This window comes from Rattus norvegicus, chromosome 6 (genome assembly GCF_021556685.1).
Source record: "Rattus norvegicus strain SHRSP/BbbUtx chromosome 6, alternate assembly SHRSP_T2T, whole genome shotgun sequence".
Classification (NCBI taxonomy): domain Eukaryota; kingdom Metazoa; phylum Chordata; class Mammalia; order Rodentia; family Muridae; genus Rattus; species Rattus norvegicus.
Window position 1 is genome coordinate 104118849 of NC_141539.1, and position 60391 is coordinate 104179239.

Here is a 60391-nt window from a genome sequence, read left to right on the forward strand (position 1 = left end):
TGCCTGTGTTTTGGAGAAATTCGATTATCTCATTAGCCATGCATGCGTGCGTGCGTGCGTGCGTGTGTGCGTGCGTGTGTGTATGTCCCTCTCTCTAAGGAAAGCCTTTAAACAGGTGTCCAAACTGGGAGTGGAGAGGAGGCACAGGACTGTCATCCCAGGTACTTGGGAGGCTGAAGAAGGAAGATTAAAAGCTCAGTGTCTGCCTACACTTCAGAGACCAGGTCAAGGCTGGGCAAGCAACCTAATGAGAACTCTTGCTTAGCATCTTCCCCTCCCTCTCCCCCTCCCTTTACATTCATATATGCATGCACACACACTCACACACACACACACACACACTCATACTGCACACACACACATGCACACACATGCACACATACATCATACTCACACACACTCACACATGCACACACACACAGGCACACACACACAGGCACACACACATACAGGCACACCCACATAAAGGCACACACACACCATACACACTCACACTCACACACACACACACGGCACACACACAGGCACACACACATACAGGCACATACACACCATACACACACACACACACTGTACATACACACAGTATACACACACACACACTGTACACACACACAGTATACACACACACACACTGTACACACACACAGTATACACACACACACTGTACACACACACAGTATACACACACACACTGTACACACACACAGTATACACACACACTGTACACACACACACTGTACACACACACAGTATACACACACACACTGTACACACACACAGTATACACACACACACTGTACACACACACAGTATACACACACACTGTACACACACACAGTATACACACACACACTGTACACACACACAGTATACACACACACTGTACACACACACAGTATACACACACACACTGTACACACACACAGTATACACACACACACTGTACACACACACAGTATACACACACACACTGTACACACACACAGTATACACACACACACACTGTACACACACACAGTATACACACACACACACTGTACACACACACAGTATACACACACACACACTGTACACACACACAGTATACACACACACACTGTACACACACACAGTATACACACACACTGTACACACACACAGTATACACACACACACTGTACACACACACAGTATACACACACACACTGTACACACACACACAGTATACACACACACACTGTACACACACACAGTATACACACACACACTGTACACACACACAGTATACACACACACACTGTACACACACACAGTATACACACACACACTGTACACACACACAGTATACACACACACACTGTACACACCATCAGGCAAAGTCTGGCTGGAGAACAGCACCAGGTGAAATAAGACCTTAGACTCTAGAATGATGTTGCTAGGGTCTAAAGCCTAGCTCTGTCGCTCACAGCTGCATTTCCCAGGCACAGGGCAAAGGGGTGTGTGCATGTAGCCTCTGAACTCCTCATCTTCAACATACACAGGGTACTACTCAAATGCTCTGCAGGTTACTGGGGGAAATTGGATGGCTTCGAACTTGGCAAAGCACTTAGAACAATGTTTGGCATACAGTGTGTGGGCAGCGGATGGGGACCCACCTGAGGCTCTGCGCACTCTGTGGTCCTTCCCCAGCATTTGGTAAACATGGCCCCCTTGAAAACATCATCCTTTCCTTCCTTCTAAGAATGGCACCTGCAGGTGTTGGGGATTTGGCTCAGTGGTAGAGTGCTTGCCTAGCAAGCGCAAGGCCCTGGGTTCAGTCCCCAGCTCTGAAAAAAAGAAAAAAAAAAAAGAATGGCACCTGTAATCCTTCCTTCCTTCGTGCAGCACTAAATTCACAGCATCCTTTATCTTTCTGTTTCCACCTTCTGACCCCTCCTCCTCTCACCAAGGCCTCCAGAGCCTTTGTTCTCACGCCTCTTGGCAGCCCAGACTTCCCCAGGGTACAGAGCTCCAAATGCCTGCCAGTTCACTCTAACATGGCACTTGTCTTGACCCAGGCACTGCATCAGGCAGCAGGGAATAGGTTGCACAGCCACAGTCCACCTTACCAGAGAGACCCTCAAACTGAGAGAAGGAGAAATAGAGAAAGCAAATCATTAAACAGGCCTGATAAGAAAGGGATGCGGGTCCTAGCTCATCAGTACAGGGCTCTCTTGGTGTGTGAAAAGGCATAGTTTTGTGTGACTAAGGGAAGCCTCCTGGGAGGACAAAGAAGGGGCTGGGTACAGTATCTCAGAGATGAAGCCTCCAAGGCCAGGTCAGTGGTACCAAGCACAGTGGACACTGCTGGCCTTTCTGTTGCTTCTCTGGCCACACCAGGGTCTGCTACAGAGCCTGTTGTGTTGCATCCTGTCCACCCTGTCCTCACCCTTCCTACACACCATTGCCCCTCAGCTTCTGCCCTTTCCTGTGCCTCAGTGTGCTTTCCCAGACTCTGGCTCACGGTTAGCATCCCACTTCCTCCTACTGGCCTTGGTCACAGACCACCATGGCTGATACTCCCACAATCAGGTAGTAGTTTTGAGGTGTGTGTTCTGAGGTTATCTTTTGGGGGAGCGCAAGTTTCTCTGTGCAGTCCTGGCTGTCCTGGAATTCCTCTGTAGTTTAGGCTGGCTTCAAACTCAGCGATCCACCTGCCTCTGCCTCCCATGCCTGGCAAAGTTATCTAATTCTGGTTTCTCCCAAAAGCAGGGTGGAAGGAATAACCTAATGAGTGACTAAGAAATGGATATGAGGGGTTGGGGATTTAGCTCAGTGGTAGGGCGCTTGCCTAGCAAGCACAAGGCCCTGGGTTGGGTCCCCAGCTCCGAAAAAAAGAAAAAAAAAAAGAAATGGATATGATAGGACAATGTGTTTATTAATCTTGAAAAGCTATAGAAATTACTGTTTCCTTTAAAAATCACAAATAACCACTTATTTATGATAATTACTTGTAATAACTATCATTCATCAGCTATCATAATACTGCCGAGGGGTTCTTTTTTTTTTCATCCAGCAAATGTTAATTCAGCACTGGCTTTGGTGAGGCACAGTTCCCAGCAATGGGATGGGAACGTAATGTAGATACAATTGATTATTGCCTTCTTATATTTGGCTGGGCTCCCTAGGGACCGAGGAGATGGCTCAGTGTACATGGTGTTTGTTGCTCAAGCCTGAGGACCAGAACTTGGAGCCCAGCACCCATGTAAAAGCTAGGTGTGACAGCACGTGTCTGTAACCCCAGTACTGAGAAACGGAGGCAAAGAATCCTCTGGGCTTTTTGATCCACCACCCTAACCAATCAGTGAGCTCCAGGTCCAGTTAGAGGCCTTGCCTCAAACACTGAGGCAGAAGAGCTAGAGAGGTCTCAGGGGTTACCATCATGAGCTGCTTTTGCAGGGGTCCCAGGTTCAGTTCCCAAAATTCACGTGGTGACTTACAACCTTCTGTAACTCCAGTTCCGACCTCCGAGGGCTCTGTGTGCACACATACATACAGGCAAATGCTTATACACATAAAATAAAACAGGAAATGGGTGGGAAGTAACAGTGGAAGGCACTGCCACTGATCTCTAGCCTTTACACGAGTATGCACAGGCACAAACACCTGAACACTTGTACATGTACACACACATACATACTATGCACGCAACTTAAAAAAAAACAAACCAACAACTCTCTGGCCAGAGTGGGGAGCCCACTGCAGTTACTAAAAGCCCAGGAGGACCAGAGTGGCTAAAAGACAACAGGATGCTGAAGACCCTGGTGGCACAAGGTACGAGCCTGGCCACATTCGTATTAGCATCCTTCTCGACTGACCAAAGTGTACTCAGTCGGTGACCTCTGGGGCCTGCTGTCCCTTGCCTCATCAACCAGGATCGGGAAATGAAGGGTGAGCCAGCCGATGAGTTGTGGTAGTGATTCCTGCACTCCGTGAAACACGAGAGTCTGGCTGAGGACAGCTCTTGCCTCTCCTTCCCTGTCCTGGGGTGAACTTTTAGCTTCAGGTTTTCACTCCCCTGAAAGAGACACTTGTTATGACAGATGCAGGATGTCAGGACCACGGTGCAGAGTCTCTGGAGAGGAGGAACTGGGTGACCCCAGGTCCAAGCAAGTGCTGTGGGGAACACTGTCCCTTGTGGACCCATCAGGACACCTGCTGGTTCTCTGGTTCAGCCAACAAATGTTTTTTGAGCTCCTACTATGTGCTAGACCTGTGCTGTGCTGGGTGCTCAGTATGTAGTAACTGATGAGCTGTAGTCTCCAGCCTTCTTTTGTGCATCATTTGAGAAATGTTTTGCTATATCTTTTCTTTCTTTTTTTTTAGATTTGTTTATTTATTATGTATACAGTATGCTGCCTGCATGTTTGCCTGCAGGCCAGAAGAGGACACTAAGTCTTATTACAGATGGTTGTGAGCCACCGTGTGGTTGCTGGAAATTGAACTCAGGACCTCTGGAAGAGCAGTCAGTGCTCTTAACCACTAAGCCATCTCTCCAGCCCGATCTTAGATCTTAATCTGAGTGTGTGTGTGTGTGTGTGTGTGTGTGTGTGTGTGTATGTGTGTGTGTGTATGTGTGTGTGTTCAAATGTGTAAAGGCATAAACTGTGCCATAGAGCATGTGTGGAGGTCATAGGACAGCCTCAGGGGTCGGTTCTCTTCTTCCACCTTGCTTGAGAAGGCGTTTCTTATTGTTTGCCACTATGTACACCACACTAGCTAACCTGGTATCTTCTAGAGATTCTCCTGTCTCCCCAAAACCCATCTCACTGTAGGAATGCTGAAGTTCCTGACTCCTGCTACTATGTCCAGTTTTACATGGGCTAAATCTAACTCAGGGCCTCATGCTGTCAGTACAGGAGCTTTACCTTCTGAGCCATCTCCCTAATCTTCTCTTTCCTTTCTAAGATTAGGGTTTTTATTTATTTTTGTTTGTTTGCTTGAAATATGGTCTTGCTGTTATCCAGGTCATCCTTAAACCCTCGAGCTCCCTCTTGTTAAACTCCGGGATTCCACGAGTGCACCATCTCAGCTGGTTTAAGGTTTTGATCTTTTGACTCAATCTTGGTCAGTGTTGAGAAGACTCCTCTGGAATGGGGGACCTGGTGCACTGTAATGTGGGACACAGGAAATGGCACGATGTTGATCTTGAAGGAAGTTCATTCTCAGGAGAGTGAGGTACTCCAAGTCTACAAGGAGATGCACACCGCTGGCCTCATCCCTACTTCTCGGTCATTCTGTAGAGCACCAGCGTCGTGCTGTGTGGACTCATGAGCCAGCAGAGCTTGGAGCCAAAGAATCTTCTTTACTTATGTGTTTCCCAACCTCGGGCGTTTTGCTCTATCAGCTAGATGGACCAATAGATTGTTCTTTCCGTTTCATGAACAGGCAAGAGAGACAGGGAAGTTCCTGGCATTTTATATTTCTAAAAGGTTTTTGTTTGTTTGTTTGTTTGTTTGTTTGTTTGTTTGTTGCTGTTGCTGTTTTTTTGTTTTGTTTTGTTTGCTTGGGACAGGGTTTTTCTGTGTGTCCGTGATTGTTCTGGTGCTTACTCTGTAGAGGAGGCTGGCCTCAAACTCGGAGATCCACTTATCTCTCTCTCCTGAGTGCTGGGATTAAAAGTGCCTGGTTGCTGCTTCCTCCTCCTCCTCCTCCTCCTCCTCCTCCTCCTCCTCCTCCTCCTCCTCCTCCTCCTCCTCCTCCTCCTCCTCCTCCTCCTCCTCCTTTCAAAGCTGATTTCCTTACTTGTGAAAAGAGTTTGGTGTGTGAGCAGCTGCCTAGCTTGATGTATCTGTGGGGGGAGCTCTCCAAAAGATCTGAATTCCCCTTGTTAATTTTGTTCGGCTGGTTTTTGGTTTTGAAACAGGAGTCACCATGTAGCAGGCTGGCCTTAAACTTGGGATGCTTCTCCTGAGTTGCCTGGATGCTGGTTTACAGGTGCGTGCCTATACTATTTTTAGTTCACATAACCTCAAGGGTCTAATGTTAAGGTGAAGGAGAGGAGGCTCCATACCACTCGAGAGTTTCTCCTCTCCACTCCATTTTTAGCAGCTTTTTGACAAGTGAAAGCCAAGCCCAGGACAGGCAGGAGGACAGATGACAAACCTATGTAGAGTTCTTGCTTTTATCACAGTCCTCATGACCAGACCCATCTGGATGACCTCATTTGCTGGATGCAAACACAGAGGAAAGGTCTCCTTGGTTACACACAAGCTCCTTGGGGGTCAGGGACACAGTTTATGCTTCTGGACCTCGAAGCAGCAGCACACACAGTTCTGCACTCGGGCACTCGATGAGGCCTAATTGACCTGATCAGCTGATTGGAAACAACACTGACAGAGTCGAAGTGCCTAGAAAGACAATCTCCCAAAGGCTGCCGGCCAGTGGGGTCAGAGAAGGCTCAGGAAACAAGTTACTGCAAATCAGTGTGTTTGCTCAGTCCCAAGACAAAAGTGAATGACCGAAGTATTGTTTTAGAACAGGACAAAACTGTAAACCTAATATTGGGGGACTAGCTAAGCTGACTAGGTTATATATTAAGATTTTGAAGGGTCTGTAGTTATTTAAAGGCATGGGTGTTGTCTATTTCAATACAGAGAAATGCACACCAGATACTAAAGTGGGAAAACCATAATCTGTAGAGAATGCAGAAATACATATGTGTGCGTGCGTGCACGTGCACACACACACACTCACACACTCACACACTCGAAAAGACAAGAAGAGGGCTTGGCTACGCAGTAGCTCATTTTCAGATTTTAGACGGGTATTGTTTTATTATTTTATATGTATGGGTATTTTGCCTGCGTGTATGTCTGGAGACCACATGCATGCCTGGTGCTCATGGGGGCCAGAAGAGGGTGTCAAATCTCCTGGAACTAAGGTTACCAACAGTCGTGAGCCACCATATGGGTGCTGTGAATAGAACCTGGATTCTCCAGAATAGATCTAAGAGCAGCTGGTACTCTTCACTGCTGAGCCATCCACCCTGGCTTCACATCTTCAAAATTGCATTTTTAACTATTTATGGTGGGGCAGTAGCAGGGGCAATTCCATAATATGCATGATGTGGAGGTCAAAGGATGGGTCAAAGGTTGTCATGCCCAGTGGTTAGTGCTTTTACCTGCTGAGACATCTTGCTGGCCCAGTAGCTCATGTTTTAAAATGTACAGAACAAAGGGACTGGGTATAATAGAGTCAGGTGTCATAGGAGAGATGACCCAAGGATTATAGTCTAGACTATATGGACTTGAGCCTTCCTCTGTCCTCCTTAGCTTGTCATCAATGTGGTAAGAACTATATATAATATTTGCCCTGCCTGTCTCACTAGGGAAGGATGGATTTAAGGCAATCTGGAATCTTTCTATACCCCCATGAATATATTCATAAATTCATGTATAAAAGTAATAGTAGCTCCGCTAATAGGGTCTAATTCACATATGACTCAGAAAATACAAAATATACAAGATAAAAGAGAATGTTTTGGACTGGGCATGATGGTGCTTCCCTTTAATTCTAGCACTCAGGAGGCAGAGGCAAGAGGAACTGTGGGAGTTTGAAGCCAGCCTGATCTATATAGTGGAGTTCTAGGTCAACATGGCTACCAAGTGAGCCCCTGTCTCAGAGATAGATAGGTAGGTAGATAGATAGATAGATAGATAGATAGATAGATAGATAGATAGGCAGATACTGAGAGATAATCAGACAGAGAAACAGAGGCAGATAGACTGATACATACAGAAAGGGGGGAAGAAAGGAGGGAGAGAGGGAGAGAGACAGAGACAGACAGACACACACAGAGACAATATTTCTCCTGATTTCAGACATTGCACACCACACACTGGACAATCACTGTCTCAGCTAATCTCTTCACGTCTCTGAGATGCTAGACTATTATTAGCTCCATTTTCAGATGGTGCCTAGACAGGTTATATAATATGCTCCAATGAATGAGTCAGGGACCTGGAATTCAAAGTCAAGTCCAAAGTCTGGGACACCGAGTCTTTTGCGGGCAGTCGAGAAGTTCTCAGGGCACATGGGTTGCAGATGGCAATGTCTGAGAAAGGGGATGAAGGTAGACATCTGTGAATACGAAGCAAGCTGACTCCTTCCCGGTCCTTCACTGTCTCTCGGTTGCCCTTCCCCTCATCCTAGCACCTTCTGGACAACAAAATGAGCTCTCATCTCTGGGGATGCAACATAAGCCAGGCTGGGTCAAGTGCCTTCAGCAGAGTTAGAGGGAGAAAAAAGATTACACAAACAACTGGAAGGGATCTACAGACATGCCACTCCGAAGATGAGGAGGTATCTCTTAGGAAGCGAAGGCAGGCACCATGAGATGTTCTAGTACACGGTGCCATCTGGTCCTGCTGGTCAGCAGGCATGAGATCCTGGGGGAACAGATTGAGAGAAAGTCAGCAGAATAACTTCTACTGTCATTGTGTCTTCACACCTAAAGGGATCCAAAGAAAAGGCTGCCACTTCAATGTCTAATGGGTCCAGACAGGCTCCTACCTCCCGCCTTGATGCTTGGCCGCTCACACCATTACGGAAGCTGCCAACGAGAAAGGCACGAGATGCCGGGGACCAGCTGACCTTGACTGCCTGCATCTGAAATACTCCTGTCTATCCCACCACGGAGAGAGACAGCAACTAAATTGGATTAATCCCAAAGGGATCAGTCTGTATCTCAGAGTATTTATAAAATTTGAAAGATCTAGGCGCTTCACGGGCAGCACTTGCTCTAGCTTTAAGCGGTTAGCACAAAGCTCTGGAGCGGGTAAAGCTATGCTGAGCAACTGAATGGACTGTGTCAGGTCTGTGGAGGAGTTGTGAGACTTGAGGCTTCGCATGAATAGTGAAAAATCATATGCATATACATATACATTTATATACATATATGCTAAAGAATATATATACTAAGTCCTCACCTAACTGCAGGCTGACCAGCAGGTACACATCGTACTTTATAGGAATCATAACTCACCTGCCTTTGTTCTGCTTCTATGATTGCAAGGCTTTCTGCTCCCCTTGAGCAAATAGAAATACCACGGTGACACAACTGTGCCCTGTTCTTATTAAAAATTTCCATATTCTGTCATGGTTGGTAACAGCCTTGTAAGTTACTGTCAATGTGAAGCACCAAATGTGTTGATTTTTACCTTTATAAACCCCCTGCTCACTCAGCTTGGGGCAGCGTCTTTAGACTTCTGGTCATGCCCCTGGCTGGGTCTGTGTGCTTCAATCAAAACTTCAGATTCATAAAGAGTTCTCATACTGGTCTCTTTTTCTTGGGTGAGAACAGCCTGGCTACAATGGCCCATGAGATAGGAAGAGAGTCTGAGGGCTAAACGCAGAAAAAAAGAAGATAAAATGCTTTAAATGGGTTTGCACATGTAATCCAGTTTTAGAGTGCTTGCCTGGCGTGCATGAGGCCCTGGGTTCAATTCCCAGTACCACATAAATGGGTATGGTGGTGTAAACTTCTAATCTCAGCCCAGCATCTGTGTAACCCAAGGTCCTTCTTGGCTACATGGTAACTTTGAGGCCAGCCTGGGTGACATGAAACCCTATCTCAAAAACCAAAAAGATCAACAACAACAACAAAAAAAAAATTTTAGAAGTGAGGTGTGCACTCTTGGGCATATATGTGAAGGATGCTCCGTTATAAAACAAGGATAACAACTATGTTAATTGTGGCTTTATTCATAACAACCAGTAACTGGAAACAACCTAGACGCCCCACAACAGAAGAGTGGATAGACAAGATGTGGTACATTTACACAATGGAGTCTTACTCGGTGGTTTAAAAAAAGAAATCATGGAATTACAGGCAAATAGATACGACTAGAAAAAAAAATCATTCCTGATTAAGGTAACCCACTCAGACCCAGAAAGACAAGTACGTTATGTATTCGCTTATAAGTGGGTATTAGCTGTTAAGTAATGATGATCAAGCTATAACCCACAAACCCAGAAAGGTTAGGTAAAAAGGAGGGCTATAGGGGGATCTTCCTGAGAAGAGGAAATAGAATAGATTCTGGGGGTGGACGCGGTGTTGGTGGAGGTGGGAGTGGAAGGATCAGGTTGAGGAGAAGGGATTAAAGGAGAGAATGCAAAGAGACAGCTGAAGTGTGTGCAGGGGTATTGGGGGAGTGGTGTGGAAACCCAGTATAGTGGAAACTCCCTGAAGTCTATGAGGGTGACCCCAGTGAGGACTCCTAGCAATAGAGGATATGGAGTCTGAACTGGCCAGCGTAAGTAGCCGGGCAAGACCTCCAGTGGTGGGAGGGGTTATGCTGGGTTGAGTTGTTGGCTGAGGAAGTCTCGAGGAGATCCCTAAACATCCCAGGCTGATGCTAGGACAGGAGGTCACCCTCTGAAGACTGCCAGCAGGGCCCCATTGCCTAGGACAACTTCCATTCAGCTCTTGAACATGGAAAGGTCTAGCTGGCGAGGGCTTGGAGCTTTCATCCCTACATTCTAGTCTCTTGGGCACGAGAAGGAACTCTGCAGGCTATAGAAGGATCACCACAGCCACAAAACTCTCCACCTACGATCTGTCCTGCCTGAAAGATGTGCTAGGGCAATGGTGACTCAGAGTATCTGGGAGTGGCCAACCAATGCCTGGTTCAACTTGAGGTCTACCCCACAAGAGGGAGCCCATGCCCTACATTGCCTTGATGACCAGGATCCAGAGACTGAGACTGTATAACCCAATACCAAGGTAGAACAAAACATGACTGGCAAAAAAAAAAAAAAAAAAAAAAAAAAAAAAAAATCAATGCGGTGCAATGATTCTTAATGACATTCTGCTATACTCATAGATCAGTGCTTTGTCTGGTCATCGTAAGAGAGGCCTCCTCTGGCAGCAGATGGGAGCAGAGACCCACAACCAGACATTATGTGGAGAGTCTAAATTGGAGGTCTCCACAGGGTGCCTTCCCTAGATTAGAGAACCCCATGGAGAAGGGGAGGAAAGAGTCAGCGAGGATGGGACACTGGGAGAACGTGGCCTACTGTATCAATTAAGCAGGACTCACACAGGCTCACAGAGACAGAAGCTACAAGCACGAGACCTGCATATATCGACACCAGACATGGGTATCTACATATTTGTATGGCTGTTAGCTGCATAGATCTGCACCAGACATGGGTATCTGAATGTATGTTAGCTTTTTGTTCTTGGGAGATTCAGAACAGTGGGAGTAAGCAAATCTCTCACTCCTTTGCCTGCTCTTGAGACTCTTCCTCCTATTGGGTTGCCTTGTCAGCCTCGATAGGAAGGCTTTGACCTTGTCTTATTGTATCTTGTCCTGTCCTGTCTGGCTGTTGTCTCTTGGAGACCTGCTCTCTTCTGAAGAGGATCTGGGGGAGAGGGGAGGTTTGGGGGGAGCTTGGAGGAGGAGGAGGAGGAGGAGGAGAGAGAGAGAGAGAGAGAGAGAGAGAGAGAGAGAGAGAGAGAGGAAACTTTGGTTGGGATGTATTGTATGAGAGAAGAATCTCTCTCTCTCTCTCTCTCTCTCTCTCTCTCTCTCTCTCTCTCCCTCCCTCTCTCATTCTCTCCCTCTCTCTTTCTTCTGAAAGAGGGCTGTTCTGTGTAACTTCAGTTGTCCTAAAACTAGTTCTGTAGACCAGGCTGGTCTTGGACTCACATAGATCTTATTGCCTCTGCCTACTGAATGCTGGGACTAAAGGTGTGTGCCAACACTGCCTGGCAAAGAATCTATTTTCTATTAGAAGGAGGAGGAGGAGAGGGAGGAGGAAGAGGAGGAGGAGGAAGAGGAGGAGGAGAAAAGGTATGTGGCAGATTCTGGATTGTTCACAGAGAAAGTTTTTGCTGCTATACAGAATGGAGAGACAGACTGTAGCAAGCAAGAGAATCTGTTGATATAAACCAGAAGGGAGTTTATTGGAACCCATGAGAAGAACTCCCCAGTGTTAAAAGAAAAGCTGAAAAAACAACAGAAACCCAAGTATGTCCAAACTTCCAGATAGGAGGAGTTAATGGACCTCCAGCTTAGGGTCTGGGGTGAGGCACCAATGAAGGAAAACAATGCTGGCTGTTCTGTTTCAGACCTGAGAATACTCACCAAGACCACATCCAACAGGAAAGAGGGCTTTCTGCAAAGTGGAGTCTTGTGACTAATAAGGAATATGCTTACACTAATGTGCTTTGTTTTGTCAGTTTGGGTGTTAAAGGTTCCATGTCCTAGCACACCCCTTAGTCTCAGGCACACTAGGATAGCAGGATACTCTGTAAACAAGGCGATGAGCTAAAATGAAAAAAATCTCCCAAAGACCTAACCTGCAAATTGCTTAATAACTCAGATGTGTAACATTGCAGCTTGACACACTTGCTGAGCTGAATGGAACCCAATACCCCTTTTGCTAACTGAACTTCTGCCATGGTTACTTTCACACACAGCCTGGGAGAGGAAATGTCAGTATGTATTCTCAATAAAATGAATCAAATCTGTGTAATGGCACTGTCAAAGGGGCCCAGTGTCTTGTCAAATGCTGTCTTAGTTATTGTTCTATTGATGTGTAGAGATAATTTGTATAAGACCAAGGCAATTGTATAAGAGAAAACATTTAATTTGGGCTTGCTTACAGTTTTAGAAGCTTAGTCCTTTATCATCATGCCAGGCAGCATGGTTGAAGGCATAGTAGGCATGGTTCAGGAGATGTAGCTGAGAGTCACATCCTTGTCTACAGGCAGAGAGAATGAGCCCAGGCCTGGTATGGGCTTTTGAAACTTCCAAGTCCATCCCCACTTCCTCCAACAAGGCCACACCTCATAATCCTTCTAATCCATTCAAATGGTGCCATTCCCTTGTAACTAAGCATTCTAATGTATGAGTCCATGGGATCATTCTTATTTAAACCACCACAAATGCCATACAGATAGATGGTAAGTGGTAGGAACAGCAGTTAGAACTCAAGTCCATCTGGATTAACACATGTGGTGTCCGCCACTCACGTCCTTCTGTGGCATCTTCTAACACTGCCAAGACCCCTGAGACTCCACAGGTTTGTAGGAAGGAAGGGATCTGAACACTCAGTTCACTTCAGGGTGCCCTCAGTAGCCATCTTATAAAGGTTCAGGTGGGGCAGGTATGTTTGCAAGTTTGCAGCTCCTCAGAACCCACAGTGCTATCTATCCTAAAGCAATGATGCTCTCATGACGCTGGGAGAGAAAAGGTTTCAGAGGCCAGGGAAGCCTGCTCTTTAGTCCTGCTGGTCTCAATCCATGACCTGGCCTCTGAGAACCCAAGGCAGGTGCTAACAGTACGAGCGCTTCCAGGATTTGCTGGCAGCCTGCTGGCACTTGGTCCTACTCCTCAGGAAGTAGGACCTGTAAGGACCTGGGTAAGACCCTGCCTCTTTCTTAGAACTTTGCTACATTTAGGTAAATCTCCCTCAAAGGTATGTGTAGTAAAGGTCTTCAGCCAGCAGCAGTATTGGGAAGTGATGGACCTTTAATAGGTGGAGCCTATTTAATCATAGGATATGAGTTTGTTTGTGAAGGGGGTATTGGTAACCTGACCCTGTCTCCTCCTTTATAACTGGCCATAGGGGTGACAGGTCTCATCTGACACGCACTCTTGGATGGTGGTCTGTGCTATAACAGGCCTAATGTTAAGGATTGAAATCTCCAAGACTGTGAGCTAAAATAACTCTTTCTCTTCAGCATATGGTAGATCCTTAACCAGAAGCTCCCTGTTCAATAGGTGTGATTAAAGCGGGAGCAAAGCCTAGGCATTCTCGGTGGATTTTCCTTCTGTACACTATTTGACTCTAAAATGTCATTCTTTCCGAGGTCAAGATAACACACCACCTAAAAGAGCCAATCAATACAGCACGAAAGCTCCAAGAGGACACTAGCAAGGCTCCTTAGTGACTTAGTGAATTCAGAAAAGGGAGCAGGTCTGTCAGTTGCTTTACGATGGCAGCCACAGACAATGATGGGAATAGTCTGAATGAATTCCTAGTCTCAGGTCCCCGAAAGAGCCTAAGATACTCTGGAATGCAAATCTCACTTATCAGTTGGTCATGTTGGTGGCTCATGCCTTTAATCCCAGCACTAGGGATGCCGAGGCAGGAGGATCACTGTAAGTTTTAGGCCACACAGTGAGCTTCAATATAGCCTTCGTTACAGTGTTAGGCTCTATCTTAAGAAAAATAAATCATTGATCATGAGGTCTCTTAAACACTCACTATGTTCTGGCCTTGTTCTGTTCCAAACCCAGCTGAGATTTCTCAAGCATAGAAAACATTTGTGTTTTCAGGACAGTGGGAATCCAGCCCATCTCTGAAAGCATCAAAGAATGGCAAAGTCCTGTGTAGTTCTTGGGTACCCTTACCTGTCCCTGAAGACAAGCAGGGTCTCTTGGAAAGTCCTCCATGGAGAAGCATCCGTACATGGCATAACTGATAGGGTCCCTGTCACCATCTTCCTCCCTGATCATCCATCATTGCTGCTAGCCTGGTCCCTATCCTTGGAGATGATGGATATGGAATTGAGGAGCTAAAGTGGTGACTCCTCTGGCCTGTCTAAGTTTGTGGAAGAGCCTGGCAAAGGGTTCTTGCCTTGCCACAAAGAGGTTTCATCTGGTAGTTTCAAACCCTCGGAGAGTACATACAGCCAGAGGCCCAGACATCTCTTCAAGTTGAAAATAGGATCATTGAGAAAAGCCTGGGACAAAAATAAAACTGTGTAGGAAGGACAGAATGGGTGTCAAGGATAAATTTAGCATCCAGAGGCCAAGATTTCATAGCCTCCTCCACTGGGAGGGGTCTTTGACCAGTTGTCTTGGCTTGGCTGAGATGGCCTACATTATAGCCCCATGACACCCCATCCTGGTACTCACAGACATTTCCATTTAGCTTTGTAAATAGCATTCACATGAGCTGAGCTCAAGTCATCACCTGACTCCTCACAAATCCTCCTTGAAAGATCTGCTTGAGTCAAAACAAGATTTGTAAAGCTGGGAGCCTTGCCATGTGCCAGGTGTCAGCTGAGACCAGAGCATTTTGGCCTAGGAGTTCGGGCCAGCATAGGGCAATATAATGATATGGCATTTCAGAAAAAAGTGGGGGAGGGCATTGGAAAGAAATGTGGTGAGTGAATCCAGGCCGGGCATGGTGGTGCACACTTTAATCCCAGGCCTTGGATTAAACAGCTGGATCTCTTTGAGCTAGAGGTCATCCTCTACATAGACCTCTAGGTCTATGTGGTAAGGTCCCGGAAAGCCAGAGCTAAACAGAGATTCCCGCCCCCACCAAAGAAAAGAGTGATGAATCCAAGGTTGTAGACTGAGTATCAACAGTCCTCCTCTATAAACAGGGACAGGTGGTGCCTGACTGAAGTGGAAGAGAATGTGTGGGCACTGGTGCCTAGCTGCAGTGCCACAGGAACCACAGCTGCAGTTAAGTGAGACCCCGCTCCTCTAGCCTTAGACCAGGGCCTCCATCTTCTTGTATCACCTCCCCCTGGCAGGCAGTCTGCTCGTCTTCTGGTTGCACCAGCACACGGGGCGGAAATGCACACTTTGAGAGACCCGCTCTGGAATGAAAAGTTTAAGTTCTAGTACTTTCTTCGTTGTCGTTAAACATCATTCAGACTTTGGCATGAGCTCTCCTAGGCCATTTGTGTGAGTCCTGCATCTTTAGCCTTTGGGTTGGGTTGGTAGGGGAAGAGGAAAGGTGGGATTAATGTGTCAAGAAAAGATGCAGCCCAGCCAGGGAGCAGGCTATCAGTAAGGAGCTTGCTTTGCAGGTGTAAGGACTTGACTTTGGACTCCAGAACCTGCATAAAAGTTCTCTGGCCTGATGCTGCACTTCTTGTAATCTCAGGGCCAGAAAGACAGAAACAATATTTTGGGGATTAGCTGGCTGGCCAGACTAGCCTAACTAGTGAGTTCTAGGACAATGAAAGACCCTGTCAGAGTGGGTAGATAGCATACCTGAAGTATGACACCTGAGGTTGTCCTCTGGCCTCCATATACTTGTACATACATGTGCACATGTACCTGCACATACACAAATGGGGTGTGTGTGTGTGTGTGTGTGTGTGTGTGTGTGTGTATAACGGGGAAAAGCCACTCACTGAACTGGCTACTTAATAAGTTAAGTCTTGGGTCCTCTCACTGTAGCGCTCTCTCTCTCTCTCTCTCTCTCTCTCTCTCTCTCTCTCTCTCTCTCCCCTTCCCTCCCTCTCTCCCTCTCTTCCCCTCCCTCCTTCTTTTTCTTTCCTTTTGTTGTATTTTGTTTTGTTCTTCCAGGCAGGGTTTCTCTGTGGAGCCCTGGCTGTCCTGGACTGGATTTGAAGACCAGGCTGGCCTTGAACTCACAAAGATCCACTTGCTTCTGCCTCCTGAGTACTGGGATAAAAGGCATGCGCCACTACACCCAGTCTGCCTCTTTCTATGGCTCCATTTAGACTTTCATTGTTTGTCTCTTTCTACAAAATCTTACTCTGAAAGAATTACCTTGCAGGCTTGTTTATACTAACACGCAAATGGTTATTAGGGCGCTCTCGTTTTATAAGGAGACCAGCTATCAAAGAAATAAATACATTTGAGTGAGTATGGGTACAGGAAAAGCAAAGGGCCTTCCCAATGTCTTAAATCACACTGTCATGCTCTGTACCCCGGCTATGGCACAGGGGGATAGCACATTTGGATTTAGCAGATCAGACTGAACAACTTTGTCTCTTTCTGAGGCAGGGTCTCTCCATGTAGCCCTGGCTGTCCTGGAACTCACTCTATAGACCAGGGCCTGAAGGACTTCTCAACTCTCCCTCTTCTTCCGGAAAGCAGGAAAGTAGTCAGGGGTATGGTGTATGGCAGGGGTCAGGCAGAGGACCTGACAGAGCCAAGCTCATGAGGTAGGAAAGGACTGCATTCTCCAAACGCCTTCTTAGTGAATGTAACGTAGGTTTGCTAGGAAGAAGTAGGGAACTGTATCTTCAAGTGTAGTTTTCATGTTATACAAAAGGGGTCTTTTTTTTTCTTCTGAGTACCCATCAAGCCTCCTTCTCTAATCATGGGTCATACCAGGTTTTTGTCAATATGTCTAAAAGCTGCTCATCTCATGAACAAGTGTTCGTAACCCGAATGCTGCTGGGACTCCACGTCTACCTTGGTCTGGGACTGCAGGAGTTAGGGAGCATTGGAGTGGATTCAGGTGATTAGAGAGAGGGAGGGCTGATGGCAGGGCCACACGCCTTCACCACCAGCTATCCTGGTTCAGGAAGGTACGATGTAGAAACTGCCAAGTATGAAGGGCCCAACCTCCAGTAAGCCCTGGGAAAGGGGCCCCACAGTGGAACAGACGGGTCACAGCCAGTCCAGGAACACAAACACCAGTATATTTTATGTGCACAGTTATGAAAAGGGAGAGACAGACTAACGGAGACATAGCAGGCAATGGGCTCACAAATTAGTCACGTGCCTTTCTCAAGAGCTGTCCAGCTGGAAGACAGTCCTAACCAATTCATAGGCCCTGTTACAAAGCCAGGGCCTAAACTCCTCCAGGTAAGGGTGGCTTCAGGGTGGAAGGCACTCCCACTGCCTTACTCACAGTTCAGAGCTGGGCCTCTCACCTGCCTCCTGTGACAACACTTTGCACAGCCCAGAGCTTCATAAATTGATTCTCACATGAACTGACCCACTCAGTAGTCTCCTGGGAGATCCATGAAGAGTGATGGACCAGGACAAAGGGGACTCACAGATGCTCCCTATATATTATTGCTGTGATTAAGCACAGGCCATTGTGACTCTCTGGCATGAGGAGGGGGCAGGGCACTGGAAGCCTAGCAGACATCCAAAGCAACTCAACCATGCAGGGCAGCATACTTACTATCTGAAACTCCTACCTCGGGCTCAGAACATCAGAGGGAGGCTCCATAGACAGCCAGCAGACTCCCCACTGCTCAGAAGGGTTTAATTACCCCCACCTTCAAGCCCCTAAGCACTAAGGGGTTGGATTCCTGAAGAGAGCCAATGAGCAAGAGCTGAAGTCTAGACTACCCTGCAGGTCTGTGGTCAGGCCTTAAGGTAGAGTCTCCTCTGGCTGGGGGTTCTGTGCCTATGAGGGGCCCTAGGAGCAACAGGGACCTAGGGAAGCAGACCACAATGCTGAGTATTTCCAGGCCAGCAGATCTGCTCTGGGAACCTCTCCTGACATGGGATTAATAGCGCTTTGAGAAAAAATGGTACTAGGGGATGCCTGAAGACAACATCTGGAGCGCTGAGACCCAGGGGCCACCCAGTGGCGTTTTCTGGTTGAGAATTGGAGTTTTAATGCTGGGACACCTCAGCCAGCCAATAGATCAGTTGTGATCAGGTGTGAGGTGGCCTGGAGAGGTGTTAGGATTCAGGTAATTAAGATAATATGGAATTGGAGAAAATACGGAACCTTCTCCACTTGTATATGGAAAGCGACCACTCCCATAACCCCCAAGTCTTAGGGCCATAGCAAGTTTCCCTACGACAGAATAGTATCTGGTGATTTGAGAAGCCTACCAAGGGAAACACTTAGCATCTTACCCCAGACAGAGAAAACACAGGGAAAGGATACCACAGAAGGTTATGTCTCCAAGTCTTTCCCCCAGCCTAGGACAGCCCTGCTGCTGGCCCTGGCCTGGTGCTGTCTGCATGGTCCACAGGTGTTACGGTCATTTAAAAATGATCTATAAGAAATAAGGGTTGATTTCAACCTCTGAGAGTCCCAGGGTGGCCTCATGGTATGCTACACTCTCTGATGGTCCCATCTTCTCAAAGAGTTTGGGACAAAAATGAGAAGGGGCCTGGATTTCACCTGTCCACTGCCAGCAATGGACCCATCATGGGGTAAAGTTACAATAACCAAGCTGACAAGGCCCATGAGTGTGACAGAGTTAAGACAACACTGTTTGAGAACAAGCTTATGGGGCCGGCCTGGAGTTGTAGGAAGAGCAGCCCTCAGGGTTGACTGCTGAGCTGAGGCTGTGGTACAACTCATCTCTTTTCCAGGGAAGGGCCTCTAAAGAGCCTCCCGTGGTCTTCTGTATCTGTCTTGTTATCTTTGAATCTCCTCTAGCTCATAGGAAGCCATATTGGCTAGCTGGTGGAAATAATAAACCAGTTTGGGTAAATAGGACCTAGAACTCCACCCTTTATTTCCCACTGTGGATCCACCACACACCTCTGGGCCTCGCTGGACATTGTGGGGGGATATTATGCATTTTCAGTAGGACCTCTGCAGGGAAGGGACACCAGACTATCATCCCTGGGTCAGGAAGACAGGGCGCCCCCAGTCATCAGAGGAAGGTGAAGGGAAGGCTGCAGCAAGGCAGGGGGGGTCCATTTCAGAGCTATGCCTCTGGCCACTGCTGTGTTCTATAGGGAGCTGGGAGAGGGGGAGGCTATGGTGACTGACACAGGAAAGGACTGCCTGCTAGTGGTAAATGTCTTGAACATAAGGGGAAACGCCACCGAACACACGGGGATTGAAACCTCCAAAAGCCCAAGGTTGGTGGGAATCCAGCACCACAGGGGCCCCCAGAAGGCCAAGGGAGCAGCGTGGGGCCCTGGGAGAGGGAGAGGAGCCAAAGGAAGCTTTCCTGGCCTTTGCACAACACCAGTGCCACCATGCAGCCCAATTGGCTACTGGGTCTCTCTCAGGCTGCAGCTCAGAGGCCCCCGGGGAGGTATTGGTTGCAAGCAAGCACCTGAATATTGCCTAATGGAACCAGCCAAAGCCCAGCTGAAGCCAGGGGGCAGGTGAGGTGGTGGCCCCAACAGCAGCCAAGGCCTTCTCAGACCTTGCCTCCCACCTGTAGCCCCGGAGTTCATGTCCCTTAGTTAGGACAGGTCTGCTGCTTCCAAAGTCATCCATCAAAGTCCAATTGTTCGCCACCCAGCCTCCAGCCCCCAGGATGTGTTGAGAGGCATGGATGAGTCTCAAAGTATTTCTGTTGTCTAGACACCCAACTCCCCAACACCCATCCCACTGCCCACCATGTGTGGTTATGTTTGCCCTACTGGGCTAAGACCCAGTTGGGGGCGGGGCTTGTGCTGAACCAAGGGGTAACCCCACCAGCTTGGTCTCTCTCTCTCTCTCTCTGTTCATGGGTTCCTACAAGAGACTTCAGGTCCTCACATTAATCTTCTGACTCAGTCAGTCTTGACGTGGCCATTGGCCAGGGCTGGTGGGCTGGCCGGCTCCCCGGGCTCCGCGTCCTTGTCAAAGCGCAGGCGGAGGGTGTTGCGGATGATAAACTGCTCCATGATGAGGGCCCCGCAGAACCAGGGCACAGCATACTCTAGGGTAATGAGGCCCATGAAATCAAAGTCGAACTGGGAGTAGTCCCAGGGACAGGCGTTGAACTGGCGTAGGATAAAGCCGGTAGTGAACTCCCACAGGTAGGTCCAGAGAGTATAGATGACACAGCGCACCAGAAGAGGGCAGCGGCCTCGCAGGCGCAGGTACATGCGCTCCACGATCAGGATGGAGGTGCCATAGATGAAGAGGGCCCACACGCTGGTGACCCCTGGGAACTTCCAGTTAAAATTCACCACGAACTCCCAGGCCGCTGTGAACATCACCTCGCAGAAGTAGCCATGGATGGCATATAGGTACCAGCGGGACAGCGCTGTCAGGGGCTCCGCAGAAGCCATGGTACCAACTGGGGCCTCCTGCTGGGGATACAGGGAGACAGATGAGGGACCCACCTTGCACCTTTCCCTGCCTCCTGCTTCCTATGGTGAGTGACTGGAGGAAATTTTACGTCGTCCACCTTTCTTCATTCTCATTGGTACCTACCATAGCCCCAATAGACTTTCTTCTGAGAAACTCTATTCAAATACAATGTGGAAATGCCTACTGAATCTCATATTTATGGTTATCTAAAGAGTTAGCTGCCCTGACCCATTGATCTCTTTCTCACCAGACCCACTGAAGACCTTACTTCTTCTTCCCCAACTACTCCAGGTCACTCATATTTCTGAGATCTAATATTCATATTTCTCTCTCTCTCTCTCTCTCTCTCTCTCTCTCTCTCTCTCTCTCTCTCTGTGTGTGTCTGTCTGTCTCCCTCATACACACTATTTTAACAATTTTTAACTGCCACTCTCCCCTCTCCTCCTTCCCCCAGCTCATGGCATTGTTTTAGTCTCTGTAAATTTAACAACATTCATAATTTTTCTCTTAGGCCGACTTAGTGAACTTAGTGTAATATGCTCAAGGTTTATTCCGGTTGCAGCCTGCACCTGAGCAAACCCCTTCTTTTCAAAGATGGAAGGACTTCCAGTGAATGGAACATTGTCTCTCCACTGTTCACAGACACCAGGTGACTTCCACTTTTGAACAGTGCTGTCACACACAGGCGAACAAGCGTCTGTTCAAGGCCCTCCCCCAGCTCCTTTGGGTCTATACCTGGAAGTAGAATTGTTAGGCGACTTTGTTGTCTTTCTGAACAGCCACAGTACTGGGTTGGACAGCACTCACATGATAACTCCGTCCTAGGGGATCTGACATTCTTCTCTGGCCTCCGTGGGCACCACACACATGTGGTGCACATACATATGTGCATGCAAGCAAAACACCAATGTACATAAAAAGTAAATCCTCAAAAGCCGTGGCGATGTTTTATACCCCTCACAGCCTTGGCAGAACATGTACACACTCCAGCTTCTCTGTGTCCCTGTCAGCATTTGGGCTTTGTTTTCCTCAGAACGGCTGTCCGAGACTAGAAACCTAAATATGATATCATTGTGGTCACATTTTATTTTTAACTGCGACAGTAGATGGGGTTTGGCTAGCTCTTCTTTCCTCCTCTCTCAAACGCCACCACCGGTCTTCAAGCCTGGCTCCCCTCCCATCATGCTTCCTCGTCTGGCTCTTAGGCCTCTGTCTTTCTTCTAGCTCTCTATTTAAAGGGTCTGGACCACTGTGGCAACTAGAAGAAGCCGCTGTCTATTTACTTTTTGATGCTTGAGCCCTTGAGATTCCACAGGCTCTCCAACTTCTGAGCGAACTCTTTTTGAGAGTGTGGCTGTTTAACAGTGCTGTTATCCAACTATGGCCCCAGGCCTCTCCTCTGTAAGCATCTAGACAATACAATCTTGTTTATGCAGAGGGTAGTGTGGGAGGGCTTGTGATTTATCAAGAATTAAGAAGTTTTGTCAGCTACTGTGGCCACCTGGCCACGGTACCAAACCTCTCTCCCAGGTAGGACAAGGGATGGAGTTTATCAAGGTGGCACCTGCTGTTTGCCCAGCTGAGAATCCTAATGCCATCTTTTAGCCACACAGCCTCATTGCTGTGATACTTGCCCACCCTTGTGCCTCAACTATATTTTTAAAACACTGGCTCTTAATTGAAACTCATATGAAGCCAAGTGTGGCTGTATGTGTCTGTGACCTTAGTACTTGGAAGTCTGAGACAGGAAGGCTGCAAGTTCCAGCCTGGGAGACATGGCAAGACTCTGTATCAAAACAAAAACAGAAATGGGGGGTGGTAGGGTTTGCCTATCATGCAGAGGCCCTGTATTTAATCCCCAGCACTGTGTAAACCAGACATGGCAGTACAACACTTAGGAGTTGAGGAGTTGAGGAGTAGAGGCAAGGAGGATCAGAATTTCATTCTTTTTTTTTTTTCTTTTTTCTTTTTTTTCGGAGCTGGGGACAGAATTTCATTCTTAACTACATAGTGAATTCTGGTCTAGCCTGAGCTGCAAGAGATCTGAGAGAGCATGGGTAGAGGTGAAGAGAGAGTAGACAGGGGAGAAAGGAAAGAGAGAGGGAGGGAGGGAGTTTTGCTCCTATTTTATATATATGAGATGGGGAAGGAAATATTATGGACCCCACACCCAAACCTGCTCTTGATTCCACTCCAGACTCTGCATAGCTCTGTATGCCTCCAAGGGCTCCCCCTTTCCTAATGAAACATGATAGCATCCTTGGCCTGACATTCAGGGCCCCAAATATACCTCCTCCACCTCATTCTCAGGACTCCCTTCCTGGATCGTGATTATTCTGTTTGGTATGCCTTCTCACACTGGCACCAGCACAGCCCCCTTGTCTGGGTGACTGTTAGAGCAAATGTCTCTTCTCTCAGGCCACCAATCCTCTTCCTCCTCTGAGTTTCCACAGCACCCTACCCTCTGATGCCAATTATTTTGTTCAGTTCTATTTTCAGTCCCAAGCCAGACCTTATGCTCTTGGCTCTCAAAGCCTAGACATCTTCCTTCAGCGATACAACTAGATTCCTTCTCCTTCCTGGATACCTCTTGGTACCACAAGCTCCTTCCCAAATCAATTCCGTATCTTTACCCAAAACCGGTTTCTTTCCTTTGCCTGCTCCTGACAGATGGCACCACTAAGCAACCAGTAAGAATCAAGAGGCCCTGCTACCTTAACCTGAGTTTCTGAGTGTCAGGACCTGTGTGTAGGGTTCACTGTCACAACCCTGTGTGCATACAGGACTGCATTCAGCAGAGGGTTGAGGGTAGCTCTCGATCTTTAGCAAATGTCACCAAGCATACCATCCCCAAACCATATCCTAAACCATCTGTCATTTCCTATAGCTCAGGCACATCTGCGGGTCTGAAGATCTCAGCTGGCCTAAGTCACAAGGCTGTGAGTCATCTGAGGCTCTGTTCTGTGCTCAGCTGGGGAGGCAAAACTGGGGTCACTCCGCTCCATCGGTTTCTCATCTTCCTCTTGGGACTCGGCGGACGAGTACTGATCTCAGGGTAAGCTTGTAAGTCACCAGCCCACCACCAAACCAGCCCCACCACACAAGTGTTTTTTTTTCACCCTGGACAAGAGAGAGAAAGAAGGGAAGGAGACCACTGTTAATGGTCCAGGAGTACGGTTAAAGAGAAGGAATAACTTCTAATGTCCTGGGGTAAGCTAGGTTAGCCATGGTTGATTTACACGCATTGCGTACCTCAAGATATTGAGTTGGGAGGATTCTGAGTGTTCTCAAAAAATGACTCATGTCTCAGGTGACAGTACCAATATCCTGATCTGATTAAACACTGTGACCACGCCGGGAAAGATCGCACTGCATATCCTAAGTACTGACAATTACTAGGAGTGCATTAAACAGTTTTGTGTGTGGCAGGGCCTGGCATACCCAAGTTTGGCTCTTGAATTCACTACGTAGCCAAAAGTAACCTTGAACGTCTGATCCTCTTGCTTCTACCTACCGAGTGCTAGGATTACAGGCACGCAGCAATGCGGCCCTGCACAGTGCATGCTTGTGCAGCGGGAGTCCAACCCACGGCTTCCTGCATGCGAGACAAGTACTCAACCAACTGAGTCCATCTCCGGCCCCGTTTAAGATGTTTTTCATGTTAAAATTATTTAAGTTCTTTTCAATAGATTAAAAAGGCACCCCCCCCCCGGCATTGCTTTTTAAAGCCCTTCCTAAGGCAAGTCTTTGAATATCTCATTGGTCAAGGTAAGTCGCATGGCAAAGCCCTGGACTTTACACCGTCAAACTCCCCTGGGAACCCGTCCCTGTGTTACCACTGTTCAGGTTTGACCATATCTCACCAGGCAGCTCTAAAAGTCTTCCAGCCTTGCCTCGCCTGCTTACAGTTCAAGTCCATAACCAAAGTGTACAGAGAGGGCGATCTTTCTAAAATGCCAGTCTGATGTTTCTCCCCATTAAAAGCCCATTAGTGGATCTTCAACATCAGCATCCCTCAGAGAAAGCTGGCTATGTCCTCCCGGGCTCAGCTCTACCTCTGAGTCCCAGCCAGCTCTATGCTTTGGCTCCCAGCATCTCTGGCTGTCTTTGCTGGGATGATGCCCTTTTCCATTTGCTGCTTATGAACCGCTTTACCCCCATGCCTATCTGACACAGTCCATGACCCTGCAAATCCTACAATATTCAAGAGCCGTCTACTGCCCCCTGTGCTACCTCCACTCACCCTGCTCATCGGCTACAACAGTCAACCCTCGCTTTGCTACAATTTGTCCTGAGGCTAACCCCAGTAACCATCTGAGGGACATCTCACACAACGTGAAGAGAGAGATGTCAGGACTTGAAGCTTTGTTTTTGCTAAGGTGCATACTACCCCTATGAATGTGCAAAACATTTGGCCACCAATTGTCTCTGGGTGCGACTGTGGTTCTTCATTACATTTTTCTGTATATTTTAAACTTAACAAACAAGTGGACCCAAGGAAACCTGAAGACACGCAAAACTGATGATGTGGGTTTTGCCTTCTGTGCTATCCTCAACACACTTCACAAATTAGGTGTGGACGAAATAGACTGACTGACCTCAGACTCCTGCCTGATCTCCCAGAGCTGTAGCTTGGCAAGCTACCTCACTCCACCCAGCCTCAGCTTCCTTTTACATGAACTGGGAAGGATAGACTATCAATCACAGTTGTGGTGTAGATGGATTATCTGCCTACTTCTAAGTACTACAGTAAGGGCTAGAGAAATGACTCAGGTCGAGATCATTCGTTGTTCTTACAGAGGACTAGGGTTCAGTACCCAGCAGCCACATGGCAGCTCATAACTGATTGTAACTCAAATTCCAAGGGCTCCAATGTTCTCTTCTGGCCCCTGTGGTAACTACATGCACATGGTATACTTACACACATTCAGGCACACACACACACACACACACACACACACACACACTAAAAATATTAAAAACAAAACACACACAAATAATTCTGCAAGGATCCTGTCCTTTCTGGTATAGCTTCTGCTGCTACTAGGGTCACCTCGCACTTCAGGCAGGGTCACTATGTCCCTGTCCTAGCCAGCTTACTGGCACCTTTCCCTGCTAAGCAGGCTTACAGGACATCAAGCCACAGGACCAGGAAACCCTGTGAGACAATGGTGCCACACATATAGCCTGGGAGAACCAATGTGAGGTCCCTGCTTCCCTGTGACTGCCCACAGATGGATTAAAAGGAAAGGGTCAGGCCTGAGGGTCAGGCTTGAAAACAGAACAGAATAGAAGAGCAAATATCCCCAGGCACAGCCTTGCAAAGGTCCACTGTTTTGAAATTTTTCTTCACAGACCAAGAGAGAACAGACTTGGGTGATGGGGAAATGCAGGGGGTGGGGCATGGAGCCTGGGAGGAGGGAATACCGATAGGTTTATGGCGGGGGTGGCCCAGGTGAAGAATTTTAAGACTACTGAGCCTCCTAACATGATCCAGGTCCCTTTGAACTTAGGTTTGTCCACTTGTCCTGCACTCAAGCCCCTATGCAGGGGATCCTAAGATAGGGAGTATCCCACTCAAGTGATTTCCCCTGCAGCAGCTCGACGTGACTATGTGGATCTCCTTATACAACCTCCGTGTGTGTGTGTGTGTGTGTGTACATGTGTATGTTCATGTAGTTTGTGTAAGTGCATGTGTGTACATGTGTGTGTACACATGTTTATGTGTATGTAGTTTCTATGAGTGCATGTGTGCACCTGTGGGGTGGGTGGAGGCTGGGGCTCAAACCCAGGACCTTTTACATGCTAGGCAAATGTCCTGCTACTGAGCTCCTTCCCTAACCCACTCCTTCCCTTCTTCAGGTTGACTTTAAATCCTGCTCTACTTGTCTCTGATCTCCTCTTCCTGGAATAGCCAAAAAGGTTTTCTCAGCTGAGAACCATTGCCTCCAGCTTTCCCAGGTATCTGGGGAGAGCTGGACTTCAAAACTTCAGCAGCAGAAGCAAGATGGAAGGCATACATGTCTAAGGGAGAGAGAACATAGGACAGAAGGGGACCAACTCAGAAAATAGGGGGAGGACAGAACAGGGACAGAGGGAGCCAGCCGCAGGCATGGTTCCATTTCTAGACAGCAGAAAGTGCTTGGGAGGCTAGGTCAGACCTTGTTCAAGGAATCGTGGCAGGAGAACAAAGCTGGTTCACGCAGGATAAATGTGGCCAACTGAAAGATCTGCTGGGGCAGTCTTTGGGGGGCTGCAGCTTTGTGTGGTGGGAGGTGATCAGATGAAAGGTAGGGTACTGACAAGAACACTTCAGAACGTCACACCCAACTCCCATCTTTAGTTACCGTAGGTGCTGTGTCTGAATTTACATCTACGTTGGGCTCATCCCATCCTCTACTGAGCCCAGCAGGCCCACTTCTTGTTGTATCCAGCTTCCTTACCCTTGTGCCTTTTCCAATAATCCCCTGCTCAGCTCTGGAATCAGCCCTGGGAAAGTCTACAGCAGGGGTCAGCAGCTCCAAGGATGATGGCCTCTAAAGATGGGACAGTCCAAGAAAACATTTATGGTGACATAGAGGAGAGTGTGGATTGGAAGCATGGGAAAAAAGGCATTTGGAGAGTGTGGATTATTTTACTCTGCTCACACTTGGAGAAAGAATACAGTGTCCCTCAGAAGGATCAAAACTCCAGGGATTTGTCAATATGAGGGAACGGATGGTAGGGACAAGGAAGCTGGCTTCTTGCATCCAGTCCCTAGGGATATCTCACCTGAAGCTCTCAGAGTATGCTGAGCTCTGTCACAGGGTAGGATCACACAGAAGCAGTGGAGACAGGTGAAATCAGTCTTAATGGACCAGGATAAACCTGGCAGTGGTGGTGCCTGCCTTTAATCCCAGCACTTGGGAAGCAGATGTCTATGAGTTCAAGACCAGCCTGGTCTACAGAGTGAGTTCCAGTGAAACCCTGCCTCAAAAAACCAAAGAGGGAAGTAGGAGAGAGAGAGAGAGAGAGAGAGAGAGAGAGAGAGAGAGAGAGAGAGAGAGAGAGAGAGAGAGAGAGAGAGAGGTAGATCAGGATAGACAAAGCCAGCTGGAATGGCTTTGGTTTTGCCTTAAATTCTGATCCTGCTCTAGGAAGCTAAGATTCTGTAACACAACAGCTCTGAGGATTTTGCCCAGGGGAGCATCATGCTAGGCTTGGCATCCTGTTCTCTTTCCAAGCTTACTCCTCACCCCAGGCACCCAAATCATCACTAACCCATGCTCTAAGAAGCCACACCACCCATCTAGGAGGTTTTTGGGGCAAGACAGGAAAGACCTTGAGTCTTATCCCTAACAGGATTGGGCTGAGGAATCAATGGGGGTTGGGGGTGGTGATCATTATTGCCAGACCTCAAATGACCCTGGGTTTCCCTTGTCATCAGGGTAGAGGGAGGAAAACAGAAATGGTTCAAGGGAATGGTCCAAGGGAGGCTGGTTCCTGTGGCCAGTGGCTAACTCAGATGCTACCAACTTTCTCTTGCCAGGTCCCTAGTGTCACACTGAAGGCCCTGATGAGGTAGTCACCCTACATCTTGAGTGACAATAATAACCTTTCCTCATCACTTTCCGTGTTTTAACTCAGAGAATTCTGAAGCCCATTTTACAGAGAGAAAAATGGGGCAGAAAAAGCTACATAATTAGCCTATGTTCTTATAGATCTAAATGGCTGAGCTAGGAATTAGATCCTCATGAGCCTGGCTCCAGAGTCATCACCCCTGATTAGCACCCTGTACTGGTCCAAAAGCCACCTACATGCTCCTCTGAGATACCACAAATTCCAAGGTGCTGTCTCTAGATACTGAGATGATATCTGGAGTAATAAGATTGGTGAAATGGTTGTGTACTTTCTCACTGGGCCACCTACCAAGCTCACCACTAAGTGTTCGACATAGCAGGCTCCTAGCCTATTTCTCAGACCAAATTCTGGCAGGAGCCACATAGAAGTATTCCAAGGTCAAAGCTGAGCCTCACGGCTACGGCCACCCTTCTGAGCTTCAAGTCATGAGCCATTTAAAGACCATTTGCCAGGGCACACATTACCCAGTACCTTCCTAAGTGCCAACCCACCCCGATGTGGAAATCTGAGACAGCTCAGCCAAGAGCAGTGGCCTGTGTACAGGATGTCCAGAGGGGCCATCTGTCCAGAGTGGCAACAGCCAGGGTGTCAGAAACAACTATCCCACCCCAGACATTGGAAGGACTCAGACTAAAAGATGGAAAGGACTCTCATTCCAGAAGGAACGGATGAAGGGGAACGGACTCTGTCCGAGCTTGGGAAGCAATGGGTGACCTGCAGCTGAGGGCACGGGCTAGGCATTCTGTGCGTTGACTAGAATGCTCTTCTGGGACCTCCATGTGGCCATCTCTCTGCTGTCACTCAGGTCTCAACTTGGCTCTCACCCTTCTGAGACCTACCTGTCCCTACATCAAAGGTGGATGTTTTGTTACTCAAACCATCCCACGCTACCTTCTCTGTAACATCTTCCAATAGTTTACTGCTGTTTATGGTCTTTCTCCTACTGCCATGAGAACTCTGTAAGGTGTGAGACTCAGTCTTTTCTTCACTGATTCCTGGCAATAGTGCCTAATGATGAATGCATAGGTGGGTGGGTGGGTGAGTCGACTGATAGATGGGCCTTAAACACAATGGCAATAAAGAGCTAGCTGACTCAGTCTTTCTCTTCTCTTCTCTTTGGGAAAGATTGCCTTTTAAGAGGTTTTAATTCTAAACTTTAAAAATATCTTTATTGTTTAATTTCAATTACTAAAATAACACATGCTCACAGCTAAAATTTAAATATTATAGGAAGGAATGTTTTAGCAAACAAAAGTTCCCCACCCCACCGTTCTTAGAGAAAGTCACTATTAATGGTGCCTTCTTACAGACACTCTGCTTAAACTGCTGTAGAAGAAGCCTACTCTGGCGCCACAGAAAGGAAGAGCGCTCTTAAGGAGACTTAGGACACAGAGCCAGCATCTCTTCCTCTTTGCTGTCTGCCCACAGGTGCACAGGAAGTCACTGGGACCTGCACTCTCACTTTCTGTTTTCACTTACACTGAGACTGTCTTTTCCAAGTCCTACAGCCTGTGTGCTCATCCTTATAATAGCTATACAATGTCCCACCAAGTGGAAAACTATAATTTACTTGACTAAGATATTCAACAAAGGTAATAATTGTTTTCCATTTCCCCTATTGCAGAGAACAGCACAGAAATACCTTCCATGCCTGTAACAAAAGAAATATAGCCATTTTCCTCTTTGAGATTATTTCATGATAAAACATTCATCTATCCCTTCCCCCTTCTTCCCTCCCATCCCCCTCTCCCTCTCTTCCTTCCTTCCACCATTTTTGTTTGTTTGAGACAGAGTCATTGATCCAAGGATGGCCTTAAACTACTGATCCTCCTGCCTCTCAATTAAAGACGTGCACCTCCACATTGAGCTTGCTCGTTTGCTAGTTTTCTTTCTTTCCTTCCTTCCTGCCTTCTCTCCCCTTTCCCATCCCAAACTGGAGAAGCCCAGGCTTACCTCTATCTAGATATCCATCTGTCTCTGCTTTCCATGTGGGGAGGTTACAGGCATGTGCTCCTATGGCCAGCATGAAAGATCTCTTCATGGTAATTCTAGCAGTGGAACTATTTCTTCAGACTAACAGTGTAGATTGCTATGAGAAGCTGTGCCGTGTGATGGCTAGGTCTCACATCTAGGTCACTACATCCTACAGTGACCTTCACGAACCTCTTCTTCCTCCTTCCAGGCCCCCTTCAAATCCAGGCCCACTTACTCTACTCTGGTTGCAAATCAAAAGCGTGTCCTGAAATGACCTGTTAGTAGCACATGACTTTGCAAGCCTAAGTGGACTGATGATAAATAGATTGTGACCCTCGGCTAGAAGAGTCAAGATCTATCTACAGCTGAGAAATAACCCAGTTACCTGCCTCCCACTTTCTGCATGCACCAGTATAGAATCAACCCTGGGCTCCAAGGGACCAGCCCACAAGCTTCTTAGAAGCCATCCAATCAAAATGGTCTCAGTGCCAAGACAGCCTTAGTGCCAAACCTACCCTAACTTTCTGGAGCTTCCTTCTTTCTGATCCCACCATTGTATTGTCTGCTCTGCACTGACATAATGGTCTTTGGGCCTCAGGGGCTAGGGAAAGCATCCAATTGCCATTCTTTAAGGTATCATCAAGGAAAAGCCAGAAGCAGAGAATGGGATATAGGCCGGATGAAAACAGGAATGCTCTGTAGTCAAGGCCTTTCACCCTATGTAGCTTGTCTGGACTGAGGAGCCCAACTCCTGGAGGCCCAGTACACTAACTGTTCATACTATGGGGTAGAATTCAGAGTCTAGGTAAGTCCTAGCCCCCACTGCTTGGATGGGAAGCATCCAGGAACATCTTGAGGAGACAGAACATGGGAAGACACCCTAAGTGTCTCCTAGGTGTCTAGCTTTATGCTGGTCAGCCAATCTTGGTCTGGCCCAGTTTTAGCAGTCGTAAGATGGCTCCAACAGGGGCATAGCCTGAAACTGCTCAGCACTCCCGTCCCGTTTCAGAACTGTAACCTGTGACGAGCCCTTGGACAGGAAGCAAGCTGAGAACTTGAACCCCGACACCTGTGCCCATGCTGGTGAGGTGCCAAATGGGAAGGCAGACTGGGTCAGTGATCCCCTACATGTCTGGGGCATACTCACTTGTCACAGTCTTGACTGCGTGGCTGGGAACAGACATCAGGATCACTGTGCAGTTGTGTCCCTGTTTAACCTTGTCTTGGTATCAGACTGGACCTTGGCGCCATTCTTAGCTATGCAGACAAGCATTCACCCCAGTGCTCAGTTAATTCTTGGCTGGCAGAAGGATGGCTTTCATGTGTCTCTGGGAATAAAAGAGGAGGCCTTTAGATTAATCCACCCCCAGTTCTGAGCAACCAGGCCAACCAAAAGGCAGATCTAAGGCCAAGTACTCAGCAACAGGCCACCAAGGTTCCTCTCCTAGAACCTGACATCTCTCTGCTCAGGGCAGTTGATTCAGACATCAGAGGCTGGGGTGATTCCCAGGTGATCATCTTGCAGGGTTAGTTAAGACTTAGGGCCCTTTTGTACCACGCATGAATGCACACTTTGAAACCTGAAAGGAAATATAATTTTAGACTCCAGCTCCATTCTCCCCTTTAAAGCACACTCTGCCAAGCAGTGGGGACATCTACTTGCAAGGGGTAATCAAGAACCTAATGGAGGGCAGGCAGTACAGGTTAGAACACTGGTTCTCAACCATCCTAATTCTGCCACCCTTTAATAATACATCCCTCATGTTGTGCTGACTCCCCCTGCCCCCCCCCACACACACCATAAAATTATTCCGTTGCTACTTCAAACTGTTTGCTGCTGTTAGGAATCATAATGTAAATATCTGTGTTTTCTGGTGGTCTTTTGGGGGTTGCAACCCACAGGTTGAGAACTGCTGATTTAGAGACCTAAGTATACCACACAAGGACAAGCAGGAAAGCAGAGAGCATGCTAAGCCTCCCTGAACCTGAGCTGAGCCTGGTGGTGTGCCCCTTTAATCTCAGCACTCAGGAGATTTAGGCCGAAGAAAGTCCCCAAGGCAGATGTAAGCCAGGGCTACATAGTGAGACCATGTCCAAGAAACAAACAGAACAACATCAACAACAAACAAACCCCAAATCTTATCTGTAACCCATCACTGCAATACTTACCGTATTAATACTACTGGTCCTTTAAGAGTAGGGTTGGCAACTGGCTTACAGTTGATATAAATCTTACATCATAAGGCCTTTTGCCACATACATTCTCTCAATAGTATCACGAGGACATTTTTTCCCTTCCTTTTACAACACTGGGGATTGGACCCAGGACTTGGCATACGCTAGACAAGGGCCTGACCACTGAGTTATACCCCCAGATCTTTAAAAATTATATATCTCTAGTAAGATACATACAATTGTCCTACCTCACAGGAGATAGAACCACAGCCTGGCTATCAAGACTAGTAAGATTTGATGCTTTTTTTTTTCAGGAATAATGAAATTAAATAAAGTACCAGAGCTCCTGTCAGACTTCCCTTAACACAGTGCCTTCTGCGCAGGTCCCCAGATGGGACTTTGCCCAGCACAGGGGGGCAGGGTGAGAGGTGGCACCATCACCCCCACAGATGGGTAGAACACAGAGATACCAGCCTGTGCTGATGATACTCTGGAATCATCTTCCTCCCTCCCAGAGGCTCTGAGTGGCAGCAGATAATCTCCCATTATTATCTAAACTAACAACTGGAAGAGCAGAGAACTGACAGAAAGTTTGAGGGTAGGGTCCAGAAAATGTACCCTGCCAAGATTGCTTTAGAGGCTCACCTGGCCCCATGTCTGCCCCCAGAACTCTGCACAGAGAAAACAAAGGTACATGCTGCGCCTGTGGAGGCTGCTGGGTTCAGGCTTGCCCATCTCCCAATTCCTCCATAAACAGGAACCTCAGCCCTCACTCACCTGTCGTCTTCCTCCCCTCGCCTAGCCTGCCTGATGGGGTGGGGAGCAGGGCAAAGGTTGGCTTGGCACCTACCTATCGCCTTGATGAAAGAGTCTTAATGAAGCATGTTCCATACCCTCCACCATTTGCACCGCCATGACATATGGTTTGGAAAGTTCAATCCCACCCATGGGCACTTCCTTTTTCCTGGGGCCTAGGCAAGCCACAGCAACAGCACAAGTCAAAACAGAAACAGAAACCAAAAACCACATCCTGCTTGTTCAGCCTGGTGCTACAGCACCCGATGGCCATCTGCTACAGGCTGAGATCCTATGCTAGGCAAGGACACCACTCTGGGGTGGTCAAAACGGCTCTCTGGGAACCAGCTGGACACTTCCTGCTTCTTGTCTGCTTGCCAGCCTCTTCTCAGGGGTGGATGAGATGCAATGGTCGGTCACCAGGGTGGAGTCTGGAGGGGGGTGGGGTGGGGGTCCCACCTTTCCCTGCAAGTGCACAAGCTGTCCCCAGATCTTTCTTACATTCTAGCCTTCAAGAGCAGGATCCACACCTTTAATCCCAGAACTATAGGAGGCAGAGACCGGCAGATCTTTGTGAATTGGAGGCCAGCATAGTCTACAGAGTAAGTTCCAGGACAGCCAAGACTACATAGAGAAACCCTGTCTTGAAAAACAACCAATCAACCAACCAACCACCACCACCACCATCACCACTACCACCACCAACAACCACAAAAACAAAGAGCATGATTCTGGGGACAGAAACTATAAGGCTCTTAGGTGGTTCATACAGCCTGAGTCAGAAGCCTGTGAGCGTGTGAATGTATCAGGAGCCCTCGCAGCAGCTAACGCACAGGCGAAGCTGGGCCTACTCAAGCTTATCAATTCTCAAGATTCTTTTAGGACACCTGCGGAGCAGGGAGGGCTTAGACACCATCTATCCTGGGTAGGTGGCAGTGGTGACAGATACTAAGGCTTAGGACATTAAGAGATTTGGTCAAATCTATGTATCTGATGAAACCCCAGGCCTGAGGCACCTCACTCCTTGGAAGCCCTGAGGATGGAAGGCTCAGTGACTATGTCTCAGTTTCAATCCCTGTCTCCTCCAGCCCTCCTCTGTGGTGTACCTACTCCAACTCTTCCTACTTGGCTGCTTGGAGAGGCCACTGCACCCCTGGGCCATCCCAGCAGTTCTAGTTCCATGAGACTTTAACTGTATTTCCATAAAATATGTTATCCCATCTGTAAATAACCTCACATGTGTGCATTTCACACCGGATGAGTTCCTGGAGACCACAGGTCTTCTATTGGACAGCGGAACGAGCAGAATAGAGAAGGATCCAGCTAATTCTTGGCTGAAGGAGTCACCCAGCTTGCTATTAACCAAAGCTAGCAATGCCTGGAGTTTGTCTCTTGCTGGTAAGCACCATCAAGGGGTCTACAGGTCCGTCTCTGTGGATGAGAGGAAAGAAGGGGGTGCTCCCCCCTCTTCCTTCTCTAAGCACCAGCACAGACTGAAAGGGGGTGGCATGGGTCTGGAGATACAAAAGACCTGTCTGAAGGCCCACAGGGAGAGTGAGGCTGGAAACAGAGTGTCCCACGCAGGCATCCCTGGGGACACTGCAGGCTCCTACATAGCAGAGGTCCAGGTAGGTTCAGGTCAGAGAAAAACAAAACTCATTTTGTTATTTCTACAATGTGCAGGGGCAGCCAGTTCTCCTGAGGAGGATTCATTTCCCAAAGAGGTTTAAGCAGCAGCTGCTGGCAGGAATGTCCCCTGCGTCATTTTCTCTCCTCTGTAACTATTTAGGGTAAGCTGGGCTTGCAGGATTCAGTCTGCTTCTCGGACTAGAATCCAAATCCTCTCACCTACTCCATCTCTGTAGCCTGGGACCTAAGGAGGGAGCCAGAGAGGGTTTGCAACAACACCCTTTCATTTGATGGCCTCCCTCCCCAGAAATCCCCCAATCTCTCAGGAAATAGGAAAGATCACACATTCAAACTGCACTTGGCATTAGCCTATAATCCCAGCACTCAGGAGGTGGAGGCAGGAGGATCAGGAGTTCAAAGCTAGCTTCAGCTACTTATGAAGTTCTACATGAGACCTTGTCTAGCAACAACAAGGACAACACAGCAATAACAAAGTCCATTGACAAAAAATATGATGGTTCACCAAAACAAACAAAACACACTGTCACAATCAAGTACTTAGTACTTCCCTAACCACACACACACACACACACACACACACACACTCACACACAAGCACTCACACACACAAAGAGACACACACATACTCACACACAAGCACTCACAAACACACACACACACATAAACACACACACACATACTCACACACACACCAGAGAGAGAGAGAGAGAGAGAGAGAGAGAGAGAGAGAGAGAGAGAGAGATCCATTTCTTGACGATACGAATGGCTTATCCTAACAGTTTTAAAATCTGACATTCTACCCAGGACAGTGCCAGTTTCTCCCAGAAGTGTGAGGGCTCCCTACCTCAGATACCAATAACAAACCAGTTTTCACCCACACTTCTGACCACTGACTATAAGCCATTATTTCCAGACCCTCTGTCTCCATAGATTGATCCCTCATAGAACTCACAGAAACACATACCTTGACTAGGGCACCTGGATGAAGAGGAAAAGGGAGCAAGGTAGAGATGGTGGGTTTCACAATCAGTCCCCACTCAGCAACTGGGAGCACAGCACACATTGATAAGACTGTTGAGGGGTTTTATACTCTGAGAGGTTAATACAAGGGGCTAGAAGGTCCACCCCTCTAATCCCTTATCACAGGGTGTTCTGGTGACTGGCCAGGGCCCCACCCTGAGTACTCCATTAGTGAAAACTCAAGTGTAACCAAAGAGGCTGATTCAACCGTGTTAGCCTGTTCTATAGTGAGACCAGCCCTCAACACTATGGATGTGTTAGGTCCCCAAGCATGACGACTTCCCCTCCCCGAGCTACAAACACAATTGGTGTCCGTATTCCAAGGGACAGGCAGTGTATCACCATCCCCTGGGAAGTGAAGAGGAGGTACAGGCACACTTATGGAGTCGGCAGATGTCCCCTCACTGCTCGGGGTTTGGCCTTCCACTTGGCCCTTTGCTCTGGGCTTGGACTCTGGCGGTTCCTGCCTCCTCCTCATCTCATCCCCACCTTCTCTCTCATGAAGGACTTCTTGTCCTGCCCCCTCCTGTCCCCTCATATCGCCCCTCACGTCTACCTTAGCAAGCCCCATCCAATCTTCCTCTTAACAAAGCACTGATTGCCCAACCAGTGCTCCTGGGAGTGTTTTTCCTGACAACTTCCCCACACAACCTCTTTCCTTTCCTTCCCAGGATGCTCATTGGCACCTGGTAGCTCCTGCTCGGTGCCTGAAAAGCTGGACAGCTGCTGAGCTTTCTAATTAGCCTCCTGGCTGCTGTCCCAGAGCTAGGCATGTGTTACAGTAAAGAGACTCCTTACCTCTCCCTCATCCATAATCCCCCCAGTGCAGATCCCGTCGCATCACAGCCAGGGGCTCTAGAAACCTCATGGCATGACACTGGCTGGCAAGCCACCTCCTGAGTCATAAGAGACTGGCGACCTTACAGCCCGACAGGAGAGACCGGGAATCTGGGTGGGCCCCGACCCTCCCATCACTATGTCTTTGAGAATACCTTAGTCTTCAGGTACAATGATGGCTCCTCAGAAAGAAGACTAGAGTTCATTTTTTGTGTTTTAAAAATACCATCCTGAGTGAGGTAACCCAGACCCAAAAGGACATGTATGACAGGAACCTAGCGTAACTGCCCTCTGAGAGGGTCCACCCAGCAGCCGATGGAAAGAGATGCAGAGATTCACACCCAAACAGTAGATGGAGCTCAGGGAGTCTTATGGGAGAGTTGGGAGAAAGACTGAGGGGCCCTAAGAGAACCAGGACTCCACAAGAAGACTAACAGTCAAACAACCTTGGGGACTCCTAGAGCCTGAGTCACCAACCAAAGATCAAGCACAGGCTGGACCTGGGCACAAAGATCAAGCACAGGCTGGAGCTGGGCCCCTGCACATACATAGATGAGCAGCAGCTTGGTCTCATGTGGGTCCCTCAAACAATTGGAGCAGGGGCTGTCACTGAGCCCATTGCCTACCTGCCTGCTATGGATCCCACATCTCTAAATGCCTTGTCTGGCCTCAGTGGGAGAGGATATGCTGAGTTGGCCCAGTCCAGCAGCAACTGGATGCGTGGGGTGGGGGTGGGAAGATAGGGGGCTGACATCCAGAGTGGGGCTTCCCTTCTAAGGGGAATTGGGGGGGGACTTACAAGAGGAGATATTGGGAGGAGATAAGAGCTGATATTGGGTTGTAAAATGAATAAATAAAAAAATTAATTAAAACAAAACAAAACCACAGCTAAACCTGCCCAGCAGTGTGGTTCAGTGCCCTGCTTCCATAACTAAGCCACCTCAGAGGCTTTCAAGCAACCACAGCCAAGCCCAGGAAATCTGAGTTCACAGTAGGCCAGGTACTGCATGCATGTGAATTAAGGTGATGCCCTTGCCCCTCCCGGCACAGACAATCCCCACCCCTTGTTGCAAGGTACCCAGAGCGCTGTACAGTGCTGGCTCAGACAAGCAAAACCCCTGACTGCCAAACAGAGATCCACTAGCTCGAAATGCCCCCTGCGGGCAGGCACTGGCTGCACTAACAACAGGTTTGTTAGTAAGCCGAGACAAAACAGATTGCTTTGACCGATGGTCTAACCTTCTATCTGCCTGTGAGCATAAAGAATTTTCTTTTTTAAGACAGGGTTTTTCTGTGTAACTCTGGCTGTCCTGAGACATGCCTTGTAGACCAGACTGGCCTCTAGCTTAGAGATCCACTTATGTTTGCCTCCCGAGTGCTGGGATCACGGCCACTGAACATTCCTTTTTATCTAGGCTAATATGATGGGTTTTCCATCACTGTCAATCAAGAAACTCCTAAGACAGGCATGAGGATCACACATCCACATATCCACCTGTACAGCTCCAGCACATCCTTGCAGACAGAAAAGGAAACATGGAGAGAGGTCAGATCACAAACTGGTGAGTTAAGCAGTATGGTTAATGCAAATCTCCCCTCTGGTCATTGTCTGGACCATAATCGGTAGAAAGGAAAATTTACTTTCCCTTTGCCAGCGACCTAGCAAATCTTGCCCATCTCCAGTAAACAGCATTCATGTGAACCAGAGATAAAACACATGCCATGAACAGGAAGTGTACAAATACATTTTTTTCTCAAAATTCTAATAGCAGCCATCTAATCGGATAGCCATTAGACATGTGAGATTATTTAAATGTTAGTGAGTAAAAGAGCATGAAATCGAAAACTTAATCTCTTAGGTGAACTCGCCACATTGCAAGTACTCAAAGCTAAATACGGCCCTTGTCTGCCATATTGGACAGCAGATGTGGAAATGCCACTGGGTGGCACTACTGTAGATTTGCTGACCCTGAGTTCCATTCCCCTGCTCTCAGGTATCTTGGCCTTCAGAACAGGCATCTGTGTTCTCTCGCCAAGTCAGAAAAGGTCAAGGTGACCAAGGCTAACGTTTGAAATGAAGGGAGGGTAACCAGAAGACAGTCATGGCTACTGATGAGTGAGGTCAGCCCTTGATTGTCTCGCTATAGCTCAGACCATCAGTAATGCTTTGAGTGCTGGAAATCATTTATTGATTTCTTCTGAGCCAGACAGCTTCTGATAGGCCAATTCATCTGACTCTACCCAGGTCTATGAGATGCACATAGGATCCACCCCCCAAACCTAATTTAGAAGGACGAAGCTCAAAGAGGTTAAGAGACTTGCTTAAGTTCACAGCTAAAAATTTGGAGGGCCAGGTCTCTACTCATACCTACCCAGCCCAACCCCTTCATGAAAGACAGAGGTCTTCATATAAGCGGGGAGGGTCTAGGAGGACTTGATTTGTCTATTTCAAGAGGCCGCTTATAGTTGATAACAGTTCCTCGAGAGCCACTGGACATTACCTATAGGCCCAGGACCTGCCAATCAAGCCTTGACAGATATCATACCAAAACCACAGGAAGGCCACAGTACTGTGACAATGGCAGAGGTCAGAAGACAGGCATGCCATATTTATCCTGGGCATGGTGCAAATGTATTTAAGGGAGCTTCCTGGGCCCTGGGCTCCTTGTCTCTGTATTCCCATGTTCTAGACAGCCCTTGAGGTATGTGTCCTCCAAGAACGAAGAACTTTGGCCGAGAGCAGCCTGAAGGGCAGGTCTACTAGAGTGAAGGGTATGAGGCTGACGGCTCACCTGTGGAACTGTGAACTCTGCTGTTTGCCCTCCACCTGACTCCGTCTGGCCCGTGTCATTTAAGGGATGGCACACAGGAAAGGTTGCCAGACACTTGGCAGAGCAGACTCCAGCCACCTCAGGCACCTACATCAAGAGCCATGAGCTCAGCACTCCCGCCCCCTCCCTCAGCTTCTTGCTGGACAGCTCCATCTACTGAGCACGGGGCCTTGCAACACGCTCGAATTATGGCTCCAAACAGCAGTTAGGCAAGAGTAATTAAAGGCAATGTTATCTCAGTCAGTCTCTCATTAGCCACATAATTAGACTGCTGAAAATAATTAACATTCCTTTTGACAAAGGAAACAGAGGACCCATTACATTCATTAAGGGAGCCTCAAGCCAGCCGAGGAAGCCGAGGGCTCCTAGTCCTGCCCGTGGCACAGCAACATTGGGTGACTCAGACCTGGTGGCAAGTCCTGCCTTGAGCCAGGCTGCTGGGGGAGCTAATGCATGTGACACTACATAACTCCATGGATCTGTTACGGACAATAATAACACACATGCGCACGGGGAGAAGGCAGCCCGGGGGAGGTGCAGGGCCGTGTCGGGGCTGGAGGCCAGCAAGGGCACACAGCTAGCTCCTCAGGGCCTGAGAATGACAGAAAAGACATTTTCTAGGAACAATTAAGCTGAGACAGCACCGGGAAACAAGAAGGAATCACAAGGCCTTTCTGAAGACAGAAGTCAGACGAGAATACGTTGAGGAGAATACCCTCCCCCCAAAGAAAACAATGACAAAGCAATAATGACAGCCGACATCCACACAGCACAGGTGACAGACATCGCTCCAAGGATCTGCCATATATCCTCTCACTTGCATAAATCCTATGCATTAGAGACTGGCATTGCTCCCCTATGTTAATGAGACCCATGGTTGCAGGAACTGTCTCCAGATCACGATGCCAGGGCTAGGCTGCCGATTCTCTGTTCCACTAGTGGGCCAATTTTTGGGGTCCATACTTAAAGAAGTGACTAGAAAATGTGAAGATGAGAAGCAAGGAGCACATGGTGTTCCTGCGAAACTGGACCAGCAAAGAGAACAGGAGGAAACGACTTAAAAACATGTAAGTAGGAGTTTGTTCTCTCCCCCACAGTGTGGCTGACAGGACTGAACTCGGGTCACCAGGCTTGGTAGCAGTGCCTTTACATACAAGCCATTTCATTAGCCCCAGAAGCTACTTTATAAAATGCCTAGCATGACACAAGTACTTAACAAGATTTTATAGAACAAAGCAAAAAGCAGTAGCCCCTGTCTCTTATACCAACCCAGGCCTTATCAGCGTGGGTTGCCCATAACTGACTGTCTCTCAAACGCATGCTCTAACGTCTGTTCAGAATTTCCATCCCCAACTCCACCTGGAACGTCTCTGTCTCTCATCTTTGTTTACCCACCTGTCTTTCAGTGCTCTCTCAAAGATTCCGATCTCATAGAAAAAGGAAAAAATTACTCTCCCTGGAAAGAGTCCACTACAATCCTTCTGACCCCCACACTCTTAAAGGCACCTATTTCTCCAGGGTCCCAGTGCTGGTTGAACTGTTCTGTGAGGTCACAACATTGACAATTCACAAGCTTCTTACCTTTTAGGAGGTTCAAGGCTTGTCTTGGTAGGCTAACGAGAGGCCTCCTTTAATACCCCACTGTGTGCAATAAAGCTGAGTAATGTCTGTAGTCACACTCCTGCACGTCCTGTGTGAACGACAGGTCAGCTTCTACTGATGGGAGAAGAATGAGGAAAACAGCAGAGAAGCCGTGACTCAGTGGGCCCAGGCTCAGCGCAACCTGGCTCTTTTGCATGGCCATGCCTTCAAAATGGCCCACTCGGTCCTACAGAGATTTGAACTCCCATTCTTTAGGTTAATCATAAATACCAGTAAACGCACAGTGGCTGGTTGGAGATCAGAGTGGAACAGACATGAAAGCAAGCCAGGAAGACGGATGAGACGGCCCCTCCAGGCACACGAACTCCACCCTGGGATTTCTATCATCTGCCAAAGTATCGCCATGAGTGCATTCTCTCCCTCCTTTGCCTTGCTTCTCTGCCATTTTTTCTTCCTTTCTCTTCCCAGGATCATGTGATCTGTATTCTAAGGCCAGAAGACATGGGTAAGCTTTTGGCACCATACCTACATGTCATTAATGCACTCTAACACCTGGCGGCTCCATAAGCCCCCAAACGTGGCTCAAGCTACTGGTAAAAACCAGGATCTTTGAGATTCAGGAACTTGCTAGTCTCACTCACACGGAGGCTTCCAGGACAGTCTCTCCCTTTTGAGATCTCACCTGGGCATTCTAGAGCAGAAACTCCATTTTCAAGACCCTCTACCATCCTCTCCACCAAATTCTAAAAGAACATCCCCTCACCCCGCCCCAACACATACCACACAGGTGCTATCCCTTCCCCAGGTTCACTGCCTTGCTCTGTGTGAGCTTTAAATAACACACAGCCAGGTGGCAGAGTCTTTAAAGAGGCTCACTGAGGGCAACAGGGGATGGGGCGAACTACCCATTATACAAATGCATTTACATAGTAATGCAGAGATTCTCACATGCATCTTGAACGTGCAGACCAGATGCTAAGCAGGCCTAGTATGAATGCCAAGGCACATCAGGGAGCTGGCTGTGTTTAAAACATAAAATCTTGGAAGGCTAAAGGTACAATATCAAAGCCCAAAAAACCAACAACCTATCCCCCTATTACAGTGCGTTTCACTGTAAAAGCGGGATCTCTGAAGTCTGTCTTATTCTCCACACATTACTGACATGTTCGTTCAACAATCACTCAGCACCTATTTGTCCCATCAGGTGTGTTCGTGCAAAGACCCTGGCCCAGGCCAAGGTTCTTGACACTTTATCGGGCACACTCCTACAAACAGGGGACACCAGAAAAAAATATCTAAAGAATGGGACTGGGGTGGGCTCAGTGGTAGAAAATTGTCTGGCATGTTTAAAGCCCAGTTTTTATCCCCAGCATAAGAAAGGGTCAAGAAAAAGACCTAATATCCATTCTGAAGGCTGACAAAACTCTTAGTCCAGCCCCATAGTGAATTAGGAATTGCGATCCTAATACTGGTAAGGAATGAACAGCCAGCACGATCAGCTAAGACGGCTGAGAAACCCGACCCCAGTTAGTGCAGAGCCATCATGGAAGATGGCCAGCAGGACTCCTGGGCGAGTCTCTAGAAGAGAGGGGTTGAGGATGCCACCCAGACTTCTGCCCCTGGCTATGGTGGTGCCATTCCCTGAGAGAAGGATCCAGGAAGAGGTGCAGTCTAGGGACCCACAGTAGCTCTGTCTCAGATGCTCTGTGTTTGAGGTGCCGATAGGAGAGTGCAAGGCTGGACAAGGCCTGGGCTCCTGTACTGTACCTCAGATTCCCGGGTCTTTGCATGCACGCACCTGATGTATGAATAAGTAAGCGAGTGACTGTCTAACGAGCATGTCAGGGTGGAGCACTGCAGTGGAGGGGCATGCTGGGGAGGATGGAGACATCTGAGGCTGGCAGAGGATGGGCCCTGTGAAGGAGCTAGAGGAAGACACTGGAAAGCATAAAGGAGAAGGAAAAGCTGAAGCAGGCATGAGAAAGGTCTACACACCACACACACGCACTCTTCCCTTTCTCCCCTCCCCCATCCTCATCTTGCCCCATCACTTCCTCCTTCTTCTCCTTCATTCTTTTTCTTTCCTTTCTCTCTCTCCCTTTGAATACAAAAGAAGTCTAAGAGAGTTTGAAGGCTAGAAAGAAATCAAGTGAGAGGGAGTCCTAGAGTGACCTGAGCTCCAGTCCCAGAGTAGGTAGGACACATGAGCTTTTTCAGTAGTAGTGGTGGTGGTGGTGGTGGTGGTAGAGGTTGTGGTGGTGGTAGTGGTAGTCGGGGTAGTGATGGTGGAGATGAAACCATCTTCATCACATGTGTATTGCTTGACTCTTCTTGACAGAGAAGACACACAGACATACAGAATGAAGTGTAATCTATGTAAGGTTATACAAACACTGTGATACTGTAAGCTAGACCTAGAGGCCAAGCAGCCAGTACCTACCTGGTCCTTGGCTCTTCCTCACCAGGACATAGAGTTGGAAGGTAGCTATCAACTCCATGGCAGGTGCCACAGGCTCTCAGAGGCTCCCACTTGCCAAAACGCTGCAATTTCTACCTGACTTTGGAGGGTTCTACAGAAAAGACACTCTAAATTATAATTACGATTAAGTATATAATGGTTTTTTAAAACAGAGTTTCTCTATATAGGTCTGGCTAACCTGGAACTTGCTCTGTAGACCAAGCTGGCCTCAAACTCAGAAATCCTCCTGCCTCTGCCTCCTAAGTGCTGGGATTAAAGTCATGTACCACCATTGTCTGGCTTTGATTTTGTTTTGAGGTGCTGGGAACTGAGGGCCTTATCATGCTAGGCAAGCATGTGACCATTACGTGACACGGTATGAGACAGACCCCCGTCCCTTTTGCATGTTTTTTATGTTGTCGCTGTTTTATTTTGGTTTAGCTGAGACACAGTCTCACTATGTATCATAGGCTGGCCTCCAATAGAAATCCTCTTGTCACAGCCTATTAAATGCTGGGATCGTAGGTGTCCGTCACCACACTCAGCACTCATGACTTTACTGGACGCTGCATTGACTAGGAATGCTGTTAAAATGTAGACTGAAAGGCTCCTACTTTAGGTTCTTGGAATGCTACCGAGAAACGTTCGTCATAATGGAGGATGACGTCAGTGCTCGGCAGCACCTTTCCTGGTATGGTGAGTCACCCACAACACACACCTGTATCTCTTTCCTGGTCTTTTCATTCTCAGTGGTTACTATGCAAAGGGTCCAGTTTCTGACTTCCAGGTGGTTATGACGAACCAATTACACACCAAACATATGATGCTGCCTGACAACTAAGTTCTCCCTTTATTTCTCTTTCCGGTTAGAGTTGACCATTTATACTGATTTAAAATAATGAATACAGAGGCAGCACATATGTTTGCACCTGCTGTACTCTCGACACTTGGGAGGCAAAGGTTGGAGATGCAAGAGAGTTCGAGGTCACCCTGGGGGACTGAACAAGTTCAAGGCTTAGCCTGAGCTAATCGAGACTATATCTCAAAAACAAGACAAAATAAAACCCCAAAAGGCCCAGTGTAGTCCTCAGGCCTATAATCCCAGCTACTCAGGAGACTGAGGCAGGAAGGGTACAAGTTTGAGACTTTCCTGGGCTACAAAGGAAGTTTAAGACAAGATTGGGCAACTTAGTAAGATCCTGCTTTAAGATAAAAATACAAAAGGCTTGGGCGGTGGTGGTGCATGCCATTAACCTCAGGGAGAGGATGGCAGACCTCTGAGGAAGGCCAGTCTGCTCTACACAGTGAGTTCTAGGGCAGCCAGGGCTACTAAAGAAAAACTGTCTCAAAACAAAAACCAACCAACCAAACAAGCTTAGCATATAACTCAGTGGTAAAGTACTGGGACCAAGCTCCAGTACTACACACACACACACACACACACACACACACACACACACACACACACACACAGGGTGGAGGGGCAGAGGGCAAGAGCGAGGGTAGGGAGAAAATAAACACAAGTAAGTAGCATCAATAATAACAACCAAGGGCTGGAGATGGGACACAATGGTTGACCACTGGCTTTGCACGTACAGTCCTGAGTTAGATCTCCAGCACTGAAAAATGCACAAAACTTTATGTTTATATAGGTAGGTCTGAATTTTATTCAAAGTAATTAGGAGGCCCTATAAACATGCTGACTTAAACAGGGCAACACTGTAGGTTGTGCTTTTAAAAGCAAAGAAAACTGAAATGCCAGGGGAACAAGAAGATTAGGGTAGATCCAAGTGATCTGTCCCACAGAATAAAGACAATGGTCTTTTCCTGACATAGACTGGAGCTGCTCCCAAGTGAACATTATGTGGACAATGTAGCCAAACTTCAATCGAGCCCCTTTGGCAAATGTTATTTGCTTACTGATTCAAGTTATACTCTACCTCAGCATTTCCCCCCCCAGGGCAATATGACAACAGAAAGATCAGAAGTCATCAGACGGGGCAGGGAAATGATAAATGGTTCAATGCCTGGAGGCAGGAGGCAGAGATTGTGCTTAGAGGAGGCCAAAGAAACAGGTGCCAGGCTGAGTCTCTTCCTTAATGGATATAAAGATGAGGACACAGCTCAGAAGACGGTGCTCAGGGATATTTATGGAAAACGCCATATCGTGAGGAATTGTGGCAGGATATAAGGACACAGAAGGGAGCAGCCTGGAGAACTTCTAATGGGTTAAAATGGCAGAGCCAGAAATACTTACAGCTCAGCTTCTTGAGAGGGGCTGATTAATTAATAGGAGAAGTGGCCCAACCTTCCACAGACCTGGCCACCATTTCTCAACATGGACAAAGTCAAGAGAGGATAGTTGATTTGTGTCTCTCAGAACCGAGGGATACATAGGGACCAAGTGGAAGGAGAAGAAAGAACCCACCTTGGGAAAGGTCCAGAAGCAGGACTTAACGACTGTCACTGTGTAACTCTGTGACCTAATCTCTCTCAATTTTCAAGCAAAAGAGAAGGGGAGCAGGAAGAGGAAGAAGAGGAGGAAGAGGAAGAGGAGGAGGAAGAAGAGGAGGAGGAAGAAGAGGAGGAGGAAGAAAAGGAGAAAGAAGAGGAGGAGGAGGAAAAGGAGGAAGAGGAGGAGGAGGAAGAGGAGGAAGAGGAGGAGGAGGAAGAGGAGGAAGAAGAGGAGGAGGAAGAGGAGGAAGAGGAGGAGGAGGAAGAGGAGGAAGAGGAGGAGGAGGAAGAGGAGGAAGAAGAGAAGGAAGAGGAGGAGGAGGGGGAGGAGGAGGAAGAGGAGAAAGAGGAGGAGGAGGGGGAGGAGGAGGAAGAGGAGGAGGGGGAGGAGGAGGAAGAGAAGGAGGGGGAGGAGGAGGAGGAGGAGAGGGAGGAGGAGGGGGAGGAGGAGGAAGAGGAGGAAGAGGAGGAGGGGGAGGAGGAGGAAGAGGAGGAAGAAGAGGAGGAGGAGGGGGAGGAGGAGGAGGAGGAGGAGGGGGAGGAGGAAGAAGAGCACAGTGATGCCTTCTATCATTTTGCATTGTCCGTGCAGGGTTGTTTTGTCTGTGTAATTTTTGCATTTCCCATGAGCATTTGAATCTACATTTTAATTTTCAAATATGCAATCAAACAGGAGTGATGGCTTATGCGTGTAGTTCCAAGCACTTGAGATGATAAGGCAGGAAGGCCTTGACGACACAGCGAGACTCCATTCCAAACAGCCAGTCTAAATAGATGCGCAGTCAACACAGCTGTAGTGGCCAATAAGCAAACTGATGGTCAGTACGAAGGTACATCACATCCCTTTGCAGATGAAGGAGCAGAGATGAGGTCTTGGGCTCCAAAGAAACAGCCAAGTATAGAAAATGCTTCTGGAGGCCATCAAGGTTACTCATGTGCGCTAACTATGCCAAGTGGGGAGCAGGGCAAAGCCTAGTCTAGCAAGTCTGCTCCACTTCATCTCAGAGCCACAGACTTAGTGGTCCAAGAGTCCTTCAGGGAATGAACTGGAAGCCAGGACCCGGTGAGGCAAGGAAGGCACTGGCAAGAGAGCACTGTAGCACATGATGGTCGTCACAGTACTTGGGAGTTTGAGGTTTCAAGTTCAAGGCCAGCTGGGGCTTCATAGCAAACCTCAGGCCCAAAACAAAAAGCATTTGCTTGAAGTCTAAAATGTAGAGCAACTTATAAATATAGATTGTGTGTGTGATTAAATATATAATTTACGTGTGCATGTATGTGTTCTGGAAACTGGAAGAGAATATGGGTCAAGTATCCGAGTACCAGGTCAAGATGAGCCACCTGACATGTGCGCTGGGATCTGAATTCTGGTATCGCACAACAGCAACAAGTATTCTTAATCACTGAGCCATTTCTCTAGCTACCATAAATAATATTTTTTTTTGGTTCTTTTTGTTCGGAGCTAGGGACCGAACCCAGGGCCTTGTGCTTCCTAGGTGAGCGCTCTACCACTGAGCTAAATCCCCAGCCCCCATAAATAATATTTTAATGCAACACACAAACACAGCAAACCATGGTCAACGGTAGCAACTGTATGGGAACCACGGTTAGGATTCAGGAGAAGTCAACAAAGTAGAGACTCCTCTGAAGTTCCATGACATTTAAAGAGCTCACAAGGCCATCAGAGCCAACAGCATCTCTGCTGAGAAACATACTACAGAACCTCAGGCCTTTATCCCACAGCCTTGGAATTTAGAATGTCTTAGGTTTCTGAAAAAGCAATTCTGAGCCAATTCCTATAGGCTAGGGAGGGCTCATCCCTTAGGGAAACCTCAGTGACATCTATGAACACTCACTGTGCTATGAGAATAGTCAGCAATGACCTTCTCGGTCCAGGTCTGGTCCCACTGTAATCAGTTAATTCTCCGTTTAGGGATGTTTCTATTTCATTGTAATCAAAGAGATCTGCAGCATAATGAGTATTAAATAGGTTTCTGAAAGGGGAAAGACAGCAGATTGGACCTGAAATGTTTGTCTTAAACTCACTCTGAAAAGAGTAAAACCTCGAAGCTCTCACTAATAATCACCCAGAGAGTATGATTTCTAGAGTCGGTCAAGTCCAGAATGAACATGGCATGAAATATTTCCCCAACTAATATTACACACATCTTCTGTATGCAAAGCTTGTGCAGAGTCCTGAACCCTCAGGATCCTCCCTAATGGAAAACAAAACGGTAATTAAGATGTGGTGGCTCCCAACTCCTGTAACTCTAGTTCCAGAAGATCCAACCCCCTCTGACCTCCACAAGCTCCTATGTCTAGTGCACATACATACACATACAATGAATAACATACATACACATACAATGAATAAAAATCATAGACTATTGCAAGTTGAAGGGACCTAATCCCCACCTCCATAAAGATGAAAAGACAAAGGTTTAGAGAAGCCAGGGCTTTGTATAAGTTAGCAACAGGCAGTTAGTGGCTTTGATTGCCAACCTCATATTCACTGCCCTTGGTGTGAACGAATGCAGTAATAATAATGGAATGACAGGAGGAGTTGAAAGAGACCAGCAGACGTGGTTTGGACCTAATATACCCCTGCGCTGAGTTCTAATGTAGACAGCCAGCCAGACGAAGGCCCTGAAGCCAGCACATCCACGGGAGGCAGTGACGGCACAAGCTTGGCAGGTCACCTGGGCAGGTGGGTTAGACTCTGCGAAAAGACACAGATGAGGTTGTTGGAGTAGGGATGCTGGGAGGGGAAAATGCAGAGAGCCTCCAAGCCAGAGTGAGGGAGTAAAAGTACATCCAAAAGCATCCTCTGTCGATCATGAGTGTCATGTTCATGACCCCTCCCTCGTGGGAAGCAGAAGAGTACTGTGGTTTAAAGATGCATGCTCTGGGGTCAGATTTCCTCCAGGCCAATCCCAACACCAATGCAAACCGACTATGTGACCTTAGACAAATTGCTTTAGCCTCCCTTTGCCTCAGTTTATTCATTTGTAAAATAGAGCGAGCCCAAGCACCTCCCTCATGGGGATTGAGAGTGCCCGCTCATTGTACTGAAACCAGCACTTAGCACGACAGCCGCCACTTAGTGTTGAAAGGTGGCGGTTTCTAGGGAACCCCAGCAGATACCCACGTCTGCAGAGATGCAGATCTCCTTTATGAAATGCATATGACCTAGGCACATCCTCCACATGTTTTAAATCATCTCTGGGTTGCTTGCCATACATAATAAATACTATATAGATAGTAGCTGTGTTGCATTGATTAGAAAATAATAGCAGGAAAATGCTATACATGCTTAGTAAAATTCGGTAATTCTCTTTCCTGAATTGTTTTGATCAGCGATTGGTTGAATCCATAGATGTGTAGTTGGATATAGGAGTACCTTTGGATATAGAGGATGACTATGTAAGAACTCAATAAAATGTTCATTATTCTCATTAACCTGTTTAGATTAGCTGAGTGTGTGTGTGTGTGTGTGTGTGTGTGTGTGTGTGTGTGTGTGCATGTGTGTGTGTGTGTACATATTCTTGTGTATATGTGCAGAAGTATCTGTGTAGAGGCCCATGGGTTGACATGAAATCTTCCTTAGTCACACTCCAACTTATCTTTGAGAGAGAATCTCTTACTGACGGGCACTCTGATTCAGCTAGGCAGCTTGGCCAGCAAGCTCCAGGGATCCACTGTCTTGTCTTTCTAGTGCTGGGATTATAGATATGTGCGGTGGTGCCTGGCTCTCACACACGTTCCGGGGATCTAAACTCAGATCTTCGACCTTGCATGGCAAAGCATCCAAAGGAGTCACCTCCCCAGCCTCAAACACACAGGCCTTTTCTCTGTCTTTAGTTTCCTGAGTGCTGAGTACGTACAACTACATCTAACTTGACAGTTTTTTTTAATTATATGTATGTATCTGTGACTTGCGTGGACATGTGTAAATGATTGCAGTGTTCATGGAGGTCAGAGGCGTTGGATCCCTGGAGCTGGGCTTGTTGAGAACAGAACTGAGGACCTCCAGAGGATCAGCACAATCTGTTGCTGCTGCTGTTGTTTTCAAGACAGTGTTTCTCGTGTAGCCCAGGCTGTCCTGGAACTTACCCTGTAGATCAGGTTGGCCTTAAACCCATGGAGATCCACCTGCCTCTGCCTCCCCAGCACTGGGATTATAGGCATAAGCCATTATGCTTTCTAACTACTGATCCATCTCTCCAGCCCTGATAACTTATGATCTTAAGGAAATACATATAAAAAGATATATAACTAAGACATATAACATATATAATACATATATATATATATATATACATATAACTAAGACACAAAGATACAAAATATATGTTGTTCTCCAGCGTGATACCGGTCAAGGATGGGTGTTTTTTAAAAAAAGAAAAGAAAACAAAGTGTGCACGATCCTTCCTCACACTGAGGGCTCAAATGGTCAGGATAGGCAGACACTGAGGAGCATGTACGTAGAGGGCTGGAGAGTGTTGCTCCTGGGCTGTGTCCCCATCCCACCACCAGAATTTTCTCTGAGGGCTGGGTGGGAAGAAGAGCTGCCACAGGACCACTCAGGAAACTTGATGTGTGTTCCTTACAGGTGAGAAAACAGCAGGTAGAGATGAGCAGTCGGTGAACCATCAGCTGCTGGAAGAGCGAGGCAGGCTGCTGAGCTGGGAATCAGCCTGTACTTCAGGTCCACTGCTCCGAAGGATGTGGGATTGGTTTCTAGAACTAACATGAGTGGGTGGGAGGAGGGCTGGTCCAAAGCACCTACATGGACAAACTAAAGGGACGCAGTGGACAGAGACTGGAAGTAAATCACTGGCTTCGGGAGCCCTAAGGCAGGAGCAATAATATGGAATGAAGAATCATTTTCTCTCTTTTATTGGTTTGTTTGTTTTGAGACAAGGGTATCACTTTCTAGCCTAGGCTATCCTGAACTCACTCTGCAGCCCTCACTGGCCTTGAACGTGTGGTAAACTTCTTGCTTCAGCCTTCCCAATGCTTGCCCAGAGATAAATTTTCCATTGTGAATATTGCAGCAGCTGGGAAAAGAGTGATCTCTAAGAAACCCATGAGCATGACCACAAGAGAAAGAATCAGCATTAAATGCCTGTCAGACCTAGAAACAGTAATGCCAGCCGGAGGACATCGGTCCTTTGCAGTTCAGTGACAAAGATGTGGATGTATGAAACTCTGAAGTGAGGCCATCCTTGTGACTTAAAGTGACTACAGGACCTTCTACTGCCCATGAACAGCCGGAAAACTTAGAAAGCCTGACTGTTCATGGGTAGGGAAAAGAGTAAAATCACCGAGTGAAATAAAGGCAGCCTGGGTCACAGAACTATTCGTGAATAGCTGTTAAAATAAAATGTCCTTGTAGTTAAAATGGCCTCTCATAGAGCTGGAGGGTGCTTAAGAGCACTGGCTGTTCTACTAAAAGATCAGGTTTGCTTTCCAGGACCCCCAGGGCAGGTTATAACTGTCTGTAACCCTAGTTCTAGGGGATCCAATGTCTTCTTCTGGCCTTCATGGGCTCTAAATACATGTGGTGCATAGACATATATTCAGACAAAACATTCATACACATATTTTTTTAAAAAAATAAGCCTCTCACACCCTCTGAGGCATGGTGATCACTATTAGAAATAACTAATAAGAGGGGGCTGGAGAGATGGCTCTGCAGTTAAGAGCACTGACTGCTCTTCCAGAGGACCTGGGTTCAATTTTCAGCAACCACAGGGTAGCTTACAGTTTTGGTGTCTGTAACTCCAAAACCTGACAACCCTCACACAAACATACATGCAGATAAAACACAAATATGTATAAAATAATAAATTGTTTTAAAGGAATAACTTGAGAAACAGGGAGCAAAGAGGGAAAAACAAAGTAGGCAGGAGTAGAAATGATCAGTTTGGTGGGTTTAAGAGGAGCTCACTTGCTACTCAACTGTGAGTATAATAAAATAAAAACCAGAGGATGTATAAGGAAGAAAGAATGGGTAGATCCTTATATAAATGACCCTACTCAAAGGAGATCCAGATGGTCCAATTCCGTGAACAAAGAGGCCATGATGTCTAATACCCTGGCTGAGTTCCTGGTTTGGTCTTGTTCCTTCAGGCAGAGGTAGGGCAGCAGGAGAGATGAGTCCTCCCAAGCACTGTGCTACCTAGGAGGTTTCAGGCAAAGTCTTGAAGTCCTGAAGACCTAAGAAGCAGGAGGAGGAGGGAGAGGAGGAGGAAAAGGAGGAGGGGGAGGAGGAATAGGGGGAGGAGGAATAGGGGGAGGAGGAGGAGGGGGAGGAGGAGGAGGGGGAGGAGGAGGAGGAGGAGTCATCCATAGAACTCAAAGGCAGAATATAAAATGCCTACAAGGCACAGCTGTGCTGGAGCTCTCCCTGGAGGCTGCTCTAGGGCTATGAGAGGACAAAGTGAGGTTTCAGAGAAGGCACAGGGTATTTACCATGCTGCAAGGAGTGGAGTGAGGAAAGGTATACAAATGCCACCCCTCCACTCCCTCAGTAGGACAAAGAGGAACACCAGTCCTGTTACCCCTTCACTAGAAAGTTCTTATTCTAGCTCTGGCTTTGTCCATTAACTTCCAGTATGGCTTCATTCTCCTTCCTCTCCACCCCAGCTTCCTCAACTCTGACTTCCATCAGTTCCAGAGGAGCTGAGTCCTCCCTGAGAAAGGCCAGAACCATCCCCAGAACACTGGATTACCCAGCATACTTCTTAGATGAAAGGCTACAGACAGTCTCATCTGGCAATCCCTATTTTATACACAAGGGGACCCAAACCCTCAGAAGTTACATCCCATGTACAGCACTGAACTGAGTCCAGAGCTCATCTCCTTGTCCCTACCATGTGATTCTATCAAATAGCTTCTCAACAACTCTAATACGGTCAGCCCCCTCTCCTAGGTCTCCTTCATAACACTCATTTCTTTCCATAAATGCCCCAAATGATGTAAGAGACATAAAGTCGAATGGTCTAGGACTGAGGATAATTACCACTGAAGTAGCTTGTTATCTCTAATCAGAGTAAATCCTTGCACAGAACGGAGTAACCTGATGGATTTAGAGTAATCTAATGACTATAAGGTAAACCTATTTTTTCCCAGTGCTGGGGATTGATCCCCTGGTCCTCATGTATTCTAGGCAAGTTCTGTGCCATTGAGTTATATTCCAAACCCTAGTTTAACGTTTTCTATGCTTTGCAAAGCATATCTGGGACTCAAGCATATTCAAGTCCCCCAGACATATACTGATGGTCAAGGGAAGGATGGGCTTGGAGGACAAAGACTACAGTCAAGAATTTGCTAATGTGAGCTGCTCTGTCGAGCAGGAGGGTAACAGAAAGGAAAATGCTACCCAAGAGCCTACCAAGCAAGAGGAAAAATGTTAGTATCAGAATGAAATGGGGTTTATAAGATTCATTGCTATTCCAAGCAGAAAGCCTGTTCCCTTTATAATAACTTCCAGGCCATCTGGTCTACTTCCCCACTGCAGAGTACAGATTTCCCCCTCCTTCCTGAATACTCATGAGGATGTTAGTTTTCAAGAATCTGTCCTTCCATCTTCCTTTAGCTGCCATGTTTAATCCGCATCAACTCTCTATACACTCACACCACCTCCACTGTCAGTCACTCATCAATGTTTGTTCTATCACAACCAATCCAACACTCACAATCAGCAGCAGAATCAGCCCTCAGCTCAAGTCCCAGTCTGAACATTTTCTAGCCAGATGACATGTGTGATCGTTCTTGCAGAAGCTCAGTTTTTCCAGCTGTAAAATGGGGATAATCAATAGTAGCTTTCTTAGTGGTATACAGGAGAACAGAAAAAGAGTACTTAGCCCAATGCCTGGCAGAGAGTAAGTATTCAATACATGGTGACTGTTATTCAATACTGTCAACTGTTAGCACTCTGACCACTGAAGCAATTTGAAATTTCATATTAAGTCTCAGAGCACTGAAATGGGTCACCCAAGGTCAATCAGGCAAGTGGGATGGGGAGTGTTCTCAGATTTCCTGATTTTGGAGTTGTTTCTTTAAAATGATGTCATTGTCCAGTGACCTAGAAGTCGGTGTGTCGGATGACATCCAACTATCACAGCTGGTGATTTAATAAGTACTTTCACATGTCAGGAACTATGCAGGCATACGCACTTATATTAGGTCAGTATAAGAAGGTCACCTCATTGCTTTGGGTAAGCAAAAAAAAAAAAAAAAACCCTCTGGATCTGCTGCTTATGCTGCCCCAAATGATAGCAATAAGTATTGTTCATATTTGTTTAATGATGTAGATAAAAGTGTGCCCAATGTCCAGGTTCCTTAGTTCTGACTTTGGAAGTGTGTGTGTGTGTGTGTGTGTGTGTGTGTGTGTGTGTGTGTGTGTGTGTTTTAATTGGGAAAAAGAGGCAGAGGGATCCTGAAGACTAGGGAGCTTAGGAAGTAACATGGAGACAAGTTAAGGACACAGCTAGACAGACAATGGAGGTTGTACATGTGCTAAATACAGATGCATGATCCTCCCTGGGACTAACTCTCAGAGTATTGGAAGGTGCTATGCAAGCTGCTAAGGGGGGAAAGCAGTCAATATTCCTACCCAGCTGGAGAGACTAAGAACCACAATGATGACTGGCCTGCCGAGATACCCCAATGGTGCAACAGCTGTGCTTTAATCTTGGGAGGTAATCAACAGCTATCTAACTGGACTTCAAGCCTGCGTAAGAGGAAGGAAGCCATGCTAGGTGGTGCAAACTAACCAAATACTCATGGCTAGAGAGGTCACAGGCCCTAGAGCAGAATCTACCTCCGCCAGTTTCCTAAGCCAGTATAATTTTTAATAGTAAGCTAAATGCTTACTATTAAAAATCTGTAGGTATAACTACAGATAAGTGTAGCTCTTGCCCCCCCCATCAAAGAAACTCCTTTCTGAAACAGATGAAGACTATTATGGAGACCCACAACTGTCAGGAGTAGAGAATAAATGGCTGAGAAGGTCCCCATCCCCAGTTGATACATCTACAACACAACCCCTAGACCTGAGTGTCAGAGGAAACCACTGAACAGGGTTTAAAAAGATTTTAAGAGCTGGAGTACCAAGATGTCTGCTCCAGATATGACAGGGAGGCTGCGCCCAGGAAATCTCAGCAACAAAGTTGCCTCTGCAAGACCTGGAAGATGGCAGCACCAGTTGGCATACAACATGGGTGGAGGAAATTTCATAAGATCCCACCCACAGGCAATCATCGGCTGCTGAGAGAGGAAGAATTGGTTTTCTTTAGGGATGAGCCCTATGATTTATCCAAACCTAAGTGGTCAGCCCTAACTACATCTACCATGAGCAAAACTACATAGACTCCGTGTGTGTGCGTGTGTATGCGTATATGTGTGTGTATATGTATGTGTGTGTATGTGTGTGTGCGTGCGTGTGTTTGCGTGTGTGTGTATGTGTGTATGTGTATGTGTGTGCGTGTGTGCGTGTGTGTGTATGTGTATGTGTGTGTGTATGTGTATGTGTGTGCGTGTGTATGTGCGTGTATATGTGTATGTGTGTGTGCGCGTGTGTCTGCGTGCGTGCGTGTACACATATGCACATGCGTGCGTGTGTGGAAGGTTCAGGGTAGAACCCTCTCTCTGTAGCCCTCTGTCTTTTGGCTGGCATCTCTAGACTTGTGGCTGCTATCAAGGCCCTACTGAAACTTCTCTTATGAAGATGGACCAGTCTAGAAGCTCGTGTGGCAGAGGTGCCTCCTAAAAACTGAAACAGTGAATGGACAGACCTGCTAGAAGCCATCTATCATTTGAGCCCACCTGCTAAAGCAGTCTGCAGTGGATGATCCAATATGTCCCAAATGCGGGACCTCGGGAGAGAAGAGGTGTGACAGAGATGCTCTGACTTACTAAGTCCCCTTACCAATTAGATCTTCTAATACTACTTGGCCAGTGATTGCCAAGATTCCAGAGGAAAGAGCAGTGTCAAGGCCCAATTTCTGCCCTAGAGCCCAGACCTACAGACTGTTTGCTATAATATTAATGTTGCTGATCTTCTACAACACCGGCCATGATAGACAGAAGCTCTCGAAGTCCCCGGAAGCCATCAGAGGAAAAGAAAGGGAGGGCTCCAGAAGTTCAGAGATGCAAATGGCAATGGCTGTGTCCCCGGACTAGACCACTCCCAATCCCATCACAAAACTGTCAGCACTGGAAAGGGATAGAAAGCTTCCTTTGACAACCATTCTCTGAAGGAGCCGAGGGCCAGCATCACTCTACAACTTCAACACCACTAATCTTACAGGTAGAGGAACTGATGTCAACATGAACCTTAGGCAGAACCTCTGCTTGGAGGCAGGCAGGAGCCCACCTCTGGAGCCTAATTCATGTGAGCAAAAAGAAGCAACCGGGCTCTCCACATTAGCCAGAGAATTAGCAACTCACTGACCCAGCCTCAGTTTCATGGTGAATATGGGTGCCACGGGAAGAAGCCACTTCACTTCCATAAATGGCAGCAGCATGGAGCATCCCATAGCTTGATATGAGGCAGATGTAATTTTTTTCCCAGTTCCAGTTGGTCTGGAACTCTATATGCAAACCAGGCTGCCTGTACCTCCTAAGGGCTAGGATTAGGCACTTGTCAACCATGCTTGAACCAAACCTACAGCACCCAAACCCCCTTCTAGCATCTTGGAAAAGTTTAACCAAGAATGATAAGACCAGAGATTCTAAACCTTCTCTAATCCCAGAAAAGGAATGTTAGTATAGACCAACCATCCCGGGGTGGTGAGTGACTTGAAGACCAGGACCAAAGCATGCAGCTTCTGTCTCCTTCCCCTCAAACTCGCTTACACTCTACTGTTCAAAAACAGACTGGTTTCCAAAAGGCAGGGAGGGAAGAAGCAGAAAATATGGCCCGTTTCAGATGATCTTAATCCCTTTCTGGATTCCCTCCTTGGCCAGGTTTGAACAAAAGGAGCTGAGGGTGCCAGGGCAGAAATTATTCACACTTTAAAAGGAATGTTCTTGAATTAAAAAACAAAACCGAACCAAACACCCACTAAAACCCAAACCACCTTGTTTGTAATTAGGGGGTAGAGAGAGTGGAGAGAAGGGGGGGTTAAAGGGCGCAAATTTGAGAGCAGTTGAGTGAGCAAAGGGAGGGCTAGCTATCCTTTTTCTCCCTCAAGGACAGCCAGATCTGATACGGCTGCTGCTGCTAAACCAAGCTACCTCACTTTACTGCTCTTAGCCAGCTCTCACTCTCTCTCTCTGTGATACCAGAGGCCCCCACATCATCAGAGACCCTTTGCAGAGCTTCCAGGGAGACTGCCACTAACACCCTGGTTTGTCATCTCCTTTGGAGAGCTCGGAGATGTCCCATCAGCAGCGGCAGACAGAAAATACACCCACTGCCTGTGTACTATAGCAACTTTTCTGATAAAAACGACACTTTTAAAACTAACACTGGCCTTTCCCTATCGCAAAAGCTGTAATTTAGCCCTTCCCTGTAAAACGACACTTTCCCCCTTTTGAAACAATCCGCAAACTGGAGTCAACTGAAACAAATGCAGTGTAAGACTCACTAACTCTTCTGAGATCTTTCAGTCGAGAACTCCAGGCTCTTGAATCAATTTATAAATGTAGGAGATCAAGTCCCACTGCTTTCAAGAGAGCCCACACTCTTACCTCACAGACTGTGTCTGAAGAACAGTCAGTCCCTAGAAAAGCCTTCTTGTACCCTTTCCGCTGGAGAGGTCAGGCCACTGTGCACTATCCTCAGCTTGTGAACCAACAGCTTGGGATAAACCCAACAGGGACTGAGCCATAACCAACTGAGCTAGCCCATGGAGGACCTCCACAGAAGTAGTGCTGCCTGTGTTGACTGAGATAGCCACCTGAGCTAACCTGAGCCACTTTAGTTTCCAGGAGCACAGCTGGAACACTCAGCCACTTCCTTCTCTCCTGTGATCCCTTACAAGTCCTGGAATCTCCCTTGATCCTATCTTGGAGTGGCCAGAAGCAAGACTAAATGGACTAATCCTTTCTCTCCAAAGACCAGCGTTCCGTCACCCCAGTGCCTGTTTGTTTCAGAGCCCAAAGTCTCAGAAAGGGTAAAGAAGGCTCATCTCGAGCCCACCCCTCACGTCTCTAAACCTAGTTCTCCATGTTAGACACATCCTTGGTCCAGCCAAATGTGTCATTAGCTCCTTCACAGAGATGTAAAAGGGTCACCCAGGAGTACAGAGCCTACCGTGCCGCCAGTCTCTGGTCAGATCATACACAGAAGCAAGTGTAGCTCTACCCTGCAACCAGGTAAATGACAGGAGCTTCTGGATGGCTGCGCTGCCAAAGGACAAGAGCCAATGGTCATCCACATGCCATCTGCAAGCTGAAGGAACCTGGTGCCCGGAGACACAGATTGGGAATTGGGGTCTTGGAACCTGGCCCATTTGTCTTCTAGAGAGAAAGACCCCATACCATTTGACCCCTCTCTTTGACCCCTCTTACTATTACAGAGAGAGAGAGAGAGTGTGCGAGAGAGAGAGAGAGAGAGAGAGAGAGAGAGAGAGAGAGAGAGAGAGAGAAGCTTAGGCTTCTGAGGATCCCAGTGTGATGACCATTTGTTATTGGGGTGCAGAGAACACTCAACAGTGGGTAGGCAGAACCCCAAGGTTACACTGGTATGCAGCTTCCAAGGGTCCTTCAGTGAGCATCTAACCAGGTTTGGAACAACCTGACACCACAAACCCTGTGCCCGAAGAGATCATACACCCCACCTCCGAAGAAACCCCAGGAAAGAAAGGAGAAATGGTGAGGGAAAGAGGAGAAACGGGTCAGTTTCTGACTGGTCATAGAAAGAGAGAAAAGAAGACAGCTGGGAAAGACGCCAATACCTCCCTAGCCTTGCCCGAAATAGAGCTACATGGCTCCCCATCTCAGCCCTCCAGAGATGGAGAATGCAGATGAAGAACCAGCAGCCAGGGGCTGGGCACTGACCTAGGCACCCACCAGAAGAAAGAATGCGAAGGTGTGCAGCCCACCATCACCCAGTTCCTTCATGGCCACGGAAGAGAAGGCAATAGGTCATTTTGACGGGGATCCTTCCCCAACCCGCAAAGTCAGGAGGGTCCTTGGTTCCCATTCCCAAGACCTGGCTCTCCAGCTTCCATCCAGTCTGGCGCCCCCCTCTGTCCTATGCAGAGGGCCTCGGGGTGCACTCCACTAGGTTAGGGAGGAGGTGTCAACCTTCAGAGGACTCAGATCCTCAGTCGAATCTTTCACCCTCGCCTCAACCCCGCACCCCTTTGTTTCAGGCGAGGAAAGTTGCCAATGTGCACCCATTTCGCCAACACGCCCCCCTGTGCGCCCATCCCCCGCAGGGAATCCAAGCTCAGACACAGCATCTAATCTGCAGCTCGCTCTCCAGCCCCAGCAGTCGCTCCGAAACCGAAAGCAAAGAGGAAGCAGGATCTGGTAGTGTCCCCGCACGGGGTCTCCGGGTCTTCCCCATCACCGCCCCATCACCCGCGCCCCCGCGCACCGCGCTGCCCGCCCCGCGCAGACACCTCTCTCCGCGGCCGAAAGGCCTCTCTGCGGGCATCTTAGGCACCTACCGGTGCGGGGCCGGGGACGAGGGTAGGGCAAGGCAAGGCAGGGTCGGGCGGCCGTCTGCCCAACGCAGGTGCGGCCAGGAGCGCGGTCTCACCGGCTGGCTCCGGCTCCTCCTCCCGCGCCGGGACTCGGGGCGCTCTCCTGCGCCGCCTGCTCCCTGCCCCCACGCCCGGCGCTCGGGCTCCCCCCGCGCCGAGTGACCGGACAAGCCTCCCCCACGCCACCCGCCCGCAACTATTCCCGCATCGAGTGTCCGCGGCCGCCTGGGCGGCGCGGGGCCCGGGGAGCTGCAGCCGCTGCTGCCCCACGGAACCCAGCCCCAGGCGGCGGCGGCGGCACTCACCCATAGTACGGATGCGGTGCAAACTGCACATGCTCGCTTCTGACAGGCGCTCTGCCCCCGGCCCTGTTTAACTCCTTCAGCGCCCGCGTGTCCGCTGGGCCGGCTGCCCCCGCCAACCCAGAGGACTCCCGCCACTCATCCTCAGCCTGCGGTCAGCCCTGCCAGGACTCCGCCTGCAGCCCCTGCGGCTCAGGTGGCTGCTATAAGGATTCCGTGGCCCTCCCTGCCATTCATTTGTGGAGTAAGGGTCACCTCCGGATTGTAGGAATTGAAGGGAACAGGTTACAGAACATT

General features: G+C 47.9%; 1 protein-coding gene across 6 annotated transcripts; it reads right to left on the reverse strand.

Moving 5' to 3' along the window:
• Nucleotides 1–17373: 17373 nt before the first annotated feature.
• Nucleotides 17374–60090, reverse strand: Tmem229b (transmembrane protein 229B; the record flags this gene model as incomplete). 6 transcript variants are annotated; one of them, NM_001434338.1, is given in 4 exon segments in its annotated part: nt 17374–20708; nt 27481–27675; nt 31451–31631; nt 33329–33426. In NM_001434338.1, a coding segment is annotated over 1 exon segment (504 nt). In that variant the 3' UTR covers nt 17374–20183.
• Nucleotides 60091–60391: the final 301 nt, after the last annotated feature.